The 67,864-nt window shown below is 29.7% G+C and overlaps 3 protein-coding genes and 1 pseudogene across 7 annotated transcripts; 2 read left to right on the top strand and 2 right to left on the bottom strand.

Moving 5' to 3' along the window:
• Positions 1-7,387: 7,387 nt before the first annotated feature.
• LOC111311078 (telomere repeat-binding protein 5-like) lies at positions 7,388-11,032 on the bottom strand (annotated as a pseudogene). Its single transcript, XR_016342597.1, has 9 exons — positions 10,937-11,032; positions 10,040-10,844; positions 9,620-9,811; positions 9,451-9,513; positions 9,271-9,350; positions 8,677-8,888; positions 8,220-8,534; positions 8,068-8,131; positions 7,388-7,634 (listed from the first exon to the last, which is right to left on the bottom strand). The product of XR_016342597.1 is annotated as a telomere repeat-binding protein 5-like (transcript).
• An 11,530-nt stretch (positions 11,033-22,562) lies between these two features.
• On the bottom strand, positions 22,563-27,107 carry LOC111311952 (oxysterol-binding protein-related protein 3A-like). Its single transcript, XM_022911822.2, has 10 exons — positions 26,911-27,107; positions 26,506-26,599; positions 25,891-26,007; positions 25,721-25,793; positions 25,528-25,646; positions 25,265-25,386; positions 24,511-24,687; positions 24,106-24,250; positions 23,309-23,487; positions 22,563-23,074 (listed from the first exon to the last, which is right to left on the bottom strand). Exons 1-10 carry the CDS (start codon positions 27,006-27,008, stop codon positions 22,828-22,830), a joined length of 1,371 nt encoding a protein of 456 aa, XP_022767557.1. The 5' UTR covers positions 27,009-27,107; the 3' UTR covers positions 22,563-22,827.
• A 10,147-nt stretch (positions 27,108-37,254) lies between these two features.
• Positions 37,255-40,569, top strand: LOC111311951 (RHOMBOID-like protein 1). The gene is made up of 6 exons (XM_022911820.2): positions 37,255-37,791; positions 37,891-38,054; positions 38,817-38,980; positions 39,093-39,349; positions 39,608-39,734; positions 40,284-40,569. Exons 1-6 carry the CDS (start codon positions 37,475-37,477, stop codon positions 40,404-40,406), a joined length of 1,152 nt encoding a protein of 383 aa, XP_022767555.2. The 5' UTR covers positions 37,255-37,474; the 3' UTR covers positions 40,407-40,569.
• Positions 40,570-41,184: 615 nt separating this feature from the next.
• On the top strand, positions 41,185-46,723 carry EMB2730 (Ribonuclease II/R family protein). 4 transcript variants are annotated; one of them, XR_002692702.2, is made up of 15 exons: positions 41,185-41,556; positions 42,005-42,164; positions 42,300-42,413; positions 42,504-42,581; positions 42,651-42,782; positions 42,931-43,152; positions 43,383-43,565; positions 43,813-43,875; positions 43,962-44,068; positions 44,142-44,291; positions 44,759-44,918; positions 45,031-45,426; positions 45,710-45,934; positions 46,076-46,285; positions 46,378-46,723. XR_002692702.2 is itself a non-coding variant. In XM_022911818.2 (14 exons), the coding sequence occupies exons 1-14, from the start codon at positions 41,285-41,287 to the stop codon at positions 46,199-46,201; spliced, it is 2,388 nt and encodes a 795-aa protein (XP_022767553.2). In that variant the 5' UTR covers positions 41,185-41,284; the 3' UTR covers positions 46,202-46,367. The 4 variants fall into 4 exon arrangements, 1 of the variants encoding a protein (XP_022767553.2); XR_002692703.2 differs by having other exon boundaries at positions 46,370-46,723; XR_002692705.2 differs by lacking the exon at positions 43,383-43,565.
• Positions 46,724-67,864: the final 21,141 nt, after the last annotated feature.

Raw genomic sequence — 67,864 nt, 5'->3', positions numbered from 1 at the left:
TTGAGCTCAATAATTGGAGTGCCATCGAGATGCTTTTGAGTTTTGATTTAGATGCAATGTAATTGTAACATCCCAATAGCTATTGCCCAAGGCTATGGGTGATCTTTTTTTGGGCCATTCATCATTTATTATTTTTAATAAAAAATAAAAAGAATGTATTTTCATTCATTTCTTTTTATGCCTTTATTATTTCCATCTTTCCAAGCACATCTTGCCAACATATCCCATTTCATTCAATTTCAGGTCTTTAAATGAACATGAAGATAATCATGATAACAATCAAGAGGTTAGCTTTGAGAATTCAATTAACACTGATGAACTTGACAATGAAGAGAATTTTGAAGAATATGTTATGCCTTCGGACCTAATGAGGATGATTGAACAAGAAAATAAGCCAATTGAGCCTCATCAAGAGGTAGTGGACTTAGTGAATCTGGGAAATGAAGAAAATAAGAAAGAGGTCAGAGTAGGCACTTCACTTTCATCCGAAGATAGGCAACGATTGGCAGACCTACTTCAAAAATTTATAGATATATTTGCTTGGTCTTATCAGGATATGCCAGGGCTGAGTACAGAGATAATAGAGCACAAATTGCCCCTAAAGCCAGAATGAAAGCCAGAATGTAAGCCAGTTCAACAGAAACTGAGACGGATGAAGCCCGAAATGCTACTAAAGATTAAAGAGAAGGTGAAGAAACAATTTGATGCAGGTTTTTTACAAGTGGCTAAGTATCCAGAATGGGTAGCCAATATAGTCTCAGTTCCTAAGAAAGATGGAAAAGTACGAATGTGTGTGGATTATCGAGACTTGAATAAAGCTAGCCCAAAAGATAACTTTCTTTTGCCTCATATTGACACACTGATAAATAACACGGTTAAGCATTCGATTTTCTCCTTTATGGATGGTTTCTCGGGGTATAATCAAATAAAAATGGCTGCAGATGATATGGAGAAGAGTACTTTTGTGATCATTTGAGGAATTTTTTGCTACAAAGTTATGCCTTTTGGGTTAAAGAATGCTACGGTAACATATCAAAGGGCCATGGTAACACTTTTCCATGACATGATGCACAAAGAGATCGAAGTATATGTAGATGATATGATTACAAAGTCTCGTGGGGATGAAGATCATGTCACTAGCCTCAAAAAATTATTTGAGAGGCTGAGAAAATTTCAGCTAAAATTAAACCCAGCCAAGTGTACTTTCGGGGTAAAGTCAGGGAAGTTGCTAGGCTTTGTGGTCAGTGAAAGAGGAATTGAAGTCGATCCCGATAAGATACAGGCCATCCAAAATTTGTCACCTCCCAGCACACCAAAAGAAGTTCGAGGTTTTCTGGGGAGATTAAACTACATTTTTCGGTTTATCTCTCAACTTACTTACAAATGTGATCCCAAATTTAAGCTTCTCCGTAAAGATAACCCTGGGACATGGAATGAAAAATGTCAAGAGACGTTTGATAAAATTAAACAATATTTATCGAACCCTCCAGTATTAGTGCCACCTATTCCAGGGAAACCTTTAATTTTATACCTAACTGTATGTGAAAATTCAATGGAATGTGTGCGGGGGTAGCAAGACGAGGCTAGTCGAAAGGAGAGAGCTATTTACTATCTGAGTAAAAAGTTCACGAAATATGAATCCAAGTACTCTTCATTGGAGAAAATGTGTTGTGCATTAGCGTAGACTGCCAAAAGACTCAGACAGTATATGCTCTACCATACTACGTGGCTCATAACGAAACTGGATCCCATTAAGTATATCTTCAAGAAGCCTTCTTTGTCTAGGAGAATCGCTAGATGGCAAGTAATGCTTTCGAAATACGATATTATATACGTGAGCCAAAAAGCAATAAAATAAGGCGTTATAGCAGAATTTCTTGCAGATCGTGCTACTGAAGAGTATGAGCCGATGAAGCTAGAATTCCCTGATGAAGACTTAATGACTATTTTTCAACTAGAGGAAGGAGAGTATGTAGAAAAATGTTGGAGAATGTACTTCGATGGAGCTGCTAATGCCTTGGGGCATGGAATTGGGGCAATTCTGATTTCTCCAGAAGAACAATACTGTCTTTCAACAGCGAGGTTAAATTTTAATTACACAAATAACATCGCTGAATATGAGGCATGTGTCATGGGCCTGCAAGCTGCTATAGATAGAAGAGTGAAAGTACTAAAAGTGTTTAAAGACTCAGCTCTAGTCATATATCAGTTGAAAGGAGAATGGGAGACGAGAGATTCAAAACTCGTTCTATATCATAAGTATATTCTAGAACTGACGAAACAATTTGAAAATGTCTAGTTTGATCACTTACCTCAGGAAGAGAATTTGATTGCTGATGCATTGGCTACCCTGGCTGTAATGGTTTAAATTAATGATAATACCGATATTCAGCCCATCAAGTTAGATGTTAAAGATATACCAGCTTATTATTCTAATGTAGAGGGAGAAGAAGATGAAAAGCCCTGGTATTATGACATCTTACAGTATGTCAAGGATCAGCAGTATCCAGTTCAAGCAACAGAAAATGATAAAAGGGTTATCCGAAGATTGGCTATGAGCTTTTTCTTGGATGGGGATGTCCTTTACAAAAGAAGCAAGGATCAAGTATTATTGAGGTGTGTAAATGAGACTGAAGCGAAAAAAATCATTAAAGAGGTGCATGATGAAATATGTGGGGCACATACTAGTGGACATATGATGGTAAGATAGATCATGAGAGTAGGATATTATTGGTTGACTATGGAGAATGATTGCATTGATTATGCTCGTAAATGTCATAAATACCAGATATATGCTGATAAGATTCATGCTCCGTCGTCTGCTTTACATGTTATGGCACCACCATGGCCATTTTCAACGTGGGGCATGGATGTCATTGGTCCAATTACCCCAAAGGCTTCTAACAGGCACAGATTCATTTTCGTGATGATAGATTACTTCACAAAATGGGTAGAAGCAGCATCATATGCAAATGTGACACGTTCTATGGTTTGTAAGTTCATAAAAAAGAAAATCATCTGTAGATATGAACTTTCAGAGAGAATTATTTCGGACAATGCCAAGAATCTAAATAGTAAAATGATGCAAGAAATATGTGCTCAATACAAGATCAAGCATCATAACTCGGTACCATATCGTCCGAAAATGAATGGGACAGTTGAGGCAGCCAATAAGAACATAAAAAAGATTTTGGAGAGGATGATCGAGACTTACAAAGATTGACATGAGAAGTTACCATTTGCATTGCATGCATATCGAACGTCAGTTCGCACCTCCACTGGGGTAACCCCATTTTCTTTGGTTTATGGGATGGAAGCTGTACTACCAGTGAAAGTAGAGATCCCCTCTTTGAGAGTTTTAAAAGAAGTTGAGTTAGAAGAAGCTGAATGGATTCGTGAACGTTATGAGAAGTTAAATTTCATAGAAGAAAAGAGATTGACTGCACTGTGCCATGGTCAACTGTATCAAAGAAAAATGATGAGGGCTCATGATAAGAAGATTCAACCCCGTTGCTTTCGAGAAAGAGAGTTGGTTTTGAAAAAAATTCTCCCAATCCAGCACGATAGTAGAGAAAAATGGACTCCGAATTGGGAAGGGTCATATGTGGTGAAACAAACTTTTTCGGGTGGAACATTGATACTGACTGAGATAGATGAAAGTGATTTACCCCATCCTATAAATTCTGATGCTGTAAAAAAGTACTATGCTTAAAAAAAATATAAAAAAAATAAAAAAATGAAAAATGATGAAAAAAAATAAAAAATGAAAAAGTGATTGAAAAATGAGGACTCAAGGCGAAAACCCAAAAAGGATAGTTTGAGTTATAGGGGGTTTGTCTAAGTTGAAAACCTGAAAAGGCGGCTTAGATAAGGAGAATACAGCATCGAATCTGAAAGTCCACTGATATGGAGACTAACAAATTCGAAAGAGTTCCAAGTTGTTGAATACATCAGAGGGTTGGGTTTTCAGAAAAAAACTTTGAGATGTGTTATCATGATTATCTGATTGTTCATTTTGGGCTTTATCCCCATACCTATCCTTGTAATTCTTTCTTGGCCAAAGTTTGCCAACATTTTGCTAATAAAAAATATTTTATTTCATTCTTTAGGCCTTTTTCTGATGACTATTTTCCTACCATTCATATCCATTTCTTCTTAGTACCCCACAATGGAAGAAATGTACAAATGCATTCTCACTTTTTGAGTTTGAAATAATGATTGGTGAATGAATAACAACATAAAAAGATTTTTACATTACATTGAATAAATCAAGAGTGATAAAGGCAGAATCGAGATGTTCAACTCCTGATTAGGACATTGAATTTGGGAAGAGATTTTTTGTTACAGGAAGAATATGAATGGAAGAAATAATTAAGAGCTACACTGGTTCGATCTTAGAAGAACAGTGCAATTGGATCCTTGAGGAATCAAAGGGCTTGACACCCAAGAAAAAAAAAAGAGCTTGAGAAACTTAAGTACCATACATTGAATAGGAATTATTTGGCCAACATTTACATAGCATGCATTGAAATTCATATACATTTGCATAGCATACACTACTTTCAAGAAAATATAGTGTACAAATTCAAGAAGCAGGGGTGTTCCAACATCCCACATGGAAAAGATAGATATGAAGATATCTTGCAAAATTGAAAAAGAAAAGCTTGTCAGGTAAGTCCCTAATCCTTGAAATAAGATGTCTTTTGGTATCAGGGTTGATTTATAAGACCTTGGGGCATAATCCCCTGAAATTCCTTCAAACACAACTTTCAACTCCTTTGGACATGATCGTCAAGGAGTAATTGATTTTTCAAAGTCGTGGTGCCTCTGTTTAGAGGAGCAATTTACTTTTCCAAAGTCATGGTGCCTCTGTTTAGAGGAGCAATTTACTTTCTCAAAGTCGTGGTGCCTCTGTTTAGAGGAGCAATTTATTTTTCAAAGTCGTGGTGCCTCTGTTTAGAGGAGCAATTTATTTTCCAAAGTCGTGGTGCCTCTATTTAGAGGAGCAATTTACTTTCCAAAAGTCATGGTGCCTCTGTTTAGAAGAGCAATTTATTTTTAAAAGTCGTGGTGCCTCTGTTTAGAGGAGCAATTTATGTTTCTCAAAGTCGTTGAGCCTCTGTTTAGAGGAGCTTTGGTAAAAAAAAAAAAAAACATAAAAAAAACACAAAAAAACAAAGAAAAAAAAACAAAAAATGACAATGTTAAGTTGAGTCTTAATTGGGTGTCTACGTCTTTGCGCAATTTCTGTTTCACAAAAAATTTACAAAGAGGGGCAGTTGTAGACACCCAATTGGGTCCAGGCCCAGATCAATTGGGCCTGGCCCAAATGGGTAAGCCCAATTCAATTTCTACTTTGTATTTTTTTTCTTTTCTTTTTTGTATTTTATGTATTTTATTATTTATTATTATATGTATATTTTTACTTATTTTTTTTCTATTAATATTTATATGTATTTTTATATAGTTATATATTTATTATTATATTATAATTTATTTATTATTATTTTTTTGTAATATATTTTTGGGTTTATCTTATTTTATTTTTTATTATTTTTTAAATTATCTGTTAATTTTATCTATTTTTTTACCGATTATCTTATTATTATCATTATTTTTTTTTCTTTTCTTTTTTGATGGATGTGATTAAAAGTTGAAAAATCCCATTGTGAATGAGAATTCAATCAGAAGAGTCCAGATTGGATTCAAAGATTGAATTCTCGTCTAAAGAGGAATTGGGATTGATCAAAAACTCATGATCAATCCCTATATAAAGGACCCCTGGAACAGATGCAAGGACACAGAAAACAGTAAGCAAAAGCTATTGATTGAGAGAATAGGGACGTATAGAGAGCTAAGAAAAGGTTTAGGAGTGTTCTGGGAGTGAGAAGAAATTTTTGAGAATTTTTGGCGATTTTTTTTCTAGAAATTTCTGGAAAAATTTCAGATTCCGGTGAATTTTTCGACGAAGTTTGAATTTTCCAACGTAAATTTCGGCCAACCTTGAAGTTTTCGGTGACCTGTCCAGTTTTCGACAAAAGAATCCCAAAAACCGGTGAACTTCCGACGAACTTCCGGTAAAAAAACCCAGATTCCGACGACAAAACCCAGAATCTGATGAATCTTCAACCGGAGTTCTTCGACCTTTTAGAGAAAAGGGAGAGGAAAAAAAGAAAAAGAGAGAGAAAAGAGAGGAGCGTTCTGCCAAAAAACAGAAGGAAGTGTCTTTTATACCCTCTCAAAATGACGTCATTTTGGCCTTAAGTAACCTAGAGGATCCGCGCGTTTTGCCGAGATCCGACCCGAGCGTCAACCCGCTTCCTGAGTCGCGCGTGCCTTCCCCCCTCCGAGCCGAGCCGAGCTTCCCAAGCCGCCCCCTGAGTCGTTTCTCTTCTTTGAACCGAGCTGAGCCGAGCCACGATCCGAGCCTCTCCAGGTTTTTTTTTTTTATTTATTTGTTTATTTGTTTTTTTTTTAGATTAGATTTATTTAATATTCTTTTTATCTTTATTTTATTTTTATTTTTGTTTTACTTTTCTTTATTTTTTTATTTATTTATTTTTTTATTCGATTTTCTTTAAATAAAAATCAAAATTTTCAAAAAATATATTTTTAAGGAAAAGTTGAAAGTATCAATTTTTCTTAAAAATAAATTTCAAAAAAGATTTTTGAGAAAAAGTTGAAAGTATCAATTTTTCTTGAAAATCAAAATTTTCAAAAAATATTTTTAAAGAAAAGTTGAAAGTATCAATTTTTCTTAAAAATAAATTTTTCAAAAAATATTTTTGAAAAAAAGTTGAAAGTATCAATTTTTCTTAAAAAATAAATTTTCAAAAAAAAATTTTTGAGAAAAAGTTAAAAGTATCAATTTTCCTTAAAAATAAATTTTCAAAAAATATTTTTGAAGAAAAATTAAAAGTATCAATTTTTCCTACACAAGAACAATCATTCTTTCCTTCTTTTTTATTTTGATTTTTCTTTAACTAATCCGACGACGAAACCTCTATAAGTGAAACAATATTTTTTCTTATATACTCTTGAGACGAAAAAATTTTTTCAATTTTTTGCTGAAAGTATTAGAGTCAATTGAGAATAATTTTCAACAATTAATTACTTGATAAAATTTTAAGACTTTTACATAACACAAATTTAAGCTGATACCATCTTTTGATGAGCGTTGTGAGTGTGTTATAATTTTTTTCACACGTAACCGAACCATGTTCTGATTAGTAGACCTAAACCTATTCTTTTAGGGACCCTTAAACTTAAGTGTTCCCTGAAATGACAAATTACAAATTCTTTATGCGACCAATCGCACCTAGATAAAAAAAGATTGGTGACGACTCCCTAAAAATCAATGTCTAGCGATAGATCCCGGATCTAGACGTTATGATAGTGAGCATACTAGCTACATATCTTTCATTTACAGAAATTTCATTACATCACAGATTTACAAGATTGACCAGAGATCTAGTAAAATCTCAGACAACTGACTTGAGCTGTTGCTTGGCCTGCTGCTGGGACCAGTAGTCATGGGCAGCTAGGACCCTGTCTAAAAGCTCCTGCGCTACAGGTTCTCCCCTCCTTTGCTGAGGTGAGATTCTTGCTGTATGGACCAATGTCTTCCACTTATCCTGCATGATCCCCAAAACACATTATGAGAAAACCCTCTAAGGTACATAGACAATATTCAACAAATAAAGAATCTTAACATGATGGAATAAACTCTGCTTTAGGAAACCAAAAGCTGGAAGAATGATGATGGAAACCTTAGAATAACTAGACATATTTTACGCAAAAAACACACCATTGATGTAAAGTAAAGATATTAAGCAATTCATACAGACGACTAGAATTAATCCCATGTGTTCCAAAACTCTTTTCCTCTAATCTATGGTGCTGTAAGCAGAGAAAGTGCAAAATAAACAATATGGAAGGCATAATGAATGGCAAAGAAAGGTCAGTCAATTGTTGGGAAAACATTAGTGAATAGGGAGACATACTCATACAATTGATTGACAAGCATACGCCTCCAAACTGAAGCAGAAACAAAAATGGATCATTCACCTTCAAATCCACATATGTACAATGTTTTGAATTGTCAAATGCACACAATTTGACATTGCGCCACCTACAAAATTTAATAGAAGCTTAGGACCCAGAGCACTGCAAGTCTACAATTAAGAGTTTGCCAGCCAAAGGATAATCATAAAAGTAACCTTCCAGTTCCTAGTTTCTCAACTGCCTCAACCAATGCTTCTACTTCTGAAACAGTGAAGGGTCTTCTGATACGGCGCTGGACAAGCTCATGATGCCCAGGTCTGTGATGAAAGGGAACAATAGCCAATGCCTCCACACTAATTGCCGGAATTGAGACAACAGATTGGGATTTTGGAATAGTGCTATTAGCTGATATGTTGGAAAGAGAGGAAACTAGATAAAGGTCACTTTCAGCACCACCGTTGCAATCCGTCACAGGAGGGACAAGGGAGACACTGGAAGTCCCTGGTTCTATAGTAAAAGATGTTGCATGCCTGGTAATGGAACATAATACTACAATTTAAATAAGACAAATAATTTAAAAGTTTAGAAAAGAGTGAGTGAGAATATGAGCAACAGAAGTGGAAAACTAAAAGGTCGGGTTTCTTTTAAACTTTACGAATACCAAATACTTACCTTGTCAGATCCTGCTCTCCTGAGAGACAAGGTGCTATAAGTTGCGTGTGTCTGGGCTCCAATGTAAATCCCAAATTACGAAGCTTGTGATCTTGTGAAATACCGGTCTGAAGTAGAGTTTTGCTATCATCTCTAACCTTCTTTCCTTGAAGAAGGATACCAACGTGTAAGCCATCTCCCAGTATGGTAGTCACTGCCTCCATGATTGTCCTCTATAAAAACCATTAGACATTAACTATCACGGTGCAGACACAACCAGTATGCTTGACCTCATATCCATGAAAATAAAGAAAAAGAGGTTCCTTCATTTCTGATAAGGCTATACATTATTTCTTAAAATACCAAAGAGACCAAAGCACCATTTGTCTCATAAGAAGAAGCATTTTATCAAATGACATGAATATTGTTATAATGTTATGCTCCTGTCCAAAGAATCATAGTTCACAAATTAAGTTCATTTTTTATCTCCAATGGTATAAAACTTTGTACATAAAAGTTAGAATAGAAGGGAAGCATGATATCTTTTTTTTTTTTTTTGGGCCAAAGAAGGGAAGCACGCTATAAAACAACAGAAAAGAAGGCAATACTGCATACTTTCAGTGAACCAACAGTTGCAGTTGTAGGAATCTCAACAAAGAGCTCTGGAACCTTGAAGGATTTGATATGAAGCTTCACTGAATAAACCCAAAATAGAAAAGGAAAAAAGTTAGGGCATGCCTAGATAATACGGGCAACAGATCAGATACTAATGCATTGTGCCAATGATCTTCATACCATTACGGTCTCTGGATCCAGGATGTGGACCTGGACTTGCAACTGAGGATGCCACTCTAACGACTGCATGTGAGAGCTTGGATTGTTCAGCCAAAAACTGAATATATCCCTAATGCCTAAGACCATAAAATAAAGAAAAATGAAAGCTAGCAGCAATGTTTTGTTGCACCTGCACTACAGTTGTCACCATTGCTTCTTTTATCAGCAGAATTAAATCTGTCTTCAAACAGAAAGCCTTGATCAGGTGCAGAGAATGGGCATTGATTAAAGAACTTCCTTCTCTTGAAAGAAGAGACCCTCTGTGATCTTTGATGTGTATAAACGGTTCTCCCATTATGGAAAATTGTTCTTCTTGTCCCATCTAGAAACATCAGTTAATCAGAAAATGGCATTTAATCAAGAAGGTGGATTTATAACATTAAAAGAACAAATATAGAAATGAATGCCTACCATATCCAGTAACGTGAGCAAGAACTTATAATTAGTCACAAACTTCAGGGAATTCAATAACTGTATCATGACATCTACAATTACATTCATCCTACAGGAGCACAATCCAGTATTAATAAAATCGTAGATGGGCATATACCATTTCTAAAGGAAGCCCCACCATTCAAATTTGGAGATACTCTCCAATGTCTGGATGACAGGTTCTTAATTCTTCGATCTGCCAAGTCAGATGGCAGCCTAAAGGCCTTCAATGGGGTGGCAGCCTGAGTGCACCCAATGTAATTTTCATCATTATCTCTACAAACTGTCTCTATATTATCAAAATGCCTAGATGGACTAAGAGTTATCCAGTCCTTGAACCATGATGCCTTCAACTTGCGTTCTGAACAGAAAAAGGGAGGCTTATGACCCATTTCCAACACATCCAAACTGCCTGTATGTGGAAGAGTTGCACTTTTAACGCTTTGAACAATTGAAAGCTCAGCTGCTGCATCCTCCACTTGCCCTTCAGAATATTCCCCAGATACAAGAGAAGAAATACATACTTCAGCAGACGGGATTGCATTTCTATCATTGACATTGGCCAACTGATCAGCCAAATATATCTTCTCTGACTGACCAAAGCTCTTTAAACTTGAACAAGCTTTCAAATTAAACTGGCTCTGAGCATGTGAAAACTTATTCAATGTATGGACTTGGCGGTAGCCATTAATAAAGGTTTTCTCATCATAAGTTTCTCGATCAGAATGGTTGCACTTTGATGATTGCGTTTCATCCTCTTCTCCCTTTAACACAGAATTTTTAGGAGTATTTTGCTGATCCTCTTTATAATCAGGAGGCACAAAATTTCTACTTTCATGCAACAGTTCACCAGCTACACTAGCCAAAATTTCAAAAGCACGGTTCTTACTGTTCCCACTTTTCTTTCTAATTGGCACCCTAGCCTAAAACCAGCATTTAGCAATAATCATCAAAACAATATTTTTAAACACAAAATAATTAGATAGATAATCCCAGACTGGCAGCATTTCTTTACCCGTGCTGATCTAGAAGCTCAAGGAAACACAGGCACCTGGTAGCCACTGAAACCATAGTCCAATCTCATCTGTGACACCATGTCTTAGGCATTCATTGAAAAAAGAATTCATTAATCAAAACCAACTGGCAGGCTTGAATCTGCAGATGACAAAATAGACACCGCAGCAAACAAACATATTAATGATCAGAAAGATTCAAGAATATGACAATAGACTTGAGAATTCATCAAGTTGAACAAGAGATTTTACCAAAAAAAAAAAAGGGACAGAGACAGAAGCATGTAAAAACAAGTAAGCAGTGGTATCTCCTTTAAGAATGAATGAGGCAATGCGTAAACTTTGTACAGATCCAAAGTTGTCCAGTCTAATAGGAGTATCACAGCACGGACTCATTGCTGTATATAGCAATGGATATGAACAAACAAATTTAAATTCCAGCGACTCCAAATTATATTGATAAATGAAAATCATGAGAAAAACATGATTTGTTGATGTTATAAATGAAACCAAAGACAGCCCTTACAAAACATCATGCAACCAAAGAGAGTATCTTAGATTATCAAAATAGGGGAAACCAATCGACCAGGAAGCAGCAAAAGCATTTTAAAGCCATAAAACCAAACACCACTTTTCAAGATTTTAACAATCCTTCAAAAAAAAAAACAAAGTCAGACAGAAGGACACTTACATTACATTTAAAAATAGTATTAGAGAAACATCAAATTGACTCCATTTCTCGTAATAACAATCCACTTTAATAAAATAACAAAACACTTACATTTAAAATTGGGTTTTTTTTGGATCCAAAAACCTCACAATCTAGAAAAATAAATAAAAAAAAATATAAACTTTTCCGATTGAGTGCTTGACTAACAAACTTCTCAAACTCTCATTTTCTCAGAGACAGAAACTAACTTAACTTCCTTCTAGACATGAATTCCAGTATTCCACCAACCAAGGACAATGTCTAAAATAACCTCAAAAAAATCAAAGCAAAAGTAGCAAGTTTCAAGAGCAAGATAAGAACATTAAAAAAAACTTCACCTTTAAAGATGGGTTTTTTGAGTCTGAGTCTCATCAACATAAAACCCCCATGAAAAACTCCCAAAACTTCTTCTTCTTTTTTTGTTGAACCCACAAAAAAACTGCTTGCATTTATATAACTTGTGGGCTTTAACTGGAATAACTGTTGAGAATCCGTGAGTATACCGGTCACTGAAGGTCAAGCAAAAACTGCTTTGGACCAGTTCCTCCGTTTTGGGCGATCCACTCCTGTCCGTATCAGTTCCATAGTGACACGTGGAAGCCTGTCCATCCATTTTGATTAATCTTATCTCGTTCACAAAAAATTACCCTTTTTTTCTTTTTTGGTAATTTTGGATAAATAAACCTGTGGCAAAGATCACTGATCACTGACACGTGGAAGTCTGTCCTTTTTAATTTTTTATATTTTTTGAATTTTTTTATTTTTATTAAATTTTTAGATTTTTTAATTTTCGTAAATTTTTTTTAAAATTTTTGAGATTTTTCCAAAATTTCTATATTTTTTTACTTATCATATTTTAAGTTTTTTAAATTTTTTAAAAAATTATTTTTATTAAAATTTTATTTTAAATTTTTATATTTTTATATTTTTATTAAATTTATTAAATTTTTTATTTTTTTAATTGTTCATTTTTTTTAAGTATTTAAGATTTTTTTAAAAATTCTTTAATTTTTTAAAATTTTTAATTTTTTTCGAATTTTTGTTTCTATATTAATGTAACAATTGATGAAATAATACTGATTAAATTTTTTTAATATGTGTCAATATTTTATTATATATTCATGTCACGTAAATAATTTGATTGACGATATTAGTTTAATGTATCAAAATGGATAACTAAATAAAAATTAGAGTATCAACTTAATAATTTAATTTTTTTAAATACTAAACTAACAAAAATCATATAAATATACAAAACTCAAATATTTTGCAATAAATGTCAAGTCTTTTACATAAATTCTAAATTTATATTTTTTAATTTTATTACATAAAACATAATAAACTTTTTGATTGCTTAATATTTATATGTATTCTTTACTTTTGATTTTCTTTTAATTTATATTCTTTAAAATCATAATTTATTAAAATTTATTAAAATCTTTGATTTTCTCTCGGTTAGATTTCTGACTTTTAATTTTATTATGACGTATAGTTTTTTAACTCTTTTATTTTAAAGATGAGATGGTTATATAAGTGTATTTTATATTTGTATTATATTTTTTGTTACTAATCATGAGATTTTTTTATTATGTTTGTATTATATTTTTTTTTAATCATGATCTATGATCTTTTATTTGATATTTCAAATTTTTTTAGCCGATTGGTATATATTTTAGTGTTTGTGTTTTTTTTTTTTTTTGTCATGATTATTTTATTTTAAGTTGCCTTTTAGCCAATTAGAATTTGTAAGGATTGCTAAATTAATTTTTAAAAGATGAGAATGATCAAATTTTATGTTTGTCAATTATGAAAATATTTATAATTATAAGAGTAAATAATGTGTTAGCACAGAAATAACGTTGGTAGATAAAAAAAAAAGTAAATAAATTTATTTTTGTTATATTTTTATTTTTATTTTTATTTTTTGATTTAATTTATATTTTTTTTTACTTTGTAAAGATTTTATATTCATTATATTCTTTGAAGTTGTAATGCATATTGATTGAAGAATAAAATTCGTGATAGGGTTTGTATTATATAAAATAACTTTCAATTGTATAAAATAAAAATAATTATTGGGTAATTACAGCTAATGATAGATTCATTTTCTTATTAATACCGTTACTAAAGATATGCTTGATGAAGTGTAAATATTTTACGATATGCTTTTTCATTTGTAGCTTATGATTGTTTTAATGAGCATTTAACTAAGTGCTAATAGTTTTATTTTTTTGATAATTTTTTATAGATTTTGAGTTTTTGCACTTTTTTTAAATGTTTTATTTTAAAATTTTTCATTATATATTATTGGTACTGTTATTGGCATAAATTTCTTTCATCTTCAAATTATTAGTGATGAGTTCGTAAATTGTATGATGTTATGCCTTCAAGATTTAGGATATCTTTTTTTGTAATATCTTCTATATTGGTAATATTATAAGGGTGATGATTTATTTCAAAAAATAACTTTTTTATTATTATTTGAAGTAAATATCATTTTAATCATTTCTTTTTTATTTATATTTTTGGTTTCTTATAAAATATATATAATCTATTTAACTTTGTAATCTTATTTATTTTCATCTTTTAAGAATTTTTTATTCTTAAAGTTTAAGTTATAATTTTTATTGAATAATCTCTTATTTATTACTTTTTTTAGGAAAAGTTATTAATAACATGTTCCTTTTCTGTGGATAAATTTGTGAAAATGGATAAAAGTTTTTATATTATTTCTTGGTTTCTTATAAAATTCATATTGTATTATTTTATATTAATTTTTAAGTTTTTATATTTAATAATTTTTTGTATGAATTATATTAGGTAAGTAAATTTATACATTAATTTAATTGGAAATAAAAAAATATAGTTTTACTCACATATTATTTTACTAGTTCTATGTTGAAACTATTGTTTGATATTATTTTAGCCAGTCTTTCGTATTTTTCGCAATGTAGTTGTTATTTTATTTTTGGTTATTTTTTTGTGTTAATTGTTAGATTTCATGTAATTTCATGCAAGTAGAATTGTTAGATTTTAAGTACATTTTTGTATTAATTGTTAGATTTCATGTAAGAAAGAAAATTATATCAAAATTAAAATTTTCACATTTTCACCTGTTTTGATAATAAATTTTATTTATTTGTAGTAATCATAAAATATAAAATTCATTTTTATTTCAAAAATTGCATCATTATTGTTATCGAGTTATAATTAAATATTTGGTGATGTTTGAGATGCCTTCAATTTGTCATTGGTTGTACCATTTATAAATTGTAATTATTGTTTTTTGCCTTATTGAATTTATTTATTTGTTGAATATATTAATTTGTTATTTACATTTGTTATTGAGTAATGCTATATGGCAAAGATATTAGTTTAATACATTTTGATAATTATTATTTTATAATTTCATTAGAAAAAAAATCGTAACGTGCTAAATCATTTCTAGAAAAATATAAAAAGTATTTTATAAATAACGTTATATGAGAACATATATCATAAAGTTAATGATTTTTAATTATATTTTCTCAAATTTCATGTAGATATGAAAATGGCAAAAATTAACCTATAATCTTTAGTTAAAATTTTCATTTAATCATTTATGTGACACAAAAAATAATTTATTTTTAAAAGAATGCAAAGTTATTTCAATTTCATATTGCAAACTTTTATAATGCCAAAAAACATTCATTTTCATAAAATTTATGGTTAACATTATTTATATTTTAAAAAATTAAAGTAAATAATCAATATCGATTTAAATAAAAATATAAAAAATGTAAGCTTAAATAATAGATGTTACTCATGCAAATAACTTATGATTTTTTTTTTATAATTGATTTTATCATCATTTTAATTTCCAAAAAAAAAAAATTGAGCACAAATAATTTCGAATTGGTAGTAAATGACCTACTAGCTAAAATACTAAAAAAGCTTATAAACAATTCCACTTTTCTTAAATAAATCTCTAAATAAATTTTTATACTTTAATTTGTATTCAATTAAGTCCTTATTTTAAATGAAATAATGATTTATGTTAAAGATTTATTTAGATATAAATTAAATGTTTAAAGACTTATTTGGATATAAATAAAAGGCTAAGAGTTTTTATTTTGGATGCAAATTAAAAATTAAAAGGTTTATTTGAATGTAACAAGAGTATAAAGGTTTATCTAAATAAAGTTATAAAGTTTAAGGCTTTTTTATGATAAAATAAAGATAAATACTTTCACCTTTTTATATTTTTAATGTAACCGGTTATTAAAAGATAAATATTTTGTGAAAATAGAAGAAATAACAACAATAATATGGTTATTTAATGTTTAATTATCATTTTATTAAGTTTCACTAAATTTTTATTTTTTTTATATAATAACATTAAAATATTAATAAAAATAAATAAATATCGGAGTTGAAAAGATATTTTAATAAATATTTTTAAAAGTTTTCATCAGGTACTCTTCCATTAAACATTTATATTATACTTACATGATTTTCTATATTAATTAAGTGAATTTAAATAATGAGTCTTTCTCATTTTTACAATTTTTAATTCAAGTACGATTGATTTACTAAAATCTCTTTTTTAAAATTTTTTTTACCTTGTGAAATAAAATAATAAAACTCATTTTTTCAATAAATGTCATGTTAAATTATGTAGTGTTTGGTTACATAAAATTTCAAATAAAACCTAAGTCTCTTGACTTTTGATTTTCTTTGCATTTATAATCTTTTCAACTGATTTTGTTAATTTTTTGCAAACTTTTTATTTTCTTCATGACTTATGGTTTGTTTTTTTTTTTACTATATAAGTGATTTTCTGTTTATCATTAGTTAGACTATTTTTAAATTGTAATTGTTTGCCTTTTTTGAAACTATTTGCTTGTTAGATATATTAATTTGTTATTTACATTTGTTATTGATGGTTTGGGAAAAGATGTCAAATATACAAGTAATTTGGATTTTAACCACTTTTATTTAGTAGATATTTTTCTTTTATATAAAAATTAAATATTAATTTAATTTATATATACTTTTAATTATTACTTAATCATATTATAAAAACATGTTGTATGTAACTTATCGAGCCATTTATATTAAAATATATGTATAAAATAATAATTTTTTAATTATATTTGCCAAATTTCATATAAATTTGAAAATAAGCAAAATGATCCACTTGTTATAATCTTTAATAAAAATTTTCATTTATTCATTTATTTAACATAAAAGAAATTATTTTAAAGAAGATGTAAGAACTTTTTAATTTCATCTTGAAAACTTTTTATAATATTAAAAAAATTCATTATCTTAATAATTTATGGTTAACATTATTTATATTTTAAAAATAAAATAGATAATTGATATTGATTAAAATAAATATATTAAAAATGAAAACTTAAAATATAGTTGGTACTCATGCAAATAAATCATGATTTTTTATAGTTCATTTTTTACATCATTTTAATTAAAAAAAGAAGTTAAGTATTGAATAGTTTCAAATTGTTAATAATTAATTTAACACTAAAAAAATATTATTTCTTTTTATCTGCTTTAAAAACTTTACAAAATAAGTTATATTTAAACAACAAATTATAATAATTAAAATATATTTTTCTTTTAGTATGTTTATATAGTGCACTATTAAAAATAAATATTTTTTTTGAAGTTAAGAAAATAATAATTATAATAGTTTATGATTCTCTAATATTTGATTTATTAATATTATAATGAGTTTTATTAAACTTCTAATTTTTTTCTATAACAACATTAAAATATTAATGGAAATGAATAAATACTAAAGTTGAAAGGACATTTTACTAAACCTAATGTTATGTTTGGATAAATATTAGTGAAGGAAAAGAACATTAAAATATTTTTATTAATATTATAATGAGTTTTATTAAACTTCTAATTTTTTTCTATAACAACATTAAAATATTAATGGAAATGAATAAATACTAAAGTTGAAATGACATTTTACTAAATCTAATGTTATGTTTGGATAAATATTAGTAAAGGAAAAGAAAATGAAAGTAAGGGAAGAAAGTTTATAGAAAAAAGAAAATGATACATGTAATTTTTTTTGGATAGCTAAATTAATGAATGAAAGGAAAAAAAATCATAATAACCCTTATTTATTTAAAGAGTGAAAAAAGAAAGAAAATGATTAATTATAAATTTTTTTAATTATAACTTTGTTTTTATAAAATAACAAATAAATTTCAAACTAAATTTTTTTAGTGAAATATTAAGCTATAAATGTAAAATAATATATAATATTTTTAATTGTAAAAAACCAAATATCTTCTAAAAACTTGTTATAAAATGTAGAAATACAATATCCCAAGTTTTTACCCACAACGCATGACAAATGTGTTTAAATTAATTTTACGAATATATTTATTGACTAGACAAATGACATGGTAAACAATAATGATTATGTGATTTAGGACACCAATTTGATTCTTTTAATTGGTACATTATTTTTTGTACGATTATATATATATATATTGATTTATGTATTAAAACGATAATATGAAATTAAATCATTTTCATTTTTGTTTTTTGTTTTCTGTTATAATAAAATAATATCTTGTTTTTTTTTTTAAATATATATATATATATATATATATTAAACTCTGAGTTCATGAAGGATCATTAGAAGATTTGGCATTAACTAGATTTGAAAATAAATAAAAACTTTATTTGAAATAAAAAAAAAATTAGGGTGTAATAGTTATTTCAAGTTTTTAAAATTTTATTCTTTTTCTTTTTCTTTCCCTTCCTTTTCTCCCAATTTAGGATAATTAAGAAATGAAAAAAATGCAAAGGAAAGCAAGGGGATTAAGCATCCATCCCTTTCCTTTATTTTAATTTATGTGAAGTCCAAACAAATGAAAGGTTAAAAAAGGTTTATTCATTTCCTTTCTTTTACCTTCCTTTCTATTCACTTACACTAATTTAAGTATAGGCTAAAAGTTTTCATTTGAAATCTTTTGTTATACTTTTATATTGTATACATGATTATTTAATGATAATTAGGTGATTTCGAATAATAAATTTTTTTTTATTTTTACTTTTTTTAATTCAAGTACGATTAATTTATTAATTTTTAAAAAATTTTATCTTATCAGATAAAATAATACATATATTTCAATATTTAGAGTGTATTAATAACCACTCAAGTTTTTTTTTTTTAACTAAAATTAGTTTATTCAAATTTGAAAATTGATTAAATTTAGTTGAAACTTTCTGAACACTTTTCAGGTTTTTATGCACCAAATGAAAAAAAAAAAAAAAAAAAAACAATGAACTACATACATAATAAATTTTATATTTTGTTACTTATGATATACTCCATAATCTAAAATTACATGTTTGATTTGTTTATCAGGTTACATTTTTAATCATTATTTTTTAAAAGATAACGGGAAATAAAATTGTTAAACAGATAATATTCTAAAATTTTAAAACTAATTATTCTCATATCATATTTTTTAAAAATTCAAGAAATCATTGTACAATTTAATTTGATTGTTTTGTATCTGTTAATTTTAGGATAAAAAAAATATACAATATTTTCTTATATTTTTATAGCTATGAATATCTAATTACTCATGTTATTCATATTATTAATGACCTTATATTCTTTGTAAATTCAAAATTATAAATTAAATTATTAGTAATATGAAATAAGAAAAAAAATTCGACATGGACATCACTTTATTATATATATTTTTAATAATTATAATAATCAACAATTGTCTTTTTGTGTAAATAATCAATAATTATTATGTAATATAAAATAACTAACTTAAGTCTCAAGGATACGTTCATCTTAACATTTAGAAATTTTGAAAGTCTAATGTGCGTAAAAAGAGTTAGCTTTATGGGATGCGCATAGTTAATGATGTTTTGTAGTATAATAAATAATAAACTTTCATGAATGTTGAAAAAATTCAACACTTAGAATTGAAACATAAGTATAAAGACATGACGTGTAATTATATTTATCTATTAATAAATTTAGTCATAAATTTTTGGTCGACTTCCATATTTATGATATCTACTTCATAAAAAAAGAAATTAAAAAGAGATATATGTTGAAGATTATAACATAATAAATAAATAAATTTAATATATATCTCATTTAATGTCATTGTTTATAATAACATAATTGTCATTTTTGTTTCATATCTATCAATTAAAATATTAATTTTAAATGATAATTTATATATGTAATAATGAGTTTTGAAAAATAATTCATTATAATAAAAATTTCATAGAAGTTTCCTCTTCAGGTACATACACACAAAAAAAAAGGGGATAATATTAAGAATGATTTATGAATTATAGTGAATATTTAATATGATATAAAAATTTTAAAAATCTCTAATGTAATACATGAGTTATGAAATTATTAACTAATGTATTCGAAGGGTTATTTGTGCATCACGTGTCATCATTTAGAGCTAGTCACATTAAAAGTAAGTACCATATTAATTAAAAAATTCATAATTCAAATATTTCATTAGAGATTTTTAAAATTTACATACCATGTTAAATATTTTACTATAATTTAAAGATTATTCGTAACATTAACCTAAAGAATTAGTATTAGGAATTTAATATCAAATTAATATAGCTCACGACTATCTAAATGTATTTATTTATTTAGATTTTTTTTTCCTTTTCTTTTCAGACAACACCTTCATTTAATTAATGTAAATGATTCATTTAATTTTTTTTTATCATCAATCTCTTAAAACATGAGTTTTTAATAATAGCATACATTTTAGAAAGTACAAACATAAACAAGAGATAAAAAATATTTATTATTTATTTGATTTAATATATTAAAAATAATTTATTCTCCATTTATATCTATGCAATGATAGGTTACCACAAAGAAATACAAATATTAGATGTTTTTATCTTTTTTATTATAAATTAGTTTAAATAAAAATTCATAATATGAAAGTCATCATATTAATTTCAATATTTGCAAGTATTACTTGTTTTTAATAAATTAACATTAAAAAAAAAAGAATTAGAAGAGTTGTCATATTTATCTATATGTAAAATTTGATTCCAAACAATAAATATGCTCATTAATGATGAATTCATAATAATGTTAAGTTGTTAATGAATAAAATTATGAAAAGTTAGAATAATAAATTTTTATGTTTTTACATTTTAGTAATTAATGATTAAAAATAAATATTTTAAATATATATATATATGTATCAAAATTTCAAACTTTCATAGTTTTCTACCACCAATGCAAATTAAAATGATAGAAAAAAGAAAATTTATAAAATATTATCATATTAATTTCAATCTTTTCATAACCCATTTATATTTAAAAACTTTTCATATTCTACTAACAATTAAATTTAGAAAAAATGATAGAAATATGAAAAGTCATAAAAAGTATTATATTAATTTTAATAGTGTGATCAAACTACACAAGTATAAAATTAATTTGTTTTACACCATTTTATAACTCCATATATTATAATTTTTTTTTTATTAATCTACCATCAGATTTAACAATCCATTTGTACCTATTTTCATATAATGTTTCAAGTCAATTTAATATATTTATCATTTTGGTTAAGAATAATATCATTTCAATATATACTAATGATTAACATTTTATTATTATCACATAAATAGTTAAATATTTTACATTTACTTGAAGTTTGGCATACAAGTTTATTTGAATAGTGCATAAAATTTAATGGTTGGATTATCAAATATAAATCATATAAAAAGATATGAGATGACGTAAAACTAATTTAGTTTTACACAGTCTAAGTAGATTTTTATTCATTTTGGGTTTTCATGTTTCATTATTTAATGATTTAAAATAAATCTTTGAAAAGAAAAAGAAATATAAATCAACTTTATTTTAAAAGGTTTTCATATTTTACTAATGATTTAAATTTATTAAAGAGACGAAAAGTCACAAATCATTATTATATTAATTTTAATCTATACATATTCCATCAATTAATGATTTTAAAATAAATATTTTAAAAATAAAAAATATAAATAAATTTTATTGATTTTTCACTTTATTTCTTTTGTAAGTTTCATGATTTCATTAGTCTTTCATAATAATGTTTTTTCTTTAATATGATTGTTATTTTAAATTTTTTGGTTTATTTTTTTAAAATTTAGTTTATTTTTAATCTTAAATTTTATTTCAATAAATAAAAAATTTTTAAAATTTAAAAAACTTATATGTATGTATGCGCATGTGTATATACATATACATATATATATTATTTAAGTGTTATTTTTTAAGTTTATTTAAGTATATTTAAAGATAAAAGACTAATTGTGCAAAGCACAAATAAAAAAATCCTATTATATAATATGAAGATCAAATGTATATTTATCCCAACTTTTTTCTTGAGGGTTAAAATGAATTGGGAACACCAAAATTTGCCAAAATAAAAAAGAAACTCCAAATCCCATTTGATAAGAGAATAAAAATTCAAATTCAATAAAACTAATATTTAAAATAATCCTAATTCAAAGAAATTCAGAATAAAAACTATCTAAATTTGTTTAATAAATAAAAATTTCAATTCGAACTCAAAACATATCCTTATTTGAGTCCAAGAAATCCCAAAATCGAAAAATATGATTGAAGCTCCAATTTAATCCCAACTCAAAAAGCATATTTAAATAATTATATTTTCATAAAATTTAAAAATAATATAACTAATTTGAATTTAAATAGAGTCAATCGATACAAATATGAAAAAACCAAAAACACTTAAAAGCAGTTAGATTGTCATGTAATTTAATCATTAAACTCGAATAAAAATTCCATATTTTGACATTCGAATTTCAGTGATAGTCAATCAAAGCAAAAATACTTATTTTCAATTCAAAGATGAAAATTGCAAATCCCCTTGGCCTCAACTGGGAAGATCGGCCGAATAATAATAATATCTAATTTAAGAATTAAGAATACAAGGATTTTTCTTGAGAACCACGGATCAAAAAGTAAGAAAACAATAAAATTCTGGGAAATGTAAATAAAACAGAACTGAATACCATACTTAATTGTTCTATAATTGACAGTAGCCAATACAAAACCAAGTGTAAAAGAAATAGAAAAATATATATATATCATACAAGCAAAGCATAGGCAAAGATATGCTTTCAGTTAGCAGCCAAATCTTCATACTGCCATGGGTTGAATTCAGTCGACCTAACATCAATCTCTTCACTGCTACTCGAGCTATCTATGGCAGCCCGGTGTTGGGCATACTTGCCATTGTATTGATACACTTCCATGTCACCCCAAGGAGTAGCAGAAACTTCGTCGGTGAAGTCAAACCATTTGGGAGTGAATTTGTGACCCTTTTCCTCTCTGTTTTTCCTTTCAGCTCTTTGTCTTTCCTCCAAACTGCACAACAAAGAGAGTTTAAGACATTAGTTCTCTATTTACTTTCTAGGTTGGGGACATGAATCGACATAATCATAAAGATCAAAGGAATTACTATGTTTGCATGAAGCACACCGAAAAGAGAAAAGTCACAAGAAAGAAACAGATGACATAGACAAGTATGCATGAAAGAAAAATAAACTTCACATGAAAGAAAAATAAACTTCAAAATCTAGTTTGAGAGAGATAAAAGACCTGCTTTTTTCAAAACCAGCTTTAGAGAGGTCACCCTGCTCTAATGCGTATCTATCAGGACGTAAACGAGAATCGGATGCTAATAGCTTCTTGGGAGCAGAATCAAAGCTGTTAATCTTATGTGCAAAATAAGTATACTGGAATTTATCATTTTTTGGAGCATCAGCAAGTCTCCATGCCTGCATAACGGCAACAACAGAGTAATGACAAGCAGTTCAATATCAGGGATATCATTTTTTTGTACTTTTTAAAACTTCACAAATTTATTAGCACAGGTAAGTATATTAGTCCTCGACTGCTTTGATTTTTAAATCAAAATATTCGTAATGTTAATATAGAAAATGTTATAATATGCAAAGAAAACTTTCAACATCCACCACGTGTAGCAGTTAATTTGCTACTGAAACCAGGCACCAGGGTTGTCTTGTTCATTGTCAGAAGCAGCACCATTTATTTGGTATGTGGAAAGCTATTGGGAAGGGTATGATACTTCACACAGAGGAACAAGTTTGTTTTTCACCATTTTTGACAGCAAATTTGTTTCAAAAATCAAATTTAATCACTCAGGGAAAGGCTCAGTATGAATAATCTGCTTTCTGATTAAGAATTGCATGCAAAAAAACACAATTCTTCATTATTCTGCTAGTTTTTTGACAGGAAAAGTGAAAATTCCAGAATACAAGCATCAAGAAATCTATGGGAGTGTTTATGAGAAGAATAAAAGATGAAAACAACTCAGAAATGTTGTGAGAAGAATAAAAGATGAAAACAACTCAGAAATGTTGAAAAAGACTAACCTCCTTTAGTTCAGTGCCTGGAAGGGGTTCCCCTTCACTATCACAAGGTTGATAATTCATTGACTCATTCCATTTTCCAGTCATCAGTATCTTTGGCTCCTCAGCAGCATTATATACATATCCATCAATCTCGTACCGGCCAGTTCTATGAACAACCAAGACCTAATGTTAAATTGTGTAAAATCAACAGATGGTGGAACTTGACAGATAAAACAAATAACTGATATAATAACTTATCAAATGAAATCCTTTCAAAATTTTGATGAGCTATTACATTTTTTCTTCAAAGATCAGAGAGGAATACACACACACACACACACACATACACACTATATATATATATATATATATATATATATATATATATATGTAGCTGATTAGTAAATTTTCAGAATAAAACCATACCCAAACCAACCACATGGTTGAAAATATAGCACAGCTTTGTCGCCTGTTGTCAGGTTTGTCATGATCATCTCCCCTAGTGAGTCAACCCAAGTTCGTCCAAAAATTAAGTTGTTAACTTTCGTGAGAGGAGGCACCAAATCGAAAACTACGCCATCTCTTTTGAGGGTCACGCGGGTCCTGCACACTAAATTATTTTAGAATCTATGCATGAGAACAAACTGCAAACTTTAAAAATACGCTGATTTGTGACTTTCATTGGTATCAAACACACCGAAAGGATACCCCAAATGAGCTCAACTTGATCAGATGAGAGGCACCCTAGATGATGATGATCCCAAAGAAGATTACGTGGTCAAACATAAAAATTCAAGTTTATGTATGACAGCCACAAAATCTCTGACTGATCAGAATGCATATTAAAATATTCTTCACTCCCCATTGCAGTGTTCTTGTATTGAAGGACATAGATAAGCCAACAGATGCTAAATGCACAAGAACTCAAGCATTAAAAAAATTAGTTCAATTTTTTAACCCATATTCAACTCAACAACAAGTAGAAAATTCTCCAGCAACATGAGAGCTTTGCATCATCAGAATTAGAAATCATTGTAAATTTTCAAAAACTCCAGAGATTAACGCTACTTCTATTAGCTTATAAAACATGCTAATGATGTACATGATGGTGAAATTGAAAATAATAAAAGTAATAAATAAGTCCTCTTGTTATGGAATAAGTTATGAAAGAATGTTTTACCTTCCAAGTGGATAGATATCAATCGAGTTTCCCAAAAATTTGGTTTTCACTTTAGAAGAAATATCATAAGTGAAATGATCATTTTCAGCATGACCAGCGCTCATTGGGGGGTGATGACTAACCTGCAAGGGAAAAGTGTCTAATAAAGATCTTAAATAGCAGCCATTTAGAGAAATTATACAAAAAAAAAAATCAGAAATAAGAGTCCAAAGCATCAAAATGAACAAAATAATTGAACCAAGACTTAGGTATAAAAGACCCACCTGTTCAGCTATAAAAGTAATGCCACCATGATTAACCATTTCATAAGTCTCACCAAGTATAGGATTGAATGGTTTCCAGGTACGTTGGTAGGCAGAGTAGACAGATATAGCCCATGATGCTGCAATTAGCTACTATTAGTTCATATAATTAAACTTAGAGAGAAAGAGAAAGAGTAGTTAGTAGAAATCTTACTAGTGTACACCAATCGCATATAAGGATCCTCACATTCATCTGCTAAATCTAGCAGGTAGGAGTACTCCATCAACTGTCATAGACAATGCGATCGATAAAATCCCCTAAGAGAAAAGAACCAAGCATAGCAATAACTGTAAAGCAATGAAGCTGGATTCGGAAACACAAACCTCAGCCATTTTCTGCAACATTGACATTGGGTCAAAAATAAGTACTGGAAGTGTCACCATTGATGTGACATCAGATCCTATATACTTTTGCATCATTTTCCAGTAACTGTCACTGTCCTGTTAAACAAGAGAAAGCAAAGCACATATGCCTATACAAGTTAATAAAAAGCTAATCTTCTTATCATTTCAAGCCAGATAAAGCAGTCTGTAGTGGATAATTTTATCATTTTGTGAAAGAAAACTTCAGCATTAGCAAGGTGACTTAAGCATTCTAGTCTTCTAGCAGCCAGTGGACAAACTTAGCTTTTCTTTTCATGCGTGTCACATGCTGAGCAACATTCAAGTGTTTCATATGTTGCAGCAAAATCAGATGGAACATGCTAGCCTGTGTTTTATTTTAATTTCTTAGCAATGTAAGGATAATTGTTACTGCATATAAGCCTGATAACCACTAACAATGAGAACACCAACTTAACACTTAAATGACTTTGCTGGCACTAAAATTTTTCAATTGAAGCCGAAGCATCATGATTCAAATGCATATGATAGAACCAGGCACCAAGCTAAGTGCTTTTGTTCCTTATTTTATTCAATTCGCCGAAAATTAAGAATTACCTCCTGTTTCCATCTTCCTCTCCTTGCTTCCTCTTCGGCATCTTCAGTCCCGCCTTCTGGATTAACAACCTCCAGCCCTTCATATCCCAATAAACTGTACAAACAGGAAAACAACCGTGAATTCTCAATGAGTTAAAAACCCATTTCAAAATATTCAATTTAGTTCATTCAAACAGACTAATCATTCAAGCTAAATTCTCTAATCAGCTCAAAAGAATTCATAGATCTGATACAACGAATTCCTTTTAAATCATAATTATTAAGCAATCAATAATAAATTCAAAATTGAAATAAAAGTAATATCCACGTGGAGATCGAAGCAATCAACTGGAATTTGTTTTAAAAATGATCCGAGAAAAAGGAAATTAAATAAAAAAAATAAAATTAGTGGATGGATCTTAATACCCGTTGACTGATTTAGTCATGGTGGTACCAAAATTAGACAAACTGTTAGCGATCGACGCAAAGAAACCACCGGTTTGCTTCGGATCATTCGGCGCCATCTCTCTTACTTACTTTTTTTTTCCAAAAGAAAAAAATGACCGGCGAAAGTCGAAATGGAAGAAGAGGCTTCAAAAAGAGAGGAATTTTAATTTTTATTTATGAAATATTTATATTTCCTTTTATAATGATGCAAACAGCGAAGACTAGCAATGATGCTGGTTGGCGGTTCTTTGTTTTGAAGTCAAAATTGGAGATTTTTATCTCGTGTATTCCGCCACGCGTTGATTGAAGATCGAGTGACAATCCAAATAGGCGGCTTGCGAAGAAGCACCAAAAAAAGGGTTAGGCCCTAGCGCGAGTGCACCTGGAATGGACATGGGTTGCTTAGCCGGCAAGCCTAAAGGGGTTTCGTGGCTAGTGCCGTGCGTTTTCTAAGTGGCTCTTTCCTTTGCCGCGTTAAAAGAATTAAAATGAAAAGTAGCTTTGATGTTTTGATTGTTCACAACAATGGAAAGGACTCTTTTTCTAGAGTTTGAACGATTTAAAGATGTATAAGTGAAGAGTCTACTTAATGGCGAGTAAGATTAAAAATAACAATAATTTTATTCAGATTAATTATTGCAATGTTAAAATTAAAATTAAGGATAAAAATATAAAATGCAACAGTAGTTATGAAATTTTGTAGGACAGTTATTCTATAAAAAAAACAATAGATTATAGTAATTGAATTTTTATTTTTATTTTTAATTTTATATTAAAATAATATATATGCTTTTAATTCAATAAACTACTGAACCATTCCTCCTTTAATTAAAAATTGGAAGAGCAGTGCAAAAAAAGAGTCCCCGATTGCATCGATGGGGTGCAACTCAACATAGCCCACAGTGCAATTCGAAGCAAAAACTCCATTGAATTTCAAATCACCAGAAAGCTAGTGGAATATCTTTAATCACTTGTAATAGTTGATTCAATTAGTAAGGAAAGAAATTTTCCTTTGTTAAAGTATGGATTTAATTCTTTCACTACTTTAATTATGTGGTTTTCGTATTTATACTCTAATTCTATTAAATTTAATTTTTATTCGTTTATAAAAAATAAATTTAAATATTTTTTATCAATAAATTAAAGATAATTGATAACAATGAATTTTAGCTTATATAGATATATATAAATGCTATTGATTATATATTTAATATAGGTTAAATTTTGCAGAAAATTTTTATATTATGCAAAAAATTATAATTTATAATTTTTATTATAGTTTATATAAATTTGATTTGTTATTTTTTATTTAATAATTCAATTTAACAAAAACATGCAAAATTTTACTATTAAAATTGCTAATGTGACATTTGACTTGCTTATTTATGTATTGATTTAATGGACGTGAGAGATTAACTTGTTTGAGATTAATTTCTGTGATAACATGGGGTTAAAAATGCAACGTGGCATTAAACTTTCTGCCAACTCGGATTTTGAAATTTTTTTTCTTTTTTTTCCTAAATTTAAATAATTTCATTTATTCTAAAAAATTTCATTAATTGAAAAAAAAAGTCGAGAGCACCACCAGGCAGCGACCCTTATACCCAGAAACCGGTGAGTGTCCACCGTGCCGACAGTCGTCTGATCGTCGCCGACAACTGCTTCCACTTGAAAGACCCCAAAAATTTTCATTTTCTGAACTCACATTCACTTTAGCCTGCCTGTATTTCTTTAAAAACCTCTACAATTTCCTAGACTGAAGTCTAAACCCGAATCTTTTATCTCCAAAAAGTCCCTTTACCTCCATTCAAATCACCTATCACCACCAGAATATGTTCTTTCTCTCCACCAATATTCCTTTTTCACCAATACTCATTTATTACAAAGTTGACAACTAAAATAAAAATTAGGGGAAATAAAAAAGAAAAAGGAACAGAAGACTCCACTTTCCAACACCAGAAAAATGGACAGTCTAAATCCAAGTAGCTGAGGCCCATGATCCGAAAGACCCGCTTTTGATTTTTCTTGTCGCGTTTGTCGCGTCGTCTCTGGCGGTGCCTTCACATTTCGGGATTTTGGAGAGATCATAACACCAGTGCTTCTCCTGTTTCAGCAAAGCTATGAAAGAGCATAGTACGTCCAAGGAAGGAAGGGTGTGTTTGTACTTAGAGAAAGGGAAGGAAAACGTTTTTGGTTTCCAATTTCTAGTTTGATCGTGATTAAGGTTTGGGATCTGATTTGGGTTTTAGAGAATTGGAGGTTTTGGTGTAAGTTTGTTTGGTTTTTTTTTTTTTTTCAACTTTCTAATTCTTTTTAATGATTTTTTTTGCCAAAAGTTAATGATATTTAATGATATTTAGAATTTAAGGTTATTTTTTATATAAAATTATAATAAGATAAAATAGAATAAGGTGTATTGTAAATAGTATTAAAATTAAATAATATTATTTTATTTTATGTTTAATGTATTTAAAAATTAAAATAAAATAATTTATTTATTTATTTGTTAAAATTATTTTTTTAAAGTTTATTCAATTTAAATTATTGATTTAATATTTAAGAGTATAATTTAAATAAATTATTTTTTCTTTAAAAAATTTAAATCATCTTATATTAAAAGAAAAATATTTTTTTATTTTTAATTAGATATAAATTAAATATAACATAAAATTATTATTATACTATTTTATATATAATCGTATACACTAAATATAACTTAAATAAAATTATTTAAGTTTAAAAATAAATTACACAAATCGTCATTTAATTATAGAATTCATTTTAAAATGATTATTAAAATATTAGTTTTTTTAATTTTATTACTAACTTTTGAATTAATATTTTTTTAAGTTACTTAACGTTTTTTATTTGACGTGACTTAACACATCAAAAATAGTAAATTTCATGTCTGACTTTTTTTTTTTTTTGGCATTAATTTAGGGTTAAAAATTACAAACTTCTTTTTAGATTTTTCCACTTCCCTATTTATTTCCCTATTCTTTCCTGTTCATTCCCTCTTCTTTTTGTTTCTTTTTTTTTTTTTTCTCCTCTGCTAAAGATGGAAAACCCTACTGTTATGAATTAAAATTTCACCTGCTGATGCGGCTGGTATTATAAGGAGGCTAACCACTTACCCTCAGATGTTTTGAAATTCAAGATATATTAAAGAGGCACATACAATTTGCAATTATTGCAGGAATTATATCACAGTAGACAATCGATGCTGTGAGAGGTCTTTCTACTGAGAGTGCTATACAAAATATAAAAGAACAAGTTTATATAACTTCAATGTGGTAGTTGAAAGCCATGAAACATTATAGCAGAAGTTTACTATTTTTTCTAGGTAGATTATGAGGCTTTTATATGTGATGAATATGGATAAGAATTTCATGAAATAGGAGAATGTTGCACGAAATGTATAAAGCCTGAATTTTATTCATTCCATCTTGGGTGACTATTTGCAGGCAAGCTTTCGTTACTTGTAAGTGTAGGTGACGGTTGGATTGCACAATATATTCTTGTATGAATTGTATTTTCTGTGATCAGAAGTTCTCCATCTTCACACGATTGTTTAGCCATTGGAAATAGTGTATTGTTTGAATCTAAAATGATGAACCCTGTTTGTTTTTGCCTTTTTTCGTTTAATGTCTGATGCAGTTAGCAAAATCTTTTATTGTTTGGTTCTCAATAAACTTTCTGCAATGTTAAAAACCACTGAAGGTGAGAAGGCACTGACTACTGGTTATAATAAAAATCCAATGATGCAAACACGAATGAAAAAATGGGCGAATGCCAGCAACTTTACGTCTTAATCTATTTCTTCCATTCGGACATCAAATAAAGTAATGGTATTTCTTTGGAACTTTGCCTTTGGGGTTAGTAAAAAAGAGAAGCATCAAATATTGCTATAATAATGCTAGTCATGCGAGCTTGGAGCTTCATATGTAATATGAGCTAAAAATTATTTTAAATTTAGTTGTACATCAAAATTTCGATTCCTTTTTCATTAATTTAAACCTGATACTGCGGCAGAATCAGTTTGGAAAGACAACTGCTAGTTGTTCTAAAGTCATTAGAAAACAAAAATTATATAAAAAGCTTTCTTTATTTGTCCATAGAATCACATTCTGCCAACAAGATTAATTGTCTTCATTTTTTTTTTCATTTCCTTCTTTTTTCCCTTTATTATTATTATTATTGGACTTTTTTTTTTATAGTAATGGAAAAGGGGAAGGAGGAAAAGGAATAAATATTATAAAACGAAGAAGAAGAAGAAGAAGAAGAAGAAGAAGAAGAAGAAGAAGAAGAAGAAGAAGAAGAAGAAGAAGAAGAAGAAGAAGACGAAATCTGAGGAGCTGGAATTTCTCTTTATTTTTAAGGTTTAGGAGAGTTAGGACTTTTGATTGGTCAGAAGTTGAAATAAGAAATGATTAAAGAGCATTTTATTTGCATTAAAATTAGGGTTGACAATCTAATATGTTTTCGATAGATTTCGATTTGATTCGACCTTATAAAATCGAATTTTTTTTTTTGAAATTCGGATTTTGAGTAGGGTCGAATAGGGTAAGGTTAGAAAATAATCGAGGTTGAGTTTTAGGTAAATCCGACCCGATCGATCTGATATTATATAAAAAATTATTTTTTAATTAATTATTTAATTTTGTATATATATATTTATATAATGATATTTTTAAATATATATTTTAAAAAATAATTTTTTATATTTAAAAAAATATATTTTATTAATTTTGGGTCGAATCGAGTACGATTTATATAGTATCGGATCGGGGTCAGATATGAAAAAACAAAAAAATTTTCGAATAGAATCAAATTTGAATTTAATAACACATAAAATCGGATCGAATTCGAGACTAAAAAAACTCGCACCGAATCCAATCCGATGTCAACCCTAATTAAAACCTCGTTATCTTTGATTACTTTTGATTTTCTTTAATTAGTATTATATTTTATTTGTTTTGAAGCGGTTTTTACGATGAAAACAGTAAGAGAATGAAAAAGATTAGAAATTTTCATTCATTATATTAGGATTTTTCACCCTTAACCAAAGGAGAAAAAACAAAGAAAGAGGAGTAAAAATAAACAGAAAAGAATATGAAATGAAGCAGGAAAAAAGAAAAGAAATAAAAAAAAAAAGTTGTAATTTTCAACCCTAAATTAATGCAAAAAAAAAATTGACATAAATTTATCATTTCTAATGTATCAAATCATATAAGATAAATGTTAAGATTTAATGGTTCAATAAAAAAATATTAATTAAAATATTAATGACAAAATTAAAAAAATTAATGCTTTATTAATCATTTAAAAACAACTTTTATAATTAAGTGGTTATTTGTATAATTTACCAAAAATAAAATTCCATGATTAATGTGACAAAAATTTTAACATTACTTGATTTTTTAAAGTTTACGTCATAATTAAAATCAATCTTAACGAAATAATATATCACGTCAACCAAATCAACGCAGATGCCACTAAATCAAACATCACGTTAACAAGTCAAACATCAATCACATTAACAAATCAAACACCATATCAATGATAAAATTTTAACACTGTTTACAATTGAATTTAAAATTATTAAATTAAAGTAATAAAAAATTAAATTTATATAAATTATAATAAAAAAATTAAAATTAAATTTTCGTATAATACAAAATTCTCCAACATAATTTGACTTTCAATATATATAATTATTATTAAAAAAGTAAATAAAATATAAATATTCAACTTTATACATGTTTAACAATTAAAAGAAAAAGAAAACAAATATAAATGGATCGTAAACTTGGGCTTGGGGACTTCCCACTATGCCACAAAACTTTGGGCCTTTGACGTGTCAGCTAATTTGTTGGTTCAGTTATCCAATTCAAGAGTAGGCTTGCCGAATACAGAAGCAAGTCTAGACTGGGCTTGCTTCTATCATTCTTTCAACTTTGGTGGAATTTTGAAATGCATACCAACGGTTAATTGACGTGAAAGAATTTATTTTCAAGCTAAAAAATTAAATAAAAAGAAACAGTAATCGGCGTCTAGTTTTTTTGAAGGAAACAATTTAGAATTAACTTATAATTTTTTATTTTGTTGAAAATGACACATTAAATATTATTTTAGCTAAAGTAATAAAATTTTTTAAAAATTTATCATTTTATTTAAATAAATCTTTATACTTTTTTTATACCTAACCTTTAACTTTTAATTTGCATGAAAATAAATTTTTAAATTTTAATTTGTATTTAAATAAATTTGTATTTTTTAATTTATATTTAAATAAAACTTACATAAATTAATTTTTTTATTTGGAATAAAGATTTATTTAAATACAAATATAAATAAAAATAAAACAAAAGTTTATTTTGGTTCAATAAAAATATAAAAATTTATTTAAAAAATGTAAAATAGTTCAAAGGATCTTTTAGTATTTAACTAATTATTTTATTTGTACTTAAAGTTGCCAAGATTTAAAATTAAGCTAGTTATGTAGTTGTCCTTAAAAAATTATATTTTCAACTTACAACGTAAAATAAATAAATAAATAAATTTGAATCTTAGAAATTAAAACAAAAAATTCAATATCCTGTCACAATTATCGATATTAAAAAATATCTTAAACTACTCTTAGCGGCTAGAAGTAACGGATTAAAAAAAAAAAAGAGGATTTCTAAGTAAATAAGATCACGAGAGAATGATTTTCAATGGACTTTAATTTTAGTGTAAAAAAAAAAAAAGATGTAGATACCTTATTTTATCTTAAATTTTTTGGTAATTGAAGCTCATTCAAGTTTGATTGTAAGATTTTTATTTATTTTATTTTAAGTTTTATTTTATATTTATCATATTTACTTATTTATTTATTTTAAATATTTTATGATTTATCTCTAATTTAATTTTATTTGTTTCATTATCTGATTAATAAGTAAAAAATAAAAAAATTTGAAAGTTTGAGATTAGGCTTGGTGATAATTGTTATAAGAAGATTAAGTGTTAATCTTTAGCTTTATGAATTGAGCTGAAACTCTATTAGTTTTGTCTTATAAATCATTGCAATTCATTAACAAAGAGAATACACAAATGAAGAAGCAACAATTCAGAAATACATTTTCGGATCACACAAGCCTATAATTGCGTTTATTTTCATTTGTCAAATTCTAAACTAATCCCTTCACCATACATACAGTAATACATAGTGATCAGACAGAAAACCATTGAAATACAACAGAGAAAGCATCTATTAGCAGTTTTTTATTACCATCTTTACCCTATATAATTCGAGCAATAACCTCACCATCTTCTTTACTAGAACACCCATGCCTTTGTTGAAACCACCCATAGCCCGAAACCAACCCAACAATTTCATCATCACAGACAATCAAGAATTAGACAACAAAACAATAAGAACCAAGCATAATCATCCCATATTATCGGAACCATGGCCAGTACCATCATTGCACCATTAACTCACCACCATTGGGGTATTGTCAGCGAATTGCCCATTGTCAGTCAATCACTTCAACACAGGTTCAAGAAGAACAAATTTAAGTTAGAAACCTAACGAGATAAAAAACGAAAAGTGAAGAATCAATCAAAATGAAAAAGGAGAAGAGTAAAAGGGGAAACTAGAAACCCACCTATAGTAGTAGTGATGATCGGTGTGACTTCTAGGAGATTTGAATAATTACGATGAAGAACTTAATGAGAAAAATAACATATTGAAAGTTGAAGAAGATCTGACAGTGGAAAAGGCTAAAATAGATAAGGAAAAACCACAATTTAAGCTTCATATTTATGCCTTTAGAAAACTATTTACGATAAAACGAGCCCATATTCAAGATGAAGAGAGCGAGAAGCAGCGACAATGAAAATTTTGGCTTGATTGGACACTAGATGGTGGTAAAATACAGCAACGTCGGTGTCAGAATCTGAAAACCTTTGAAGTTTTCAACTTGGGTTCCTTTGTTCTAGAGAGATAAATGGAGAAAAGGAAAGAAAAGAGAAAGGGCAAATGTGAGGTATGAAGAAAAGATATTGAACTTTGGCTTTTATAACTAAGTAAAACGACATTGTTTTCGACATTATCGAGAAAGGCAAGATCAGCGTACTTTCTAAGTAGGTAACTAGACTCGTAGTGTGACTCGAACTGGCAACCTGTCTCCTTGTCCTTGTGGTTGAGCCGAGCCAAGCCATTCCACTAATCGTTTCAGTCAGTTCTTGTGCCTATCGTCGAGTTGCAAGATTAGCCAAGCCGAGCTAAATTTTTTTTTAGTATTTTCTTTCTATTTTTATTTATTTATTTTTTAATTTGTTTTTACTTTTGAAGTAGCTTCCATAATTGGATTTTAGGAAAAGTTTTAAGAAATAAATAAAATAAAACATTAATAATTTTTTTGAAAATAAATAATAATTATTCAATGATGGAGTTTTTAGAAATTACAAATGATAAATTTTTATAAAATTTTTAAATAAAATTTTTTTTCTAAATTTATCTCAAATGGTGAAATAATTTAGATAAAGTTTCAATAATAATAATTAATATTTATTTTCAATTCACAAAAATAAAAAAATAATTGTTATATTATTTTTTTCCAGAGATAAAAAATAAAAACAAAAAAAAATTTTTAAATAGACTCAAATGGTAAAATAATTTGATATATTTTCAATAAAAAGCTAAAAAAAGTTTTTAGGTGAGAATATATTTTTAATTTAGCCTAAATGATAAAATAATTAGATATATTTTTAATAAAAAACTAAAATAAAAAAATGATTAAGGTTTCTGACGACAAAGTCTCTTTAAGAAAATAAATGAGATTCTTAAATACTCATAAGATAAGAAAGTATTTTTAAAAATTTTTTTAGATTAATGAAAAAATCTTATAAGTTATTTTCAATATATAAACATTAAAATAAAAACCATTAGAATCAAGATAATTGTTAGGATAATTCAAAATTAAATGATATCATCTTAGGATTGACGTTGTGGGGTGCTATAATTTTTCTTACACGTAATCAAACTCCTGAATCTAGTTTTGTTAAAAAGATCAAAACTTATTTTTTAGGAACCCTTAATCACGCTTAAAAGCTTTTTAAAAGGATAAATTTATTAGATTACTAATCAAATCTAATTAAAAAAAATTAATTACTACTCTTCTTATTAAGTTTAATTATAGATTTATGAATTTATATGTTATGATATCAATTGTTTCTAAAGAGAAGTCTGAGGCAGGACACATTCAATAAATTTACTGCAAATGCCGTTACTTGCCTAGTTGCGCCTTTGTTTTTTCAGGTGTATTCAAGCGTTTTATCTATAGGATTGGAAGGTGTTACGAGAAAAGAAAGAAAAGGCAGTGCCCAATGCCATTTGTGTTGTTTCATTCCAACAGCTATTAGCTGAATCTGATTTTACAAACATTTCCCCTCAAAAATAGTTGGCCAAACGTTGCCTGTGTTTCTCCAATTCTGTATTTTGGCCAATGGTCAAATTGATCAAAAGATCATCATTTATGTTGGCAATAAATGTTGCTTAAACAATTACCGACTTGACTTGTAAAGAAACGCTTTCCTTGAAACATTCAACGCCTCCATACTCTAATGAAACGTGCATTGGATGATAATTATTCGCTGTAAAGCAAAATTATAAACATGCTAAAAGATTGCCTCTTTTTAGCATTCATCTTAGGTTCTTCACATGCTTGAACGTGGCAAACATGATAGTAATAGAAGTTAATTAAATTATGATTTTATAATAATATTTTTATTAAATATAATAATTTATAATTAATTTAATGAATTTCAATTATATTATTTTTATAAGTAAAATATGCTTTTAATGCCATCGGATGTTGATTTAAGTAAAAAGAGAAATTTTTTTTATTATTTTGAGTTCAAATTTATTAGAAGAATTTGATAAGATAATTTCTTACTAAAACAAACCATATTTAATTCATATATTAAGAACACGCACTAGAGCTAGGGAGAGAACTTGTATGGAAGTTTAGGGCAGATAGCAATTGATTAAATCAATAATTATTGAAATAACTAGTTCACGGCCTTCTTGTTGACTCTCTGTAAATTTGACGACTTGCTCAAGAGAATAATTTTTTTTTTAAATCCATTTTAACTTTTTTTTTTTAAATTGTCAAAGACTTTGTTTATCCTTCCTAAATACTATTTTATTCACCATATATTTATTTTTTTCATATTAAGGCCGCATGTGCTGGGTTTTAGTAACGGAGTAGGCGTACCGTTAGACTTGCCACAATATTTTTCATTGTATACTTAAAAAAAATAAATAAATGCATTTTCATGACATATTTTTCCGTGTATTTAGAAGTTGTCTGAATTCTGGTCAATTCTTCTAGCAGCCAAATTTGTTGGTCGGTCGTTGACTACCTCCCCAAACCCCTTCACATTCTCACTCTCACACGTTTCTTTTTGACAATTTTTAGCTGAAAAAGTAAAAAACTTTGTCCGAATTTGAAAAACTGATTTGGATTGATCAAATCTTTTCTCAGTTTCAGCTTCCATGGCTACAGATTCTACACCCCGCATCCCAAACAGGGCCAATTCAAGGAGGTCTAGCAACTTGATACACCCAGTTGATGTAGAAACGCCACCTGTTGGGACTCCAAGTCCAATCATTTACAGGGAAATCAAGCATTTCAAGAAATGGATACCTTGGTTGATTCCTGCTTTCATTGTTGCCAATACTGTTATGTTCATCATCACCATGTATGTGAACAATTGTCCCAAGAATTCTGTTTCTTGCATTGCCGATTTCTTAGGTAGGTTCTCCTTTCAGCCTTTTAAGGAGAATCCTCTTCTGGGTCCTTCTTCTGCCACGTAAGTCATTCATTGTATCGCCATTGCTATTTTTTTTTTTTCAATTTAAACTAATTTTTATCATGTTTAAGCGGATGAGTTCATGTTTATTGGTTTTAGGCTCCAGAAGATGGGGGCTCTAGATGTAAAGAAAGTGATTGATGGACACCAGGGATGGCGTCTCATCACATGCAATTGGTTACATGGAGGGGTTTTCCATTTGCTGGCAAACATGTTGGGTCTTTTAGTCATTGGAATCCGGCTTGAAAGAGAATTTGGATTTAGTATGTGCTTTAATCCGTAGTTCCTGCTTTGTTTAATAAAATAATGAGTGCGGATTAGCTCTGGAATTTTTGCCTTGATATTGACTCATACATTTATAGAGTATGCAAAGTTTTAGAATCCTCTAAACTTCCATGTTATACTGCTGCTTTAATGAAACTGTTTATGTTCTATACCTATTTTCTTAGCTCAATTTATGCATGTCTGTGCTTCGGACCTTACCCCATTATTAATTGCTATATAAAGCAATACCTGCCTTGTCTTTGACTCTATTCCTGTTTCTCCACAAAGTTTTGTCCTCTTGTCATCCACATCAGTACCGAAATAAATCCAATCAATCTAAACTGTGTTTGTATTCTTTAGTCTCTTTGATAGCCATTCAAAGGATTTGAATCCCTCATTAGATCCCTTCGATTCAAATTCTTCTTTTGTTTTTGTTGCATCTGTTATAAGCTTCAAATTCCAGCAAACTTATCTTTTGCTGGAGGGCATGAATGGCATCAAAGTGAAGCATTCTTTTGTATGTCACATTTGATACATAAGCTTCATGCAGTAGTATTCAGGTCATGGTTTTGAGTTAAGACCATTGATTTACAGAAAGGTATCAGTAGTGCCATTGTTAATTTGGCAAGACGTTGTTTAATTCCTATCTGCTGAACATTGAGCTTCTTCAACTTAAATGAAAATGAGATTGTATTTATGTTATGCTACATTTACTAATTTAGCATAAACTCCTGCTTGATTTTTGTGTGATTGTGTTGCAGTTCGGGTTGGATTGCTTTATATCATCTCTGGATTTGGTGGGAGTTTGATGTCCGCTCTTTTCCTCCAGTCAAATATCTCTGTTGGTGCCTCTGGTGCACTTTTTGGGTTACTTGGAGGCATGCTTTCTGAACTCATTACTAATTGGACAATATATGCTAATAAGGTACATAATTGCTCAATCATTAATTGAATTACAGACATCCAAATATTGAGGCTCTGGTATGTTATTACTTGTTATCGGGCCAAAATGCCTTCAATTTTGTGTGCTTTTGCAGATGGCAGCATTTGTGACTCTCCTGGTCATCATTGCCATCAATTTAGCAGTAGGAATCCTACCACATGTTGACAACTTTGCTCACATTGGAGGATTTCTCACCGGTTTCCTTCTTGGTTTTGTATTTCTCATCCGCCCCCAGTTTGGATGGGTTAGTCAAAGATATGCCCCTCCAGGATATCCAAGTTCAGCTAAACCTAAATTCAAGAAATATCAGTGCATTTTGTGGATCGTTTCCTTGATCCTTTTAATTGTGGGGTAAGCAGATAAACCATTTTGTTCTTTGGATGGTCCGTTTTTCTTATTAAATTGCAGTTTAAAAATGTTGGCAAGGGGAGTGAAAGAAAAATGTAGGAACTTAAGAACATGACATCTATTTTGACTGATGAACTATGCTGTTTACTACTACCATGCTCAGACTAGCTCTCCCTCCCTTCTGGACATGGTGCTTGATTATATGATTAACATGGTGACTTTTGACTTGATTTTTGCTTAAAAATGATGCTATTTTTGCAGTTTGACCCTTGGACTGGTTATGCTCCTCCGTGGAGTTGATGCAAATGATCATTGTTCTTGGTGTCATTACTTGTCTTGCGTCCCTACTTCAAGATGGAGCTGCAATACAGAGCCTGCATACTGCTCGGTAACAAAAATCAACACTGTTTTTAATTTTTTATTTCCCTTTATGCTTTCAACACATGTCAGTGGATTCAATCCTTTATCAAAACATATTAAATTATGGCTCCCAAATGTAGATCCTTTTATAATTGGATTGAAAGGATGGCTATGTAACAACTACTTTGACCATGTCACTAAGTAGTGAATCTTAAGCATGTTAGTTAGAACAACAAAACGGGAAAATAAGAATAAGGAGATGTCAGGAAATGAGAAGATTTTAGTGTTCTGGGCATAAATTGTCGCATAAGATTTCATCCTCAACTAGGATACAACTGTTGGTTTTATCCCTTCAGCGAATCTGTGACTTGGGATTTGCGGAAAGTGGGTGCTTGATATTAAACTCCCTCAGTCCCTCTACATGTTGAACCAGATTTGGTATAATAAAGAGCACAATATAATTCTCAGAGATCAGACTCATGCTTACGCAAACATTGTTTTATTTCTTGTGGTGCAACTTGTTTTCCGTTTGCCTTAACTTTTACATATACCTTATGCATGAACTTAAACTATGCAGTCCACCCAACTAGGCAGCCAGGTAAATGTTACTTGCTCCACCAGCGGAAAGACCACCACATACTTTTTGCCAGACGCAAGAAGTTCTCAGATCCAGAATCTATGTTCTCAGCAGTGCAGCTGATTTATATGCCAAAAGATGGAACTTCTAGCATTCATCATGCATTGCTTTCAAGTGCAAAATTTTATCACTGTTAGCATGTTTAAGAGCTATTCGTTTTATATGTTTACAATGCATTATACATTTTATCTTTGCAAACTACATTGTTCTGTAAGTTGATCTTCAAGGTGGTACGAGCATGTTTAAAAGTTAAAACCTTTGACAAAAAATGAAATAGTGATTATAAATATACTGTTTTCTTTTAAATAATATTGTATATAACAAAAATCATACTAATGGATCCTTTGGTTACCTGCACATAGTACGAGATTAAAACTAGCGTTCATGAATGTTTCAAAAAAAAAAAAAAAAAACTAGTGTTTATGAATAAAGGTGTTCATAGGTTGAGTTGTTTGTTGAACCCATGGGCTTGGCTTGACTCAAATGCATATTTTTTAACCCGTTTCATTCTTAATAATAATAATAATAAAAAATAATTTTTTTATATTTAATTTTAATATTAATATATTAATATAATTTTATAAATATAATTTAAATAAATTAGCTGGACATGACTAAGTTATAGAGGTATCAATTTAGCCTGACATGGCCCATGGATACGGCTTCATTTACCTTTGACTTAGCAAGCCTCGGATCTTCAAACGGACCTCATAGCCCAAAATATATGGGCTCAACGTATGTTTTTCCCCACTAACAAAGCAGGCGACCCGGCCCGAATAAGTCGTCATTTTGCCATTTTGGCGACAAAATAAATATCATCCGGACTTCCACACAAAGCTTTATCGCCAAAAGCTACTGCAAACAAGCAAAAACGAAGTTCATTTTTCTTCCCTCAGCTCGCCACATGAACCATAAATTTCTCCTTCACTAAAATCAAAACAATGATGGCTGTTCGCGCCGTCAACGGAGGTTCTTTGTTTCGTTCCGCCGCATCACCTCCTCTCTTGACGTTCTGCTGCCGGCTTCCCCACTTTGGCTCCTTACAGTTTCGCCGCAACTCTGAATTAGGGCTTCGGTTTCCTATCTTCTGTTGCGAGAATCAGTTTTTAGGTTATGGCGGTGGCCGTTCACGTTCGGCTCATAGTCTCGTCGATTGCGTCATGGAAGAGCTAGCAGATTGGCGCCGTCGCAGAAGAGTTCGCGCCAATGTCAAGTAAAGTTAACCAAACACTTTATTGAATTTTGTTTCTTGTTTGTTTTGTTTTATGCAAAATTTATATTTGATTAAAATTGAAATAAATAATTAAAACGCAACATATTTCAGTACACTAAAAAGTAAAATCATCCCTTTTTGTTATTCACGAAAATTAAATTTTATATATTTTTAATTATTTAATACTCTAACTCTATTTTTCTTGAAGCAATTGGTAGTACAAATAACAGCCAAACAGAGTCTTGATTTAATATTAGTACATTACTAGTTGTAATTAAAGAAATGCAAAGATTTAGCGGTAAATTACATTTTTTTTGTTCCTTCTCTGGTTTACCAGATTCTTGACATCGTTTCTGGGACTTAATCAAGGTAGAATTTGAATATTACTTGCGTGCTAGATTTAGAGTAATTGGTGAAGCTTGAATGTGGTAATTAATTTTCTTATCAGGGTAAGGCTAACGAGTAGCAGTGAGCTTCTTGAAGATAAGCTTGTAAATCGAGAATTAGAAAAGGGGTTGCTGCTGGAGTTTAAGAAGGATTCGGATAGGGTATTGCTTGGAGTTGCTCAGAGACCTGATGGCAAGAAAAATTGGATGGTGTACGATCAGGTTCTTGTAGAAACAACTCATGCGGCATGTTGAATAGGTTGCTAGGTGTTAGAGCACATGTTTTATTATGTCATATGTTAAAGAAAGTTCAAATTGTTTGAGCTAATGTAACCTTTTGCTTTTCTTGTAATACAGAATGGTGTCACATCATCCATCAAACCGCAGCAAATTACATATATTGTTCCAGGTGTAGAAAATTTTGATCAGACAGAAATTTCAAAATTTCTCCGAGAAGCTCAGGAAAACTTGGTTCGTTCAACTTGATTTATTGATGATAAACGGAAAAATTTTTGTGGGTTTCTTGTGTTGTTGAGTTTATTGCAAAATACTCTGATGCAGGATCCAACATTACTAGAAATTGCTTGGGTTGAGCTTCTTGAAAAGAACAAGTCAGTGACAGCAGAAGAATTAGCAGAGGTACCATATTTTGCTGTGAATTGTGGAACTGTCAGCTTGCTCATTAGCTGATCTTATCTTACCATGCAGATGATTTTTGGTAGTTCGGAGCCTCTTGAGAGCTACTGCTCCCATCTTTTGCTATCAAAAGATGAAGTATACTTCAGTGTGTTGGAGACAAAAGGTTTTCGTTCCATTTATGGGCCTCGACCAACAGGACAGGTACATGTAATGGTTGATTAAGTGTAGTAGAAGTGCTTTTTTGACCAAAAAAACATGTGGTAAAAGAGCTTCTGTATGCAACTTGGACTTGCCAGAAGAGTGATGTCTTGTAACTTAACCTATTTTTTTTATTGATTTCCATATCTAGGTGGAAGAACTTTTACGCAAGAAGCTTACCAAGGATGCTGCTGAGAAAGAACTTCAGGACTTCGTACAATTACTTCTGTCTGCTAAAGCAAAGCCTGCACATGCTAAACCTCCCAAATCTTCATGGATGGTGGATGAGAAAATCCAATACAAAATTGAGTCTCTTGAAGCATATGCCATTGATGCTTGCAAAAGTGATGAGCAAAGGAAAACTGCTGGACTGGTAGTTTGTCTGACTTCACTGAGTTCTTTCTAATTTGATGTGATAATCTATTCTGTCTTTAATAACAGGCTGATTGAGATGAACTCACTACCATAAAATCATAGGTTTTGATTTGAAGGAAAAAACTTTTAATATATTTTATGGCTCTTTTTTTTTTTTTATGTTTGCATTTGTATAAATCATATTGTTAATTTCACTTTCTCTGAATAATATATTTTCATTCTTGTCAGATCCTTAAGGCAATGGGACTTACAAAATCAGCATCCTCAGCACTAAACCTACTCATAAATATTGGTTATTTTCCTGTACATGTCAATCTGGACCTGTTAAAGTTAAACATTCTTACAAACCATTCTGGTGAGATTATAGCTGCTGCTGAAAGTCTTTTGTCTGATTCATCTGACCCAGATAAGGTAATCTGGCTTCCATCTATACATGAAGGTTCCATTTTCATTTTACTAGAAAAGCATACAGCCTATGATATTTACAAGTCAAAAATCAGCTCTCTGTCCTGTCTGAAATATTTCTTTGACTTAATCTCCGAATGCGTCTCTACATTGTTAAATCTGAACAGTGAAGATTTAATATTGGTTTATCATTTTATCATGATTTCTGAAATCTTTGTTGATCATATGTTCACTTAGTTTTCATTGTGTTTAGATGAACAGAAAGGATCTTACTCATTTGAAGGTTTATGCTATTGATGTTGATGAGGCTGATGAGGTATTTGGCACTACTAGCTTTCTTGATCTCAATTCTATTTCCTTTTTATGTCAACTTTTATTCTCAAATTGCTTATTATTTTGTAGCTTGATGATGCCTTGAGTGCAACAAGGTTGCAAGATGGCCGCATTAGAGTATGGATACATGTTGCAGATCCAATTAGATATGTTGAACCTGGGAGCATAGTAGACAGGTATCCTTTGAAATTGTTGAGTGTAGATTACAACAATATGCCATGGTCATTTTATATACTCGATTATGTTTAGGGAAGCACTGAGAAGAGGAACTTCTGTTTTCTTGCCAACTGGCACTTATCCTATGTTTCCTGAGAAACTTGCCATGGAGGGAATGAGTTTGAAACAAGGAGAACATTGCAATGCTGTCAGTGTATCTGTTGTCTTGCACTCTGATGGCAGGTAAGTGTGAATTTATTATTTTTTTCTTCTTTTTTGAGTACAAGGATTTTTCTGTCTATATATTTCTACTTGAATTAAACTGAGGGTGGTGGAAGAGCATGTTAGGTTTCTTGTATAAGCCATAAGACTGACTCAGAAATGTGATGGGTATGTTTACAAGGAGTCTGGAGGTCCTAGAAGTGTTTTTTGTGCTCCCACAGGGCTTTGAATTGAGTCAATTGTATTGTAATTGTTGAGTAAATGTACTCCACTATTCCTAATTATTGTTGGCATAAGAGCTACTTTTCAACTGAAAAGAATACTACTTATTCTCATTTCTTTCTGGTCTCTTTATTTGTGCATCTACCTCTTGGCATGTGCATTGGTTGCTTACAATTTGGACACAATAAACTGTTTTCAGGTTTTCTTTTTTGCCTGCATTAGATGTTATTTTATTAATGAAGACCGTCATGTCTGTGGTACTAAAGCATTGCAGAGTATTCAGTTCAAAGCTCAATCATTAAACCAACTTATATGCTGACCTATGAGAGTGCAACTGAGCTGCTTCATTTGAACTTGGAAGAGGAGGCTGAACTGAAGATTCTGTCTGAGGCAGCCACTCTTAGGTTAAAATGGCGTTGCCAGCAGGTTGGGCTGTAGTTTATTATCATTTTAATTGCCGAGGGTTTATTCTTGTTCTATCTTTATATTTCTAAGACAGGCTTGTTCTGTTTTTATATCCCTAATAATCCTTTTGCAGGGTGCAATTGATACATCCACCCTAGAAACTCGAATTAAAGTGGTTAACCCAGAGGACCCAGAACCATCGATTAATCTTTACGTTGAAAACCAGGCAGACCCTGCAATGCGACTTGTTTCTGAGCTCATGATACTATGTGGAGAAGTTGTAGCAACTTTTGGCTCTTGCAATAACATTCCTTTACCCTATAGAGGTCAACCGCAGTCAAATATTGATGTATCTGTGTATTCACATCTTCCTGAAGGACCAGTTCGAAGCTCTGCCATTGTTAGAATAATGCGGGCAGCTGAAATTGATTTCAGGAAGCCTATTCGACATGGGGTTCTGGGAATTCCTGGTTATGTTCAGTTTACATCACCCATCCGTAGATATTTGGATCTTCTTGCTCATTTTCAGGTTTTCTTCTCTACTCTTGTTGATACACACTGGTATTAATACACTTTTTTGTGGATTCTTCTTTCACGGATGTTTGCTGCTTGTTGCTAATATTGTTCATTGGCACTGTAACTCCTATGGTTATGGTTGTGTTTTGCTGAAATTCTTAGTGTTTTTGTTATTATTGTTGCTGCTATAATCATTGTATTACAAGGCTAGATGTTATGGTATTGATATTGAGAAAAGTCATGCAAAGAAGGGTACTTGATCTCATCTTGTTTGGTATTTTCATATCTCTGTCTAGGTAAAGGCATTTCTTAGAGGTGAATCTCCACCTTTTTCAGCTGGTCAGCTAGAAGGGATGGCATCAATAGTAAATATGCAAGTTAGAGTAGTAAGGAGGCTCTCCAGCAGCAGTCTCCGGTATTGGATAATAGAATTTCTGAGAAGGCAGCCAAGGGAGAAAATATATCGTGCATTGATCCTTCGATTCATCAAGGACAGGATTGCAGCGTTGTTACTAGTTGAGGCAAGTATATTTAGTAGTTACTTTGCTATCAATTCTTATAAGACTCTAACTAATATGATAGATTTGGATTTGGAATTTGAAGAGATGTGATTAACATCTTGCATTAATATTGACTTTTGAGCCAACCATTCAATGTCGCAGGTGGGACTTCAGGCATCTGCATGGGTGTCTGTAGGAGCACAGGTAGGAGATGAAGTAGAAGTTAAAGTGGAAGAAGCCCATCCTCGTGATGATGTTCTTTCCCTTAAGGAGGTTATTAGAAACTGAAGTGATTTATTTTGAAGAAACTTATCAGTTATCACTGTAGATACAATTTTGTTTTTTCTCAATAGACATGCTGTTTGTAAAATGGTAAGCATTCGGCCTTAACAGATGGAAATAATAAATTTCATTATTTCCCTGGTAATTTATATGAACTAACTAAATTCTCTTTAGTTTTGCAGCTAATTCTTTTTTCGACAGCAGTTTCCTTTAGCAAGAGTTAATGCATTATCAAAACTTGTGTAACTTCCGAAAGCAATCCGGAATGGACCACTTTCAATTGTCAGAAGTTATCCCTTACAACTGTAAGCGGTTAACACAAGTTTTGTAAACAAGATGCATTCTGTTATCAATATCTGTTGTTTTAATATTGTAATTCGCACAACGGCACTTTCACAATTTTGAAATGGGGCAAGTGAAAAACGTTTTAACATGTAACGGCATGTGCTTCACTTTTTTATTTGTATAGACAATGGCATCCAAGTTGTGGAGGTGTCGACCAATATATTTTGGAGTTTGGGTTTTCAACTTTGTGATTTGATATGCTTGAAATATCTTGAAAAGCAGTGAACGCCATAAAAATCTATTGCAGACGCACTTTTGGTTTTACCTTTCCTTCGATGCGAACGGACGCGTGACGCACATAAGTTGTAAGCAGATTTAGCCGCCATTGGCTGCTGATACGAAAGCAGAGGGGCGGAGAGTAAGTCGGAGAGTAACAGTCAGCAAATAGCGATTTGCCCATTTTATGAATTTAAAAGATTCCCACGATTTTCATTTCTTATTTCACAACTTCCTGCTTTCAGGATGTAAAACCTAATTAAATGTATATGGGGTTTTCACATGATTTAAAAAGCTTTCGTTTAAGTTGCTTCTCCATTAGTGTGTCGGTTTGGAGGTTTTACTCATCATCATGCTTCAAGGCACGTGGTTGATGTGCTAACACTAATAGTGTTTTTGAGCCATTGGTGTGAACTAAATCAACTCTTAACTTGGCCTCGGTAAGTAGAGATGAAAAAAAAATTGAAAAAATTGAAAAATAATTTGAAATCATATAATATTGGGTTTGGTTTGGATTAATTTTTTATTCGATTCAGATTAAATTTGGATATTAAATATATATTAAGTTTAAATCAAAAAGTGAAAAATTAAAAAAATAAAATAAAATTGAATTATATATTTTTGTTAAAATTTATATATTTTTTTAAAATTTTAAAAAATAAAATAATTATTTTATATATAAATTTATTTAAACATATTAAAAATTAATTAATTACCCAGTGTGATGTGCAAATTAATTTTATCTTTTAAATATAATAATTATTATTATACCTTTTCATCTCCATTTTTTTATATTATATTTACAACTTTTATCTTTGTTAAAAATAACTATGATTATTTTTTTAATGATTAAAGGCCACGCTTTTAAAAAAAAAATAAAAAAGCTATTGATCTTCTATGCTAAACCAATAGCATATATCTTGAAAAAATGAAACAATTTTTGTGTAAAGGGTTTTCTTCTTTGCAAATTAAGCATGTGCAAACTAAAATTAGTATGGTAGTACCTATTGTTAATGTGTTGGAAGATCCTCTAATGTTGTTGAGAGTAAATAATACTTCATTAGGATTGGCTCGTTTTTTCTTTTGGATATCATACATAGAATTATTTTTTGATGCGCTGATAAGTGAGGATGTGGCATGATTTTGTAGGAGAATTTGCTGATCCACTGAATTCAACATCAAACCAAAATGCAAATTCATGTAGCAGAGCTTAGAATCAAGAAAATATAATTATTATACTTAAAATGAATAGGTATACTTGTAGACACTTGATTTTGTTTGAATTATCAAAAATAAACCTTGATTTCAATAGGATTTTAGGTCCAAAATCTATCTCAGTTGGGTTTAAGGCTCAAATTTATCTTTGGCCCAAAGTCTAGGTAAGGGCCTAGGTTTAATTAAAATAAGGAAACTAAAATAAAAATAACAATAATTAATTAATTAAAAAAAAGAGAAAGCTTGTGATTGTGGGTGCTGTGCACGACACTGGCACTCACAAACCCCTTTTGCCTGCAGCCTTTCACTCTAGAAGCATCATGTGGCTCACCCTTCTCCTTTTGGTCGTGACATATAACACAAAGCTATCAAGAAACATGACTTAGGTTAAAATAGAAAAAATAGAAATCACGGCAGCTACCTTGATAGTGTGGAGGCCACTAGTGACCCTTTGAACTCCCCAAAGAAATCCCAAAAAACATGGGATTTGACTTCCCATCTTGGCTTTATAAATTGAGCTACCATGAACAAAAAAAAAGGGAAAAAGAAATAGAACCTTTACCAAAAGAGCGTAAAAAGAATAATAAAACATTTCCTAACCTGTAAAAAAAAAATCAAAAACAAAATTCACATCCCCTAGAGTAGGAAACCAAAGCCAAAAAAAAAAAAAAATATACAAAAAACAAACCAAAAAACCTAACAAAAAAAAAAAGGAAGAGTTTTGACCAAAAGTTTATAGGTCTATTTAGAAGCTTCTGGGCAATTTCAAGGAAAAAAAAAGCTAGAACGAGAATCGAGGGATTGAAAGGAGTTTTTTGGTGGTTTTTGAAAGTTTTCTAGTGTTCGACATGATGGATGATAGTGATAGACCACGACGGCGATTGACCATTTTTTGGGATTCAGATCGTCGAGAAGAACAACTTTGAAGTTCTTTTTGGTGTATTTGAAAGCTTTTTTTTTTTTTTTTTCAAAAGGGAAGCTGAAATGATTAAGAAAAAGTTAGGTTTTTATAGTAAAAAAAAGGGAAAGAATTAAAACGATGTATTTTTGGAAGGGGAAGATCTGTGTGACCTCGAGATCTGATCCAAGACTTGCATGACCCGATCTAAAAAAGCTACAACTGACCAAATTTTGACTGGTTCGATCGAATTGGATTTGAATCGGCTTGAATTGCGAAAAGTCGCTCTAGATCGTTTAAACTACAAAAAATCGCTCTGGACCGTTGCCAAGTCGCTAAATTGCTCCAAGACCGACAAACTGTTGATTGATTCGATTTAGGTATTTTTTTTCTTGATTTTTGTTACTTATTTTTATTTTCATTATACTATTGCCATTTTATTTTTTCTAGCTTATTTTTTTATGCATATTTAAAATTTCAAATCTACAAAATAAATATTTGTTACTTAAAAATAAAATTTAAATTTTTGGTAATTTTAAATTTTGCCTTTTTTTAATAATAAAATAAAAATAAATAAATAAAATAATTTAAAAATGAAGAAAAAAATTTTTTATCCGATAATGAGAAAATTTACGTAGTGATTCCTATGAAATCTCTAGATGATAAATTTTTTTTTTTTAAATACTACCAATGTATTGGAGTATTTATAAAAAATTTACAATACAATAAAAATTCTTTTTTCTTCTACTTAAAAAAATAATACAAAAAATAAATAAATAATAAATAGTAAATAACAAGAATACAAAAAATTTAATAAACAAAATTTTCTAAAAAGTGCATTTTTTTTTCTAAAAAAGATTGCTAGTAAATAAAGAAAGAAAAAAAATTTATCTGAAAATAAGATTTTAAGATAATTCGAGTAGTGATACTTAAGAAATATCTAAGTGAGAAGTTTTTTTTTTAATATTATTAGCGTATTGGAGTGTTTATAAAGAAAATTTTCAACACAATAAAAAATTTTCTTTTCTTTAAAAACATTTTTTTCTAAAAAAATATAATAAAAAATAAACAATTAAAAAAAGGGATAAATAAAAATGCACACTAATATTTAACTATTTGCATTGTCTGTATATCATTTAATTTTTGAAAAATAGATTCAAGCCTCTTAGGATAAGATTCTAAGAAAATTCGAGTAGAGATTCCTATAAAATCTTTAGGTGAGAAAAATTATTTCAATTTTACCAATGTGCTGAAACATTTTAAGAATTTTTTCAATAATAAGTTTTTAATTTATTTTTCTTAAATAAAATGGATTAATCTTTTAAAAAATAAAATAATAATAAAAATTTGTAAAAAAGAAAAATGGGTGAAATAACAAAAGTGGAAATTAAAATAGTTAAGGAAATTATTTTTAAATACCAAAATTAAGACATTTTTGTCAAAATTAAAGGATAACACATAATTAATTGATACTGTTTTAACGGGTGCTATGGGGGTACCAATCTTTCCCCACGTGTAATCAACTTTCGAACCCAAACTGTTTTCGTAAACCCAAAAATTATTTTTTAATAAATTTAAATTAATTTAAAGATTTTATTAAAAGAATATGTTCTAATAGGTGGCCAAATCACCTAGTCAAAAAAGATTGACAACAACTCCAATTGTTTTTAAATTTGTCTAACGACCCCAAAACCATTATGACAGCTTGACGACTCTAATGAAAATCATTTTTTTTGAGAGTTAGACTAAAAATTAATTATAAGTTATCCATAATCTTGATTTAATGGTCTTAATCGGTATTTAACATTAACTCTCTTAGTTTTGAATTTGTCTTAAAAAAAACCAAAAAACAAAAACAAAGATGATAATGATAATAATAATAATGAATAAAAGAAAATCATTTGCATCTCGTTTTAATTATTTTATTCTTTTGTGTATAATATCCTTAATAAATTATAGGGCATTTGTGTTAATCTCCTTTGCACACATGATAATATTTTACATCTCATGCATGAGCTCTATACCTGAGCTCTATCCCTTATAGGAAGAAGTAAGGTACATATGTTCTCGTAAGGTGATAACTTTTACAATGATAAGTAAAATACTTTCACTCAAATTGATCCCTTTCCATTCATAACCTATAATGGGTAAGGATCGGGATATCTTACTAATCTAACATGGACGACAGTGAGAAATAATTTGAGAACCTTAGATGTGTGTTGATCCAAACTAAGCATATAATATGCTGTAGGAAACTAACCTTAGGTAAAGCTCTACCAACTTGGTTATAAAAGGCACCAAAATTTGGGACAAATGGGGGTACATTTCATAACAATTCCCAAATGGGCAAAATAAAAAAAATCATGTATTTCAAACAAACCAAAAAAAAAAAACCAAAAAGGGATTTTTGTTACAAAAGAAAATTCACAAAAAATCATTTTTTTTAAACACAAAAATAATAAGGGATTAGTAAAAAAGGTAATTATTTCATTTGATTATGTAGCACCTTAAATGCTTATGATTAAGGGAAAATTAGGTTTTTTTTTTTTCTAATCTCGAATCACATCCTTGTACTAACTCAATTTTGTTTTCTTTCTTTTTTACATAAACCACATCATGCAGTTTTCCATTAAGATATTTGTTTTAGGACATTTTTTTCCAAGAATCTCCTTTTATGGATCTCATAAAATGACAGATTTGCTCATAATTTGTAAGTGTCCCATCCTTGTACTAACTCAATTTTATTTTCTTTCTTTTTTACATAAACCACATCATGCAGTTTTCCATTAAGATATTTACTTTAGGACACTTTTTTTCCAAGAATCTCCTTTTATGGATCTCATAAAATGACAGATTTGATCATAATTCGTAAGTGTCCCATGTGAGTCATATAATGAGGTGCACATTTGGTCAAAAGAAGCTAAGCAAAAGAATGGAGATTGTTTGCCTACCGATTATGTGTCAAGTTTGCCCGTAAAGGTACATTTGGATCTCACAAAGAATAATTTAGAAGATTTGTCTGTCATCTGAGGTTAACTAAATGAAAAGATAAAAAAAAAAGATTTAGTGAAAAGTATGGGCAGATCGCATCCCTAATTTTGGTGGTGATTGAAGAATAGTTAATTCGAACAGTTATACAATTTTGGGATCCAACCTACAAATGCTTCATTTTTAACCAAGAACATTTGATACCAACCATCAATGAGTACTCTGTTTTACTCAGGATAGAACTATAATGTCTTGACAAGGTATTTACTTGGAAGTCAAAATCAGGTTATCACAAAAAGTTGGCAAAGCTTAAGAGGGTTAAGGTTGCAACTATAAATTCTTTCATAAAACCCAAAGGCAAACATCTCGGTATCCCTTGTGATTTTTTTCATAATTTTGTTCAAGGACATTTAAATGATGATTAAGGGATGGCTATTTTGGCTTTGGCAAATATATGGCATGGTGATCTTCCCAAAGACTTTGGGCTACATGGAGATAACTGTGGTGGACTTTTTTGAGCAAGTTGAAACCTAAACAATCAATCATTCACCAGCAATCTTAGTTGAAACTATAAGGTTATTGAATTTTTGTCGATAAAACTGGAAAAGAAGCTTAATAAGATATGCACCATTGTTGTATGTGTAGGTAAAAAGTCACTTTAAGTGTGGAAAAAGTGCATTCTCAAAGTTGTATCTTTGAAACATGGCACCAGTTGAACAATTTTGTAAAAGCCAATGGTAGACATTAAAGACAAAAAAAAAAGATCACATTCTTACAAAGGCTTACCTAGGATGAAATATAATGGATGGTGCTTTGGATGCGTTGAATGCCTATATCATATCAGGAAGGGAACAAGTCATGTCATAACATATAGATTTATAAACCTATTGCTAGATATAAATTAAAGGAGTAGCCACAACTCTTTTTTTTGTTAAAGTATGATTGGTCACTTGATAGAATCTATTTCATTTAAAAAAGAGTCTCAAGATTAACTTAGGTATCTTTAAATAGTAGATTCTAGTTTAAAAAATTAAAATTTAGGTCTGAGAGTACAGTTATACGTGAAAAAAATTATAGCATCCTTACGGCACCCATCCAAAATATGATATCAGTCTAATTTCAAGTTATCCAAGCCTTAAAACATATTTAAAATTTACCAAATAATTTAATATTAAAAAGTTTTCTTAAATTACTCAAATATGTTGGTAATAATTTAAGAATATTTTCTTACCTTAGGAGTATTCAAGGAGACTATTTGTTACACTTTGAAAAAGCTTCGTCATCTGATTTACTTAATTTTTAGTTCAGAAATAAATTTTTATAAACTGGGTTATAGTCAGAAATATCCTCCAATCTGTTGGTAAAACTTTTTGTTGAAAATTATCCTTCAATCTGTTGGTAGGATTTTATGCCAAAAGATAAAAAATATTATTTTATCATTTTTTTAAACTTGATTTTTTTAGGAAATTAAAAGGCTTTCTAATATGTTGATAAAACCTTATTTTAAAAATAAAATATTGGCCCTTATATCTGTTGGTAAGGTTTTTTTTTATTTTTTTAAAATAAAAAAAGGTTATAAAGTTTTTAATATGTTGGTAAAACCCTATTTAAAAAAAAATGATTGCCTTCCAATATGTTGGAAATGCTTTTATTTAAATATATTTTTATAAAAATATATTTAAAGAATAATAGATAATCAAATAAATAAATAAATAAATAAAATAGTTAAATAAATAAAAATAAAAAACCTGAAGTCGATTCTACTAAGCGGCTAGGCAGCCTACTAGAATAAATTCTTACAATTCCAGATTCTGCAAAGAATACCAAAAAAAAAAAAATCTATTGTCAGAAATCATATATTTTTTCTGAATGATTTTCCTCTTCTTTTTTTCAAGAGTTTTGGTAGTCTTTTTCTCCATCCTTGTTCTTTGTCTGTCTTAGAACAATTTATAAGGATTTTCTAGTCAGAAATTTTAGAGTTCCATTGATTGTCAAGGATTTTCCAAGATCTTAACATCCTTTTAATTTAGGCAAAATCAATTTAACAGAAACCCTAGCTTTAATGCTCTGTGATCTTTTTTGATTTGATTTCCTATTTTATGCAAATTAAGAAAAAAATATCAAAAATTCATTTTTACTCGATTCTTGTATAGGATTTCTTAAAAATTTTGTTTGATTTTTTTCTTTTTTATTTATTTAGTTTTTATTAAAGAATAAACAAACAAATAAAAATAAAATATTTGTTGGGGTAAAGCCCACATCAAAGTAACATACATTGGGCTCAAAGCTCGACAATCTCGATAAAATCAAAATAAAAAATTTGGATGCACACTTGGGAAGAAATATGGTGTTTACAAGCCATGGATACCATTATTGGTCTATGGGGCGTGATGAGTTATGGCTCATTAATAGTGCTAAGGCAATTTGGCGCAAAACATTTTGTTCCTACTACTCATGGCCTTGCTCAAGTGAAATTCAATTATAGGGACTCCAATGCACTAAGAACATCGAAATAATTAATCTAAGTATGGAAGAAGACACGAAGGTCAAGATTAAGGCCTCTCCTCGACATGGTCACCCCCGATTACCAAATTTTGAAAGCAAAATGACTTAGAGATGTGGTATTTCTTCCCAATAATGGTTCGTATCAATCAACTAACCTTTGGTTAGAACCATAGTTATCAGAAGTTGAGCTTGTTAGGAAGGAATTATAAGCTAAAAAAGAAGAAATAAAAAGAGAAAAGTTGAAGTTTCAAGAGAAATGGGACAACTGAGATACAAAATAAAAATACGAAGAAATAGGTTGAAAAGGTCACGAAAGAAAGGGATATGGCTAATAATGATTTGAAAGAGTTGTACCATAAAAACAAGAAATTATGAGTCTAACTCAAGATTGAAAAAGTTATCAAATCTTACCTCAATTAGCAATGTGAAATGGATGAATTTTGAGAGGAAGTGTATCATTGGAAAGGTAAGGTTCAAGAAAAACAAGAAGAGGCTATTAGAATTTCTCAAAAGTGCCAGAATTGGAAAGAATTGTACTTAACCACTTTAGCAAGATTGGTGAAATGTCAAAAAGAAAAAGAGAGGTTGCAAGTCAAACTCGAAAAGAAGAAAAGAAAGCACCTGGATATGTTGAATGAAAAATAATCATTTTACCAAGTGATCCAAGGGTTAGAGCATTAGTTCCAAGATCACAAGAATTACATTTCAACAATTATGGATGAGTGATAGAGAAGGGAAATGGACTAAAGTTTCACATGTGACTTGGAAATAAATGCCTGCATGAAGTGGAAAATGGAAAGCTTGGGTAGGCAATAGTACATAAAGCATATAACTAGTCAAGTTTACAAGGCGGTGAAAAAGGCAAGAGAAATGGTTGATAGGTAGAGGTGTTAAGGCGAGAAGTCAATCCCACAGAAGAATATGGACAATGCCTAGTGGACTTTCTAGATGAAGCTAAAAATCATTATGAGCAAGTTAAATGGTTTTATGGATACAATTCTAGAATGATAAGCTTAATGTAACCAAAGTTGTTTAGAATTAATGAAAAATTTTAGTGTTGAAATTTATCAAAGAGCAAATATCTCTCACTTGCATTCATTTGTCATGTGCACCATATTTGTTTTAATAATAATTAATTTAAAAAAAAAAATAAAGATAAAAAAGTAAAAGGAAAAAATAACAATAACAAGTTGATCTCAAATTTTCAATACACAACATTCTAATTTTTTCAAAAAATTGTGGTAATAAAGGTTTAAGGATAGTTTAGCTGGTAAAGTTTTTGAATCAACTTGTCCATCATTCATATAAAACTCAATTATGAGCAAAAGCCATGTATGAAGATTAAATAAACCAAAAGATATGATTGAGAAAGCATAAGAAGAGATAAAGGAATTGTTGGCTATATGGAGGATCCCTAAAAAAGGCACCCACAATAAGAGGATGACAATCTTTCATATCCCCCTAGGTTTTACCCCATATCAGGCTCAGACTTTGTAAAGAGTGCAACCATAACCTGTATCTTTTATGAGAGGATATCTATTCACCTACACTGTTTTGCCAGTAACACAAGGACCTACCCAATTTCAAAGGCACACCACTCAAGTTGTAAGAATGAAATCATCGAATCCAATCCATGTTCCTAGTCTAAATGACCTAAAAGAACAAGAGAAGCTCAAACTGAGCACTTTAAAAATGAGGAAAGACCTAGAGTCTTTACACAAGATAAGCCTTATAGAGGAACGATTACGAGCCATTGAAAGAATAGACATTTAAGGCTTGATGGATGCGGTCGGATTGTGCTTGGTGCCGAATGTAGTCATCTTGCCTAAATTTAAAGTCTCAAAATTTAAAAAATATGATGAGATTATATGTTCAGTGATCCACATTACCATGTACTATAGAAAGATGGTTAGTCACATTCATGATGAAAAACTGCTGATATATATATTTCAAGATAGCCTCATAGAATTGACTGCTAAATGGTATGTCCAACTGATAGAAGTTGTATCCGTTTATAGAAAGAATTGGCTAGGGCTTTAATCACCGACTATAGACATATTATAGATTTGGCTCTTGATCACTTATCTTTACAAAGTATGGAGAAAAAAGTAGCTGAAAGCTTCAAAGAGTATGCGCAAAGATGGAGAGAAGTTACCATTCAGGTTCAACTACCCTTTACAAAAAAAAAAACCATTTTGTTTGTTAATACCCTCCGAGTGTCATACTATAAAAAAATGATAGAAAATACTACAAAAAACTTTGTAGACATGGTGATATTAGGGGAGATAATTGAGAATGCAATTAAAAGTGGAAAACTTAAAGGATGGGATATAAAGAAGAGCAATGCATTTAAAAAGAAATATGATGTCCAAGCTATAACTCACAAAGGACATCAAAACAGTAAATTTGTCCCATATTATCCCCAACTAGCTTACCACCCTTATTATTCGATCATAAATATCATGTTTCGGTAAACTTTTACACATATCAACCAATGCCACAGTAAGGGTTTTGACAAAGTTTTCGACCTCAAGTGCCTATTCATCTATCCACTAACCAACCCCCTACTTAGCTGAATAATCCAATCAATTTCCCAAAAAGGCAAAGAGACAGTTAAGAAACAATCTTCATAAATCCAATTCCTATGTTGTATATTGACATGTATCTCTTATTTCTCAACAAACAACTTATTGCATCTGTCCATCAAGAATCGTTAAAACTTTCTTACCTGAAATGGTACGACACCAATGCTAGGAATGAATACCATTTCGGGATTATGGGCCATTCCTTAAAAAATTATACCGCATTCAAATACAAGGTACACGATTTGGTTAAAAATGATTATTTAAACTTTGAGAAGAGAGAAGAACCCAATGTTAATGATAATCTTTTGTCGAATAATACCAGCACAACGAGCAACACCATTGATAATGATGAGGTGTGATACATCAAAAGATTTATGGATAAAATTAAAATTTTTCTTGAAAAAATATTTGATGTAATGGTAAAAGCTGGTGTCCTCCATCCTTCTACCTCAAACTAAGATGATGGTTGTACAGAGCATGATCTAAATCAAACTTGCAAATATCATACGAGGATAATAAGGCACTCCATATAGAATTATGATGCATTCCATCAAGTGCTACAAACAATGATGGATTCAACCTTGATTGAGTTTTTCGACAAGTGTGATGAATATTGAATGAATGTCATAGGAGATGAACATTTAGGGAATGTACCTTCAAGCATCATGTTCAAGTTAGTGACTATATTTTACGATGAAAAACTAGCTCTAGCAAAAAAAGAACATCCTCTTGTTCTTAAACTAGTTGTGATCATTAATGTTCCCAGTCTTTTTTTATACCAAAATAATAAAGCAGTGTCATGAAAATATGAATGTGGTGTTGTAGTCTAAGGATCGAATGGTGGTTCAAGCTCAAGCAATCCAAATACTACTAATATTGCTAGAGTAGGTAGTATGACCAAGAGTGGATAGTGTTATACATAGAAAACCTTAGAAAAATTAAAAAAAAAGTAAAATAATGAGAAGAAGTGTTAGAAGAAGGGAAAAAGACTCATCCGACAGTAACCTAAGACATATAATATAATAAGTCAATTTTCAAGGAAGAAGCTTACGAGTTCCTAAAGTTGATCAAACATAGTAAGTACAGTGTTGTTGAATAGTTGAATAAAATGCTAGCTCGTATCTTATTATTGTCTTTATTGTTAAACTCCAAACCCCACAGAAGAACATTATTGGAAGTGTTGAATGAAACATATGTAGAGCATAATATATAGTTAAAAATGTAGGCTACAAGTGGGAAACATCACTACATTGAATTACATTACTTTTAACAATGATGAGATCCCACTAGAAGGTTAAAGAAGTACTAAAGCCTTTCACATTTTCATTCGGTACAAAAACCACATCATAGACAGGTTTTCATTGATAATGGCTCATCGATCAACATTATGTCCATCACAACTATGAAAAAGTTACCCGTTGAAATGTCATATATAAAGCTAAGTCATATGATCGTAAGGGCATTTGATAGGTCTCAATGCGAAGTACTTAAAGACATTGAGATAGCCTTGAAAATTAGGCTGTGTATATTCACTATAGAGTTTTAGGTCATGAACATTTCACCATCATACACTTGTTTGCTTGGAAAGCCATGGTTTCACATGATCGATGTTGTTTTATCTTCTTTACATCAGAATATCAAGTTTATTATTGGAAATAAACATGTTTGTATTTTTAAAGAAAAAGATTATTAGTGAGCAAACCTTTAAGTACTCTGTACGTGAAAGCTACAGAAGAGGTGTTAGAATGCTCTTTCAGGTCTTTTGAATTTACTAATATAGCTTACGTGGGAGAAGGATCAAGGGTACCAACTCCACGCTTATCGAAGGTCATAAAGATGGGGGTCAACCAAACAATTGGAAAAAAATGGCATTTTGGAAAAGATTTAGGGGTGAACTTACAAGAAATCACAAAATTGCCAAAGATAGTCAAGAGCCAAGAAAGATTTAGGTTAGGATACAAAGCTAATTTAGCAGAAAGAATGAGACTCATGACTGAGAAGAGAGATAAAAGAATGGCTTACCTTAATGGATGTGAATCGAAAAGTGAAAAGATGGTTTTCACTCACCTCTATGATACCTTTCGCTCAGGTAGATGTATCTATCCTAATTCATTAGAGATTGTGAGAGAAAAAGTACATTAGACATAGAAGAGGCTTTTTTTTAGTTAAAGATTAACATAATGAATGAGAAAGAGGTGGCAGCTAGGTGTTTGTGTATCATTGCCCACCTGAAACTAAGCTAAACAATTGAAAAATGATAAAGTTACCTGTTGTCCTTAAGTCCTTTTCAAAGTAATGTAGTGAGTTTAATTCCTCAATACTTCTGCCTAAGAGCATTTGAGGTTTTTATATATTGGCTTATCTTTCTATTTCAATAAAATCAGTGCATTTTCATTTTTTTTTCATTTAAAATTTTCACATCTTTATACCCATTTATATATCTTCAATATACATTTTTCAAGTATCCAAATAATGAATATGAAGATAACTATGACAATAATCCAGAATTTGATTTTGAAAATCTTTTTCACGTTGATAAGTCTTGATAATGAAGAAAATTCAGATGATTATACTTTACCCTTTAACTTGTTAAAACTAGTATAGTAAAAAAGAAAACCAATTGAACCACATAAAGAAGCTCTAGATATAGTAAATTTAAGGAGTGAAAAGAATAAGAAAGAAGTTATAATGGTTACAGCACTCTCGTGTATCGAAAGATAAAAGTTAGAATAACTGCTTCATAAGTATATTGATATGTTCACATGGTCATACTAAGATATGCAGGGGCTTAACACGGATATTGTAAAACATCGATTACTTTTAAAATTGGAATGCAAACTAGTGTAGCAAAAATTGATATGTATAAAATTAAAAATGTTGCTGAAGATCAAAGAGAAAATGAAGAAGTAGTTTGATACAAGTTTTTTGAAAGTAGCTAAATAGTCAAAATGGGTGGCTAATATAGTCCTAGTCCCTAAAAATGATGGAAAAGTTTGAATATGCGTGAATTACTGAGACTTGAATAAGGTAAGCTCGAAGGATAATTTTTCATTTCCTCACATTGACACTCTGGTGGATAATACGGTGAAGCATTCCACATTCTCATTCATGGATGATTTTTTGAGATACAATCAAATTAAAATGACCTTTACTAATATGGAGAAAACTACATTTGTGATGATGTAGGGCATATTTTGTTACAAAGTAATGCCTTTCAGATTAAAAAATATTGGAGCCATCTACCAAAGAGCAATGGTGACCATTTTTCATGATATGATACATAAAGAGATAAAAATATACGTGGATGATATGATCGTGAAGTCTTGTGAAGGGGAAGACCATATAGCCAATCTTAGAAAGTTATTTAAAAAGTTACAAAAGTTTTAACTTAAGTTGAACTTGGCCAAATGTACATTTATAGTCAAATCAGAAAAGTCGCTAAGGTTTGTGGCTAGTGAAAAAAAAATCAAAGAGGATCTTGACAAAATACATGCCATCCGAAACTTGTCCCCTCTATAGATGAAAAAAAAAGAGGTTTTTAAGAAAGACTGAACTACATTTCTCACTTTATCTTTCAACTCACTTCCAAGTGTGATCCTATTTTTAAGATGCTTAGAAAACATAACCCTGGTAAATGAAATGACGAATATCAATGCCTTTTTGAGAAAATTAAGGAATATTTATCAAACCCATCAATTTTGGTGCCATCTTTTGCAAAAAAACCTTTGATTCTGTATCTTTCAGTGCATGATAATTCTACGGGATGCATATTAAAGCAACGGGATGAAACAGGCAAGAAAGAGCAAGCCATTTACTACCTAAGTAAAAAGTTCAATGATTATGAATCTAAATATTTTGAATTGGAAAGAACGTATTGTGTATTGGCTTGAGGAGCCCACAGATTTAGGCTATATATGTTGTATCACATAACTTTATTGATAGCAAAACTAGATCTTCGTAAATACATCTTTGGAAAACAATCTTTGTAAGAAGAATAATGAGATGACAAGTCATGCTCTTTGAATATGACATTGTGTACGTGGCACAAAAGTCAATCAAATAAGTGTAATTATAGAATTCCTCGCAGATCACGCTATTAATGACTATGAACCCATGAAGTTTGATTTCTTTGATGAAGACTTAATGACTATATTTCAAGTGAAAGAGGTGGACCCCACGAAAAAACCATGCAAAATGTTTTTTTATAAAGTTTTAAATGTTTTAGGGCATGGAATTAGGGAAGTTTAAATTTCTCTAGAGGGAAGCTATTGTCCAAGCACAGCAAGGTTGGATTTTAACTTCACCAATAATGTGACAGAATATGAAGCATGCATCATGGGTTTACAAATGACAATTAAAAACAAGATTAGAATTAGAAGTCTATAAAGACTCAACCTTAGCAATCTGTCATTTTTGAAGTGAATGAGAAACTAGAGACTGGAAGTTTGATACCGAAAGTACATTACCTAATTAATCAAGCAATTTAAGGATGTTTAGTTCCAACATGTTCTTCGAGAAAAAAATTAGATTGCTGATGGATTTACAACATTGGCAGCAATGTTCAAGCTAAATGCAAATGCAGAGGTTTAACCTATCAAATTGAACATATATGAATCACCAACACATTGCTTAGGGTTTGAAGAGGAGGTTGATAAATGGTCTTGGTACTACAACATCATGTAATATGTTAAACATAAAGAATAACAATACGAGCAAAAATAATGGTAGATATGTAGATATGTAGATATGTAAGTGCTATGGAAGCAAAAATAATATTGGAAGAAGTGTATGAAAAGATTTGTAGGGCTCAAGCAAATGGTCACATGATGGCCAGATAAATCATAAGAGTAGGCTATTACTGGTTGATAATGAAAAATGATTGTATTAGCTATGCTAAAAAGTATCACAAATGCCAAATTGATGCAAATAAGATACATGCCCCTCTAAATCTTTTACATGTTTTAGCACCATTATGGCTATTTTTTATGTGGAGGATGGATGTGATTGGACCCATCACTCCAAAAGCTTTGAATGGACATTAATTTATTTTTGTAATGATAAACTATTTCACAAAGTGGGTGAATGTGGCCCTCTATGTTAATGTGACACGAACAATGGTATGCAAGTTCATAAAAAAAGAGATAATGTGTCGCTATGAGCTTTCAGAAAAGATCATTTTTTATAATGCTTATAACTTGAACAACAAAATATTGAAAAAGGTTTGTGCTCAGTTCAAGATAAAAAATTGTAACTCAGTGTCATATCATCCAAAAATGAACGGAGCAATGGAAGCTACAAATAAGAACATCAAAAAGATAATAGAAAAAATGACCAACAACTACAAGGATTGGCATAAGAAGTTACCATTTGCGTTGCACATTTACAAAACTTATTTCGCACTTGTACAGGAGCTACCCCATTTTCACTAATATATGAGATAAAGGTTGTGTTACCAACTGAGGTAGAAACCCCTTTATTAAGAATACTAATAGAAGTAGAATTAGAAAAAGCTAATTAGGTTCAAAGTCGTTAAGAACAGTTGAATCTTATTAAGGAGAAAACTTTAACAGTTCTTTGCCATTGTCAAATGTACTAGAAGAGAATGATCAAGCCTATGATAAAAGATTTTAACCTAGGTAATTTTATGAATGAGAATTGGTTTTGAAAAAAATCCTTTCGATCTAGCATGACAGTTAAGAAAAATGGATGCCAGATTGGGAGGGTCCATAAGTAGTAAAGTAAACCTTTTTGGGTGGGACATTAATTATGATGAAAATGGACGGTGATAAATTGTCAACCTAATCAACTCAGATGCTATGAAAAAGTATTTTGAGTAAAAACAAAAGAACGAAAACTTAAATTGAAAACTCAAAAAAGGTGATTTGGGTTGTTTTGGTTTAATGGGGATACCTAAGTTGAAAATATAAAAGGGCAACATAAGTACATGAGGGTATTAGCATTAATCGAGGATTATGTCACACTAGGGCGAAGTTTGATATGATGTGCTCTGAAAATCAAGAACGTCAAATGGCAAGGTTTTCAAAATAGGAATTTTGGATAAATGTTTAATGTTTTTGAATGTTTGTTATTTCAAAATTAATTGTCCATATCCCAATATCTTCCTAGTAGTTTGCTTTTAAATACCCAATTATGTGGACCTTTTACAAAAATCTACTTATGTATCATTTGGTGATGAATTTTTTTTTCTTTGGCCTACCTTACTCTCTATTGTGTTGTTTTCTCAAATAAATAAAGAAAACATTGATGCATTGCATTTAAAATTAAAATCATGAAAGGTTTGGCCTAACAATGCTTGCACTGCATTGAAAGGGAATTCAAGGGTAACATGAAAGAATGAACAAAATGAGAATAGAAAAAAATTGAGGAAAAAATTGATACTTCATGGGTTTGAAAGAATGAATCTTTGATTTACTAAAAGGCTTGTTTAGCCATCAAGATTTTGAAGGCCAATTCCAAAGTTAAATGTTGTTAAGTTGAAAAAAGAAAAAAGATGACAAAAAAAAAAGATTAAAAAAAAGAAAGATGATATTAAGAAACTTGTTACCATAACTAAAAATGCATGGTACTATTTTATTCACATCACATTCCTTACATACACTCAATAAATAAGAAATGCAGTGTCTAGACTAAATTTTGAAGTTTAAAATGGACCAAAGGTTAATAATGTTATGAGTCTTCAACTAAATTCTTTTAAAAAAAATAGACTTTTGATTGAGAAAAACTTGTCAGACATAGTTTGTAAAACCTCCGGACATAATTTATGAATTTCATTTAGATCAAATTTTTGTAAAGTTGTCAAACCTTTCCAATCAAAATTTTTTTTTTAAAGCTATTAAGCTTCTGATGAAAGGAGTCCTTCAGTTTAATTTTTAACATTGTCGAGCCTTCGATAAGAGGAGTTTTCTAGTTTGATTTTTAAAAGATATCAAGCCTCTGATGAGAGGAGCCTTTTATTTTTTGATTTTTAAAGTTATCAAACCTCTAACGAAAGGAGCCCAAAAAAAAAAAAAAAAAAAAAAAACAAAACAAAAAATTTTCTTTTGACTCTAGATAAAATTGTTATATTTGTCTTTGCCTTATTCTTGATTTTAAGCAAAGGCAAAGAGAGACAGCTGTAAATACCCTATTTTGTTAGGATTGTCTAAAACGAACCTAGATTTCAATTAGATTCTAGGCCCAAAATCTGTGTCAGTTGAGCTTAAGGCTTAAATTTACCTTTAGCCCATGTTGTAGCCTAAAGTCTAGATAAAGGCCTAAGTTAATTAAAATAAACAAAAAAATAAAATAACAAAAATTAATTAATTAACAAAAAAGAAAGCATGTGATTGTGGGTGCTATGCACAACACTGGCACCAACAAGCCCTCTTTGCCTATAGCCTTTCACCTTAGAAGCATCACATGGCTCACCCTTCCCCTTTTTGTCATGGTAGATAACACCAAGTTTTCAAGAAAATTGGCTTAGGCTAAAATGGAAAAAACAAAAATCAAGGCAGCTGCCTTGGTAACGTAGAGGTTGCTGGGGACCCATTGAGCTCCACAAAAAATCTTAAAAAATATAAAATCTAGCCTTTCATCTTGGCTCTATAAATTAAGCCATTATGAACCAAAAAAAAAAAACACTAGAAAAGAAGTAGAACCTTTGTTAAAAAAAAAAGCAAAAAAAAAAACCAAAAAAACCTTTGTAAAAAAAATAAAAACAAAATCGATATCCCCTAAAGTGATAAAAGGGGTTGAAATGCGTTTTTTGGCATTTTTGAAAGTTTTTCAATGATCAACACGATGGCCGACGACAATTGCGAACCACAACATTGACTCATCATTTTTTGAGATTCAGACTACTGATGAAAGGGGCTTTGAAGTTTTTTTGGCATGTTTGAAGTCTTTTTTTTTTTTTTCAAAGGGAAGCTGAAATGATTGTTAAAAAAAGTTGGGGTTTTATAGTTAAAAAAAAATGAAAAGAATAAAAACGACATCGTTTTGAGAGAAAAGGATCCGCATGAACCTGAGGCCTCGTAACTCAACCTAAAAAACTGCAACTGACTAGATTTTGATTGATCCAACTGAATTGGTATCGAACCAAATCTGAATCGGCTTGGACCGTGGAAAACTTCTTCGAATCGTTTGAACCACAAAAAACTGCTTCGAATTGCTGCCAAGTTGCTGAACTACCCCAAAACCATTAGACCATTCATTGGTCTTGTTCAATTTTTATTTTTATTTTTTTACTTATTTTTATTTCATTATACTATTGCCATTTTATTTTTCCTAGCTTATAAATATGCAAAATAAATATTTATTACTTAAAAATGAAATTTAAATTTTTAGAAAATTTAAATTTTATCTTTTTTTAATAATAAAATAATTTAAAATTGAAGACAAAGAAATTTTTATTCGATGATGAGATTATAATGAAATTCGCGTAATAATTCCTATAAAATCTCTAAGGGAGACGTTTTTTTTTAAAATACTAACAGCATATTAGAGTATTTATAAAAATTTTTTAATACAATAAAAATTCTTTTTTCTTCTACTTAAAAAAATACAAAAAATAAATAAATAATAAATAGTAAATGATAAGAACACAAAAAAATTAATAAACAAATTTTTCTAAAAAAATGTATTTGTTCTAAAAAGATTGCTAGTAAATAAAGAAAGAAAAAAAAGAATTTTATCCAATGATGAGATTTTAAGATAATCTGAGTAGTGATACTTAAGAAATCTTTAAATAAGAATTTTTTTTAATACTACCAACGTATTGGAGTATTTATAAAAAATATTTTCAACATAATAAAAATTTTCCTTTTCATCTAAAAACATTTCTAAAAAAATAATAAAAAATCAATAAACAATTAAAAAAAAAGGATAAAGAAAGCATGCCCACTGATATTTAATTATTTGTATCGCCTACATATTATTTAATTTTTGAAAAATAGATTCAAGCTTTTAAGGATGGGATTGTAAGAAAATCCGAGTAGAGATTTCTAAGAATTCATTAGGTGAAAAAATTTCTTTCAATATTACCAACATAATGAACATTTTAAGAGTTTTTTCAATGATTCTAATTTATATTTCTTAAATAAAATGGATTGATTTTTTAAAAAATAAAATAATAAAAAAAGAATTTACAAAAAATTATCTTTTTAATGAATTAAAATACAACATATAATTAAACGGTACTGTTTTAATAGGTGTTGTAGGGGTGCTAATCATTCTTCATATGTAATCAACTCTCAAGCCCAAACTATTTTTGTAGATCCAAAAATTATCTTTTTAATAAATTTTAATTAATTTTAAGATTTTATTAAAAGGATAAATTTTAATATGTAATCAATCACACCTAGCTAAAAAAGATTTGTAACGACTCCATTTATTTTTAAATACGTCTAATGGCCTCAAAACCATTACAACAATATTGAAATAAATTGCTAGTGTAGATACCCATTTTTGTCCGGGATGCGATCAATTTTTCAAGTAGCTTAGGGCACCTATTTTTGCTCGGAGTGTAATCTATTTGGCCTAACTGTTATTATTATTATATTATTATTATTATTATTATTGTTATTATTATTATTATTTTGTTTTTCTTTTCTTTCTTTCTTTCATTTACATTTTAACAAGGAAACTGAGGGAATAAAAAATAAAAAAAAAATCATATCAATTTTTTGGATTCAAGCAACAATTGTTTTGGGATCTATTTGCGTAAATTAGGAAACCAAATCAAATGAGATTAAAGCCTAAGAACAATCACCCAAATCAAGCAAAGCAAATCTCATGATTCAAACTTGGATTAAATCTGTTTAAACTCTAAAATTACTACTAAAACAAGCTATAAATTGAACACAAATTCATGAGAGAAGTGGATGTGGTTTTTTTTTTTTTATCTTTCTGGGTTTAGTTTCTTGCAGTGATTGAGAATAGTTTAGGTTTCTGGGATTTGAATTGTTGAGTTTTTGGAATTCATGTTTGGGTTTATGGAAATATGTTGGAATTGGTTGAAGTTTTGAATGAATTCTGGAAATTTTAAATTTTTAAAAAATTTTTGGGTTAGAGTTTGAATTTTTAGATTGGAGATTGAATTTCTAGGGTTTATTGGATTTTTTTTGGAATTTTATGATTGAAGTTTGAATTTTTTGACCAAGATCATGGCGGTCGGAAGGTGACTAAGGTGTCCAGATTCTGGGTTCATTACTATTTTTGAAAAACTTTGAAGATTCTGACAATCGGTGGAATTTTTTGGTGTCGAATTCTGGGAAATCTGGCTGATATGCTTGGCTGGTTAAATTTTTTATTGAATGTCTAAAGAGAAGCCAGAAAAAACTCTAGCTAGAGAGAGAGGGATTGAGGCAGGTTTGAGAAAAAACAAAGGATCTTGTCTTTTATACTTGCCTAAAATGATGCCATTTTGAAAAGGCTTTAACCCATGTTCGAATGGCATGTGACCCGTATGTTTACCCACTTTCGGACCAAACTCTATCGTATGTTTTTTTTTTATTTTATTTATTTTATTTATTAGATTTTCTTTTATTTTACCAATTATTATTATTATTATTATTATTTATTTTCAATTATTATGTTACTTATTTTAAATTAAACAATATATTTTTTTAAATTGCCTTTATGAATTTTGTTTTTTTAAAAAAATGCTTCTAAAATAAATTTATGAATCTTACCAAACTATTAGAGGATTTTTCATGAATTTAAATTTTGTATGAATTCTACCAAACTATTGGAGAATTTCATAAATCAATTTTTATAAAAAAATTATTCCTAATAAAATATTTTGATTTGATCTTACCAAACTATTGGAGAATTTGTATTTTAAATTAAATCTTACCAAACTATTAGAAGATTTAATACATTTTTTTAAAAAAATAACTTTACAAGGAAATCTCACTA

The sequence above is a fragment of the Durio zibethinus genome, chromosome 1 (genome assembly GCF_047325235.1).
Source record: "Durio zibethinus cultivar Kanyao isolate XHJ-2024 chromosome 1, ASM4732523v1, whole genome shotgun sequence".
NCBI classification, from domain to species: Eukaryota; Viridiplantae; Streptophyta; class Magnoliopsida; order Malvales; family Malvaceae; genus Durio; species Durio zibethinus.
The sequence above is the reverse complement of the archived record's forward strand: the minus strand, read 5'-3'. Positions and strand labels throughout refer to the sequence as shown.

Bases quoted from the DNA above. Each gene is read 5' to 3' on its own strand.
- EMB2730 (XM_022911818.2), top strand. From the start codon at position 41,285: ATGATGGCTGTTCGCGCCGTCAACGGAGGTTCTTTGTTTCGTTCCGCC. The intron at 42,165-42,299 runs GTTCTTGTAGAA...CTTGTAATACAG, and splicing joins ATTGGATGGTGTACGATCAG to AATGGTGTCACATCATCCAT. The intron at 42,783-42,930 runs GTACATGTAATG...TTCCATATCTAG, and splicing joins GGCCTCGACCAACAGGACAG to GTGGAAGAACTTTTACGCAA.
- LOC111311951 (XM_022911820.2), top strand. From the start codon at position 37,475: ATGGCTACAGATTCTACACCCCGCATCCCAAACAGGGCCAATTCAAGG. The intron at 37,792-37,890 runs GTAAGTCATTCA...TATTGGTTTTAG, and splicing joins CTGGGTCCTTCTTCTGCCAC to GCTCCAGAAGATGGGGGCTC. The intron at 38,055-38,816 runs GTATGTGCTTTA...ATTGTGTTGCAG, and splicing joins TGAAAGAGAATTTGGATTTA to TTCGGGTTGGATTGCTTTAT.
- LOC111311952 (XM_022911822.2), bottom strand. From the start codon at position 27,008: ATGGCGCCGAATGATCCGAAGCAAACCGGTGGTTTCTTTGCGTCGATC. The intron at 25,387-25,527 runs GTGGGTCTTTTA...TTTCCCTTGCAG, and splicing joins TTACTTTTATAGCTGAACAG to GTTAGTCATCACCCCCCAAT. The intron at 24,251-24,510 runs GTATGGTTTTAT...GGTTGTTCATAG, and splicing joins CAACCATGTGGTTGGTTTGG to AACTGGCCGGTACGAGATTG.